This window comes from Dufourea novaeangliae, unplaced genomic scaffold, assembly GCF_001272555.1.
Source record: "Dufourea novaeangliae isolate 0120121106 unplaced genomic scaffold, ASM127255v1 scaffold479, whole genome shotgun sequence".
Classification (NCBI taxonomy): Eukaryota; Metazoa; Arthropoda; class Insecta; order Hymenoptera; family Halictidae; genus Dufourea; species Dufourea novaeangliae.
The window spans coordinates 6,177-78,265 of record NW_015374390.1 but is presented as its reverse complement, the minus strand read 5'-3'; the positions used below and the strand labels follow the sequence as shown (position 1 = coordinate 78,265).

General features: G+C 36.5%; 3 protein-coding genes across 3 annotated transcripts; 2 read left to right on the top strand and 1 right to left on the bottom strand.

The window, feature by feature from the left end:
• Positions 1 to 2,367: 2,367 nt before the first annotated feature.
• LOC107193011 (pyruvate kinase-like) lies at positions 2,368 to 9,567 on the top strand. The gene is made up of 7 exons (XM_015582381.1): positions 2,368 to 2,568; positions 3,143 to 3,320; positions 3,823 to 4,041; positions 4,573 to 4,748; positions 5,592 to 5,822; positions 7,809 to 8,031; positions 9,353 to 9,567. The coding sequence occupies exons 1-7, from the start codon at positions 2,368 to 2,370 to the stop codon at positions 9,565 to 9,567; spliced, it is 1,443 nt and encodes a 480-aa protein (XP_015437867.1).
• Positions 9,568 to 27,844: 18,277 nt separating this feature from the next.
• On the top strand, positions 27,845 to 30,377 carry LOC107193010 (short neuropeptide F-like). The gene is made up of 3 exons (XM_015582380.1): positions 27,845 to 27,932; positions 30,022 to 30,203; positions 30,321 to 30,377. The coding sequence occupies exons 1-3, from the start codon at positions 27,845 to 27,847 to the stop codon at positions 30,375 to 30,377; spliced, it is 327 nt and encodes a 108-aa protein (XP_015437866.1).
• Positions 30,378 to 37,193: 6,816 nt separating this feature from the next.
• Positions 37,194 to 70,358, bottom strand: LOC107193012. The gene is made up of 13 exons (XM_015582382.1): positions 70,284 to 70,358; positions 68,575 to 68,842; positions 64,691 to 64,835; positions 61,980 to 62,179; positions 57,053 to 57,159; positions 53,161 to 53,382; positions 51,416 to 51,619; positions 50,894 to 51,193; positions 49,696 to 49,794; positions 44,021 to 44,403; positions 39,296 to 39,410; positions 38,394 to 38,552; positions 37,194 to 37,391 (listed from the first exon to the last, which is right to left on the bottom strand). The coding sequence occupies exons 1-13, from the start codon at positions 70,356 to 70,358 to the stop codon at positions 37,194 to 37,196; spliced, it is 2,475 nt and encodes an 824-aa protein (XP_015437868.1).
• Positions 70,359 to 72,089: the final 1,731 nt, after the last annotated feature.

Genomic DNA, 72,089 nt, shown 5'->3' with positions numbered 1-72,089 from the left:
CATTCACGACCGTGATTGCGATTTTTTTCTCTTGAGTGAATTTGCTCACTGCGATCGTAAGTCCTTGATCTTTAAACAGAAAAACGTATTCAATATGATTTTATGATGAATTACATTACTATTCGTGTTTGTAAAAATCAGTAGAAAAAACAAGAAATTCTAAAAGAATGAATTGCTAGGTAACATATAGATTATAATTTATAATTATTAATTTATTCATTATTCTTCATTGTTTCTAATTATTCCTTCACTGTACACGATATAACTCGAATTTTTATTTTGATGTCGTTAATATAAAATATACAGATTATGTGTCGCGTGTAAAGAACTGTTAGGTTTCTCCGTCAATCAGAAACGATCACGAGAAATCACGAATCACTGTGAAAAATCACCGTGATTGGGAACGAACGTGATCGAATCACGAGTGATTGACAAGTAGCAGTTCACGCCATCTCTACTCCTCACCCAAGGTGAGGAGTTGACCGATGTTAACTCGTCTCGAATCTACCGCAATCAACTACAGAATCACCAGAGATGAAATGGATGGCTTACCGCTAACAGGTCTTCGTCCCGTTGTCCCGGTAGTGGCTCGCTCTGTCGTTGCACACACACCTGCGATACAAAATTTTCGCTCGTGATAATACAAAGTTGTAAAAGAAGGTTTAAATTTTATAGTTAATGAATTTTCATGTCGAATGTTGCATAAATAAATAATAAAAATCAATTTCTGCAACAGCAGAACTCTTACATAATTAGAAATAGGGACATTGACCTTATGTACTATTTCTCCCATATTTCAACAATTAATAACTAGGAAAACAGAGCCTCGAACGCAATTTTGTCATTTTTAATTTTGATCTTAGTTTTATATCTAGAATCCACTCTGCGAAAGTGTGCCGCACATACTTATTATTTATTAATGAATGTGTATTTATTATAAGTAGAAGAATCGAGTAATAGTCAGACATATTAGTCAGTCGTACTGAAAAGCACACGTGCACGGAGAATTGTCAAATTTCATTTTCTTGAAAACAAAGTTTTGAAAAAAGAAAGGTATGCTTTAATCTTTTCGTTTATTTTTGCGGTAGAAATCACTCTGTCCTCGTTTATACCACAAAATTTGCCGCAACCTACATACAGGGCGTCTGTTTCAATTGGACCCGGTGGAATATCTTGCAAGGAACTGACGGGATAAAAAAAAATGTTCTTACAAAAAGTGTTTGGAATGAAGGGGGATACAATGTGGTGTAAATCATTTGTTGTAGGTAGAGCAGTGGGGGATATTTCAAGGTCAAATTAATTTTCTTAAATGGAACGCTGTATTTTTTTTCATAATATGGTAATGTTTGTCGAAACGAGTTAAAAGAATGTGCTGCACAAGGCAATTGATTGTAGTACGAGATCGTAAATTAGTGAGATGTTAACACATTAAGGACCGCAGAGAAATCTGTAAGACATACGCCTGGGACCGCACGTTTTTGGGCAAACTTGTACATTCTAAAATCAACATAACTTTGTTATTTATGAAGCGATTTTTGTTAAACTTTCAGAAATTTTATAATAGGATGCATTCTAGGTATTATTGAAAAAAAATTATGTTTTTTAATAATGTATCTAAGTAGGTGACATCTAAAGACAGCGTGTAAAAAACACGGGCTATTTCGTGATCCATCCGTAACAGACGGGACGCGCAACACGAGAAAACTCGTGAGCGGTCCTTAATGTGTTAAGTAGTCAAATCAATGTGATTCGCGGATTTGGTGCTATTTTTTAGGACGGTTACGTAATACATATAAGGTTTGGTAACACACGACTTGTGATCACGTTCATCTGACTCCTTCGAATTTCCCAAATTTACGACCTTCTACTACACTTAACGACCTTATATGAAACACCGTTGAACTCGTCTCAACAAACACTATCATATTATGAACAAAAAAAATATGGCTTTCTATTTAAAAAAAACTAATCTTCCCTCAGTGCTTTACCTAGAAAAAAATTATTTACACCACATTATGTCCCCCTTCATACCAAATAATTTTTGTAAAAACATTGTTTCGATACCGTTTGTTGCTTATGAAATATTCCTCCGGGTGCAATTAAAACAAACACCCTGTGAAGTGTCTTGCAACTCAATTATCTTGAAAATGTTAGTTGCGATAGAATTTTATTCTGCACTTATATTTTATTTTTTCACGTCGTATCACCATCTTTTCGCGTGTACTATCACTTATGGGACACTCTTATTATGAAAAATAAGTTTCTATCGTGTAGGTTACTTCTATGTTGTATGACATTGTTGTCTATGTTTTCTTACCGTTCAATGTAGGTGTCACGAATTCTCATCCTGGAGCTATCGTTAATATGATGATGGCGGGCGCAAACATCGTTCGTTTGAACATGTCCCATCAAATGGAGAAATGGCATGCAATCACTGTACAGTCTATCAGAGACGCTGGGAATAGAATGTATGAATTCACGGGTGAGATTTACCCTCTAGGAGTTGCAATGAATCTTCGAGGTCCTGAAATACGAACGGGTATATTCCACGGAGATGAAACAAGCATAGTATGATTTTCAGTTACTATCCCATAAATTTATTTTTATTGCAGTTGCAGAGAACTGAAACGATACAGAGTTAAATTACCATATATTTTGATTGTTCATATTAAAGCGAATCTAGGACACAGATTATTTGAAATAAAAATACATTTTACGACAACACCGCGTAAATTGTTTAGAAACAGGTTTCAGTCTGGTAATTACCTACAATATTTTTTACTTGTAAAATTATCTTAAACGTCAGAACCAGTTAAAGAGTTACGTGAAGATCAATTGATCAGAAGTAGGTACATACTAGTGAATAACAATAAGACAAAAATATTTTGGGTTCGTAAAGAGTTAATAATCCTTTCAAACATATCTATTTTTGAACATAGTTTTGTACTGAAAATAAACAATCAATTAAACAATTACAAAATAGTTTGTAGATCTAACAGGCTAAATAAGGCTGAAAAGAGAAGCATTTAATTTTATGTTCAGTTCGAAACAATAGAATTTTTTTCTTTAAAAAAATAGAACAATGTGACAGATTTTCTTAAGCGTTCTCACTAGAAAATCTTTTAATTATTTGTATTTACAGGGATACGCTGAGTTAAAAGAAGGCCGTACAGTAAAATTGGTAACTAACGATCTTGCGAAACGTGCAGGAAGTGCTTGTTGTTTTTGGGTATCTTACCCTGAACTATCACGAATATGTCGACCCGGTGACAAAATTCTCATCGACAGAGGCGCTGTATTATTACAAGTTTCTTGTGTCTGTTAGTTATTATTTTGATTGAAATTTCCGAAGAATTCTTCCAATAGCTTTCACGCCAATCTGTTGAAAAATGCACGATATCCAAGATAAAAATACTAATGTTGTAAATCTAATTTAATTTTCATTCATACAAATCTCGCTAAATGCTATGAGAAATATCGGCTCTAAGCTTTTTTTCTTAAAGAATGAGTATACCGTTTGCAGAAATGTCTAATATTCTTGGTTAACCCATTTGCATGATACAGGGGAATAAAAAATACGCCCCTATCGCCAAAGTTTTTTATTTAATCTATGTTTAATGTGCACATATATGTATATAAAAAAATCTATAAAACTTAATACAGTACATACATACTTCAATTACTTGAGCGATTTTTACTTAAGTATATACACGGTAAACAGTGGTATGTGTAAATATTCATTTCTTGGAATTTTAACTCAAATAAAATCTAAGAAATCAAAACAGTGGAAACTCATATAAACAAACTTTTCTCTTAATTCAGGTAGTAGATTCATAACCTGCAGAGTTTTAAAAGGAGGTATTGTAAGAGATGAAAAACTTGTGCAATTATTAGATAGTGTCGTTGCATTACCACAACTGTCGAAAAAAGACGAGGAACATATTCAGCTATCTTCATTTTTGGAATGTGACTTCTGTATAGTAAATCACACGCGAAACGAAAAGATGGTGGAAGCAGTAAAAACTGGCTTTAATCAAATGGGTATGCGTACGTCAAGTGTGTCCTTCGCAATAATTAATTTAATTCTTCAGTTGTATTAACTCTGTCCCTTGAATACATAAGGAGTAGTATTATAAAGGCAAAACGATCGAGGCAAACGAAAATAGCGATGAGTAGACTCCAGATGTTATTCATGCAGTTTCTTATTCTCATGGCTTATTTTCCAATAACTATAATATGTATGTTCAATTTGTTTATTCTATCTATGTTTTACCCTTCTATTTTTGGGCGAGTGATACTTATTTTAGTTTTTAGATCGAGTCCTGCAACTTTCAACCATTATTTTTGTCAAAACTAATTTAACATCTGAATAACTTTCCTTGTTAGTAGTGTAGTGCACCGATTTAACATTCGTTACTGTAATGCTCATGTGACTCTACCTTAAATCCTAATCAATATTTCCTAAGGGTATTACACAAAATTTCGTACAGCCATTTTTCAAAGTATTTTAAATTCCAGGTTAAATGTAAATTCAAAGTACATACTTGAAATTTTTCTTAATTATTTGTATAGGTACTACTAGAATCTGTATTATCGCGAAGATTTCCTCGCAACAAGGTTTACACAATTTTCACAAAATTTTGCAAGCAGCGGACGGTATTCTCCTTGACAGAGCCAGTATCGAGATTGATGTAGGACCGGAGAAACTGTTCCTTGTAGAAAAAATACTCACTGCTAACTGTATGAAAGTAAGTACTCGATTATTAAACTCTTATAGGAATCAGGAAAAGGCAGTTATTTATGATAAATGGGACACAGCGTGATTGTAAAATTGACCTGAAATTATGGTACGTTAACGTATGTTTTATGCCTGAAGGGGTGAATACACATAATTATAATTATATTGCGATAAAATGATAGTAACTTCAATATCGTAATATATAATGATATTACAATAACTTAAAAAAAATTATTAAATTCTTAGAGGGAGAGGTTTTTTTTTAAAATTCACAGATAATACATTTTTTTTATTTTCTCGATACAAAAATTATTGTTTACACGTAACCAGATAAAGTATGTTCCGAGTAGCGAAATTTTAGGGGCCGTTTCACCTCTTCAAACTGTTTTTGATACAAAAACAAACAGATACGTTTTTAGTAGTTTTTACTTTTCTACAAATTCATGATAGTTTGAACAAAAAATTATTTTCGCTCGAGGATATTACCATGTGCATTTCAGTTAAAATAAATTCTGTTTCCAACCCGAACTATAATCGATACAGTTTTAGTAGGAACTTTATTAATCGAGATCATAAATACTATTTTGCTGTTTTCAAAGATTGGAATTGCTTAATAATTAACAAATATACAGAAACCTTGGAAAAATTAATAAACGAAAAGAAAATAATATTATGGAAATATGAAAAATGTAGATACTATGTACTTACATATGTATATGTAATTCAGTAGGGAACTAAACATTACGATAACTACTTGCTTTAACACACAAGAATTTTATAAGAAAAATTCTCTAGCAATTTGAAGTATTATTGGTAAATGGAACCATGTGTTTTATGTATTTATGTTATTTAGGTAGGAAAACCTATTATATTTAGTTTCCAAGTGTTGAAGAACAAAGTACCAGAACTTGATGTAAATTTAATTGCGAACGCTGTTCTGAATGGGGTTGATGCTATTTTTCTTAAAACTGGAAGTTTAAATGAAAAGGAGACTACTGAGTTAATAAATAATGTCGACGCTGTATGTAGAGAAGCAGAAAGCGCACGTTGGCAAAAAGAAATTTTTGATGAACTCAGCTACAAGGTATACATACTTATGTACATCTTATTTACTCTTGATACATACTTTTTTAAAGGTTTTTTTTCGCGACGGCTCCTGCAATAGTTCCAATTAGTAAAAAATAATCTGTGTCAATTTGGAGCTCGATAAAAGAAGACAGAATAAAAATTCAATAAACAGACGTATAGATATACATATAAAATTCAATATAGAAAAATATTTTTTTTTCATACAAAAACACCTTTTCGGCCGACTGTTTCCACGGTGGCGTCGATCACGCTCGCTAGGTTTGAACTAAAACACAAAAGAAAAATTTTTCATTTTCTAGATTCTAGAAGGCTGGGGAAGTACGTAGCATTTTTTCGATATCTCAAAAACTTTCTTTTTTACAGACAATTTTGAATAATACATTTAGGCCAAAATCGATTTTTTTATTTCCAATGTACGTCATTTTTACAAAAGTAGACATTTTTTTAAAAATTCGACTCATCGAAACTGGGAAATTTGACGATAGCGTCAGTGCTATGGGTATACGTATCACTTTGAAACTTCACACACAGCATTAAACTTACCTATTTTACGAAATCCTCACGGGCGAAAGTCCGAAAAATTTGCACACAAACACAAGTATTAGATATCTACAGATACGCAGCTATAAAGAGGTCGCACATAAAGATCTTAGAATTAGTAAGGTCACAAATTCCGTGAAAACGCCCGTCGACGTGCTACGCTATCAAACACAATTAAACTAAATTATATGGAAGACGCTGTTAAAATCCGTACAGAAATACGTTCGAAACGGTGTTGTAAAATTTTCAAGGTGACACAGATACTTCTAGCACCGACAGATATCGTTGAATTTCCACAGTTTGAATATAAAGTATGTTTTCTGAACGTCATTCATTTCTTACGGCACTGTAGGCCCTTTTGTTCCCTCTAATTTTCAAACGCTTGTAATTAATAAATAGAGGCTCAACGGCAATTTTGTTACTTTTGATTTTCTTACTTTTTATTTTGGTATATAGAATCACCCCCAAAATACAGGGTATTTCACGTAACTTGACCACCTTAACTATATCGCTTATTTTGTATGATAGAAAAAATATCAGGGGAGAAAAATATTCTGTTCGAAGGCGCCAATACGGTGATGGGCCGAATTTTTTTCTCAAGGTCATTTTTTTCGAGATTTCAAGGTTATCGAATTTTTTTTTAATGGGACTACATATTTTCACTACAATACTCTTATAGCATATAAAAAAACAAATCCAACGAGGTGCAATATGTTGACCTTCACGTGACCTTTAGCGAAAAAATCATGAAATGTTTGTCAGTAAGCTCAGTACGCGTTCGGGGACGGTAAATGAAGGAATTTCAATTTCATTGGAACAGTGTACCGTGTAATTGTCCCTGGTGCCTGTAAACAGACATTCGTATTTTCCTTTCATCGGCAGAAAATATGTGACAAAGGGTTCTACATGAATGTAGATCAATTACTGCAGAGCAACTTAAAAATGTACAGCAAGAATTTATTTACCGCCTCCAAAAATGTATCCAGGTTCATGGTGAACACTTTGAACACCTTCTAAAATAAAGATTTAACTAAAGACTGTTCCAATGAAATTGAAATTCCTTCATTTACCGTCCCCGAATGCGTACTGAGCTTACTGACAAACATTTCATGATTTTTTCGCTAAAGGTCACGTGAAAGTCAACATATTGCACCTCGTTCAATTTCTTTTTTTATATGCTATAAGAGTGTTGTAGTGAAAATATGTAGTCCCATTAAAAAAAAATTCGATGTACTTGAAATCTCGAAAAAAATAACCTTGAGAAAAAAATTCGGCCCATCACCGCATTGGCGCCTTCGAACAGAATATTTTTCTCCCCTGATATTTTTTCTATCATACAAAATAAGCGATATATTTAAGGTGGTCAAGTTACGTGAAATACCCTGTATATGACACCTGTGATCGTACACCCTGTATATTAATACACCTTATACGAACACAGATGCCAATACCTTTGGATCCTAAGCACGCGATTGCTATAGGAGCAATTGAGACGTCCTTAAAATTAAATGCTTCTGCAATTATCATCACAACGACGTCTGGTCAAAGTGCTGCTATATTATCGATGTATCATCCACGGTGCCCGATTTTGGCTGTCACACGTTACGGAGTTGTGGCGAGATGGCTGCAATTATATTATGGGCTTCATCCATTTCACTACAGAAGTAACTACCATTTTCCCTTACTCAAATGAAATTCCTGGTACGTGTACTATCTCTCGTGAGTGTCTATTTAGACACTTGGTAAACTGGTGGTAATAGAACAGAAATGGCTAAATGTAATGAAAAACATGTAAATGAACCATTTGCGGACGATCGACGCATACATGCGTCCAGCGTGAACTATAAATGTATATATGTATGTAAAGAAAGTGTACTTTCGATTAGTCGATTAGTCGAATGCGCGGAGTCTCGCGCGAGTGCGACTGTAGAACAGTGTGTAACTGAAACGGCACACCGGCAAAGATTGAAGCAGAGTAGAATAGTTAGATAGAGTAATTAGTAGCAAGGATAGAAAATAGATAAATTAATTAACTTTAATTGTCGTTTCTTTGGTTTCAGGTGAGCGTGTATATAGTGTATACATATAGTGTATATAGTGTATGTAATAACTAAATGTACGTAAATAAATAATGGAAAAAACTTTGGTTTCAGAGAGACAAATTCTAGTTGATTATAAATTGAATCCCTGAAGTAATTGTCTTATAAAACGACAATTAAAGTTAATTAATTTATCTATTTTCTATCCTTGCTACTAATTACTCTATCTAACTATTCTACTCTGCTTCAATCTTTGCCGGTGTGCCGTTTCAGTTACACACTGTTCTACAGTCGCACTCGCGCGAGACTCCGCGCATTCGACTAATCGACTAATCGAAAGTACACTTTCTTTACATGTACACCCACGAGCAAAGTTCGCTTTCACTAGGGACAAAAGCGGCGTAGAATAAAAGTTTTCCACCATTTCGTAAATTTATCCCAGGAACTGAAATTAATGTTAAACTGAATGCGGTTCTTTCATGTAAGTGTAGTGTAAGTTTCAGTGGCTTCTGTGGTCAAGTGGTGGGGGGCCTTTCCCCTACGCTGCTATTCCCCCAACGGAAGCCGACTTTGCTCGTGGATGTACACCCGCGAGCAAACTCGGCTTCCGCGAAGGGAAAAAATGGCGAAGGGTAAGGGCCTCCCACCATTTGATAAATTTATTTCAACAACTGATATGAATGTTAAATTGAATGTGAATTTGGCATGAATTCCAATAATTTCCGATACCAAGTGGTAGGAGGACTTTTCCCTACGTTACTTTTTCCCCTAGTGGAAGCCGAGTTTGCTCGTGAGGGTACATATACGATATGATATACGATTTACAATACTGTTGGCCACCCTTGTTCTATGATATCCTGCATACTGCCCAAGACGAAATTAACAGTTGAAATTGTAATATTCTCCAGTACAATTTATATTACGTTTTATGCACCTGTAAATACAGATGAGCCGTTACCTGATTGGAGTAAAGACATGGAAGCGCGAATACAAAGTGGCATTGATTCTCTTCGAAGAAAAAAGTACATCAAGGTAGGCGATGCAATCGTTATACTTAGCGAATCGCGACAAGGAACAGGCTTCACGAATTCCATACGTGTAGTTTATGTAACGTCTGAACATACAGAAAACGATCTACCAGATTTTCAGCCCTGCGGGTAACATTATTACATTTGTACACATGAATTTATATACATTACACTTTAAATGAAAGAAAAAAGGTAACATTAAAAAGCGCAATTTGGGTCGAATTCTTTGTTTTATTAAAAATTAATTTTTGGTGTTTCAATATACAGGGTGTGAATAAAAATATGGGTCATTTTCACAGAGTGCGTTTCAGAAACTGCGTTTGCGGTTTCAGTTTTGATTTATTAACAGGTGAAAATACCTGTGAAATATCAGTGAAATACTAAGACGCGTTCTTCAGATATATCACCACAGACGAGATATAAGAATAGACCTAACATCTTATGGGACTTGGTGTCTCACGAAAATCACGCTGGTTCGAGCGCACTTCTCCATAAAAGTTTCCGATTTCAGGAACAACATTCGACCCGTGATAACGCACAGCATACACGCCCCTGTGATTGCATATACATAGCAATACATACATACATTATTGCTTCGGTTTCGCTAGCAAGGAATCTAATACTGATATGGTACGAGGACTTCTGACGCTCCCGAAACATGGGACAGAAACTTACATTGCATGTTAGGTCTATTCTTATATCTCGTCTGTGGTATCACCAGCTCAATCGGTAACTGTCAGTGCCGTAGCGACCTACAGTGAGTTACTTTAATATTCGGACACTTTAAAACTTTCACTTTGTCGCACTGTAACTTTATTCGTGATAAAGATAGAAGTTAGTGACTTGTAAATTATATTATTACAAAGGGTCTAGTTTACAAAAATAACAACATTAAGTATGTAGTTCGTAATACTTATTATATTTTCTGTTTTAAACAAAACAATGTCTAATTTTACGTTACTTTAATATTCGGACACTTCAGAAAATTGATAACACTGTTCAAACGTAAAAATTTTTTAAATTTTCAATAAGCTTTTCTGATGGATCTTTGTGAGCTGAATACGAATCTGCAAACCGTTTCTTTCCAGCACGTCCAGTTTTTGAAAAAAAAACAATTTTTGGAAAAATTGCATATATTCAACTTTGGAGCTGTGCTGTGCTTTGACAGTAATAGCTATTTAGTTTCTGTTGACACGAAATGATTCTCTGGACTCTTTCGAACAAAATGGTATAAATTGTTATTGTATTATAGATATCTAAATATGTTTAAATAATGTTCAAAGTGAGAAGGACACCGAAAACGCACCACTTTTTGTTGATATTTTCCAATCTGTGTATTTCAAAAACTAAAAATCTAGGACAAAATCTAACCATAGCACGGGAAAGAATAGACCTTTCTCCATAAGAAAGTGACAAAGAAACTTACAAAATCTGTTTTGTTTTAAATAGGGAAGCGAAACAGTTCAGCAGAACACGCGGCGGCGACAGTGGTACTTAATGACGGCGGTCGCCTTACCTAGGCGCGAACGGCCACTAAAATTTTTACTTTGTCGCACTGTAACTTACATTATGTCGAGTTGTAAATTATATTATTAAAACGGGTCTAGTTAACAAAAATAACAACATTAATTATATGTACTTTAAATTTATTTTCATCGCTAAAGATAACGTCATGCCACCATGTATCATCTTTTGAAATAAACTGTTTAGTAAAATTTAATCTTTTCTTTCGTAACTATTATGATACTTCATTCGAATGTAAATTATGTTTACAAACATCGTAATCTCTGTATACAGTCTCAAACCAATACAAAATATTAAATAAATTACTGGTTGTGAAAATGATATAAAAAATTATTACTAAGATGATACATGGTGGCATGACGTTATTTTTAGCGATGAAAGTAAATTTAAAGTACATATAATTAATGTTATTATTTTTGTTAACTAGACCCGTTTTAATAATGTAATTTACAACTCGACATAATGTAAGTTACAGTGCGACAAAGTAAAAATTTTAGTGGCCGTGCGCGCCTAGGCAAGGCGACCGCCGTCATTAAGTACTGTAACTGAACTGTTTCGCTTCCCTATTTAAAACAAAACAGATTTTGTAAGTTTCTTTGTCACTTTCTTATGGAGAAAGGTCTATTCTTTCCCGTGCTATGGTTAGATTTTGTCCTAGATTTTTAGTTTTTGAAATACACAGATTGGAAAATATCAATAAAAAGTGGTGCGTTTTCGGTGTCCTTCTCACTTTGAACATTATTTAAACATATTTAGATATCTATAATACAATAACAATTTATACCATTTTGTTCGAAAGAGTCCAGAGAATCATTTCGTGTCAACAGAAACTAAATAGCTATTACTGTCAAAGCACAGCACAGCTCCAAAGTTGAATATATGCAATTTTTCCAAAAATTGTTTTTTTTCCAAAAACTGGACGTGCTGGAAAGAAACGGTTTGCAGATTCGTATTCAGCTCACAAAGATCTATCAGAAAAGCTTATTGAAAATTTAAAAAATTTTTACGTTTGAACAGTGTTATCAATTTTCTGAAGTGTCCGAATATTAAAGTAACGTAAAATTAGACATTGTTTTGTTTAAAACAGAAAATATAATAAGTATTACGAACTACATACTTAATGTTGTTATTTTTGTAAACTAGACCCTTTGTAATAATATAATTTACAAGTCACTAACTTCTATCTTTATCACGAATAAAGTTACAGTGCGACAAAGTGAAAGTTTTAAAGTGTCCGAATATTAAAGTAACTCACTGTATTTAGGAGGAGACACGCTTATCTCGTAATCGAAGTGACGACACACGTCTCGTGGTACATACTGCAATCATTTTTTCTAAAATTTTTGAAGATATACAATACGAATTGTGTACCGTTTTGTTAGATCGCGGTAGGGTTAATCACCTGACTAGGAAAAGTCTCTTTTAAAAGTCAACATAAAAATTACCATTGCTCTATTATTATTTATTACAGTCTTATGAAAATAAAAGCTTTTCATTAAATTATCATTAAATCCCTTGTTATCTAACTTCCAGAATGTAAACATATTTATTGAAAATTTGTGCAGTACCTATGCTAATCTCATGATTCAATCTCGATTCACGGCAATGTTTGTCTTTGATATTCAACATATGTTCCGCATATTTTCTGATCATAACGAGTTATGAATTGTATTTCTTTTTGAAAGATACGCCATCGTTCATTCGTCTTTGGTGTGAATAAAGTGCAGTTGAATAGGACTTTGCTAGCGCATCTGGTTATTGCATTCCGTTTCTATTTATTGCCATGTTACAAGTACATTGTACATATTGTATGTATGTACGTTCTAGATTAATGTTCAAAGGCATGTTTCTGGAAAACGAACTGTGTCAAACGAAATAATTTTATTCTATATTTTCTATTTATTTTTTCACATAAAATCATCCCCTACCTGGCTGTATTACCAGTTACACGACAACTGATTGTATATTTATTTCATTTTGAGACAAGTACTGTTCAAGAGTTCCATTGATGTTTGGTGTTGAAAAATTACAAAAATTTAAAGAGTCGTCATTATATTTCGATCGTTTTACTTCTCATGAACTTCTACGCCTATAGATTAATGGTTAGAGAAAATCAATTCAACAATTTGATACTACCTTCTTTTTTTACAGGGGGGCGGGGGGCCAAGGTATATGCACCAACGCGCACAAGACGCGATGACATATATTAGACATTATAGAAGACCCGATTTATTTATCGCTTGTTACGTATGAAAAATTTTCTATCATACCTCTCGCTCTAATAGTCTGCGCTCGCACCCGGCAAAGGAAAACGTCCTTACGTTTTCGTTATCCCTTGAGTTATCGAGGGAGTAAAATCCGTTTCCACGGCGTGGTAACCAAAAGACTAGGAAGCGTGACGCAACTTCAACCGTCAAAAATGTCCTTATATGGAAATTTCATAGCATCCCCACCAATTTCTAGGCCTATATAAATCCGTTGATTTTAACCCTCGGGGGATCAGAACTCTACCGTCACCTTTAAAGACACGTCGCGTCACGTTCTTGTGAGTTGGTCATTACGTTAGTGAGATCGGGCTAAAGTTCCCTTTCGAATCCAGTGAAACTTGTAGTAAACCAAGAACACTTTATTTGTATTCCGACTAAAATTATTACTTTGGCATTATTCCGTAAAATCCATTCGCAACCCCCGCAACGCCAGTGCGTTAACACCGAGCACCTATTTATTTCGGTAATAGTTATTATTTCATCATTACTTACTAGTACGCGACAACACTACATAACACATTTGTAACCAAAGACTGATTAATTATACTGTTATTTTATAAATCTGTGTAGTTTATTTTGAATCCATAACACGATCCAGAAATCTGTAGTATTATCGATATACTAGTTTCCTCTAGTTTAGACTAATATCAGGTCGACCGTTCCCACACTAATACAACTTCGCCGCTCGAATTGTATTAATTATAAATTCAATGGTTACGGGGAACTAACTATCATTTCCTAACGGCTCCCTGATTTCGCACCAGGTTCGTCCGTGCATTACACTTTTCCAAGAGTATTTCCAACCCAGTGGCTCTCCGATTTCGCATTGGGTTCGTTAACGAATTTCACCTTCCTCGGCTCCCTGATTTCGCATCAGATTCGTCCTCGTTTTTAAACATCCTAGCGGCTCTCTGGCTTCGCGTCAGATTCGTCCGCGCACCTTACTAATAAACTGATACCATATTCCTTGGAAAACCTAAACTCACCGGCCTCTCGCGTTGCTACGGCCCGGGCTCGTAACACACTTTTACCTGTAATCCTAATTGGCCTTCTTCTTCTAGGTAACGGTCGTCTATTGTGACTGGGGTTCAGACGGGAATACGTCTTCTATTAATCCTTTGTAAATCATTTTCGAATTTTAATTTTTTCTTCATCAGAGTATCTATAAAGGTAACAAAAGCGTTCCAATTAGGAATATTCCGAATCATAGTGTGAATGAAGTTTTCCTGATTGAAATTACCCACAATGTTGGTCAAAGTAACCCTTTCATTATTCCATTCAGGGCAGAAAAACAATGTGTGGGCTGCATCATCTACGTCAAGGCAGAAGAAGCAAGTTTCATCCGATTTCTTTCCTATTCTATTTAGATAAACAGCGAAACACCCGTGATTGGTAATTATTTGTGTTATAAAATGGTTTAATACCATTTTTTTTTTGTCCCTAGAAGTCCATTTATTCACATCTTTGATAATTTGATTTGTCCATATTTGTTTCTGTCGATTAATTGTGTATGTTCTCCAATTTTCTAGAGTTTGTAGTTCCATTAATCTTTTTAAAGCCCGTTTCCTAGTTTTAATACCAGAAATAGAGTTGGGGTCCTCTGTGTCAATCGTACCTTTTTCGATTTCTCGCCGCATGTTAAGTCTAAATTTATATAAGGCTTTCAAATATATTTCAATCGGGGCCAATCCTGCTATAAGGCATAAATAGTCCCTAGAGGCTGTCCTATACGCCATAGTGACACGAACAAGTATTTCTTTTTGTGAGCGGATAAATGATCTCCTGTTATTGCCTGTATGGATAGAAGGTTGCTAAAGGGGAGCAGCATAACAAATAATAGATCGCTAAACGTAATAGTAGACTCCTCTCTTGTCGGATTTAACGCCAGCGGTATTGGGAAGGATTCTAGAAAGTAGGCTAACATACTTTCTGGCCTTGTTTACCACTATATTTAAATGCTCATTGTCAGTGAAAGTATGTTTATTATCCCATATAATACCCAAGTATTTAATCGACGGCACTAAGGGATGAAGACAATTGGATATTGGTATTTCCTTGAAATTTTGGAATTTACGACCATTAAGTATGATGACCTTGGTCTTGTCCGTAACCATGGAGAGTTTCTTGTTCTTGGCCCAGGTGCATGCCAACGAATACTCCTGAGAAAGAAGGTGAATAATTCTATCCCATTGATTTACGCGAAAATTGTTTTTCACACGGGCAGCTATACGTAGCGTGCTCCCGTGTTAGTTCTAATCTGAACCTGTATGTGCTTTCCCCTCATGCCAGAACACCTAATGTCGTATATAGAGAAGCGTTGTCTTGAGAAAAAGGTAGAGATAAAAAATTATAAAATAAGAAAAACAAAAAATTGAAGCCAGAACCCACCACTTTTATGTATTTGACTTTGGGTCGCGCTAAGTGTCTGTACACGTATGTTATAATTAGAAAAATAAAGTTACTATGTAGTTTTATAATTTATAATTATCATTTATTTATTCATGATATTATAACCTATCTCCGTGTACGAACTAAAATTTAATTCCCAAACTAAACTGCCCGCGCAAGAACGGGTACGTCAGCTGGTACTATGTATAACGTGAATAATGTAAGTAATGCGAATAAGCAATAATACTATAACAAATAAAACGTTATTCGAATAATCATTTAACACATAGAACTACCAACCAAGTCAAAATGACTTGTCAGGATACTCTTATAACGATGATTAAAATGTTACAACAATACATTCTCTGATATTTTGAAAGTTTTATTACGATTTGAAATTGAAGAAATTAATTAATTTATAAATGTGTAAATTTCTAAAGTTTGTCATGTTTATCGACCTATCGAAATAGAAATGCGTTTATCGTCGGTAGTTCTAGTGTGAAAGACAAATTCATTCGAACAATGCCTAATTCTGATTAGTAATATGTTCGCTATAATTTAATATCCGCATAGAGACATATTCAACTGTTTACTGTACTTACTAGATTCCATATGGTATCTATTCCCTTATCAGTTAACGATTAGGGTGTAACACGTTGCAGTTGCCGCGCATACGGCAAACTTTCTGCAGAATTCGATAAAATACGGGGGTTGCGATTCGTGTTTGCATTGGTTCGACGCACATTTGACGCGTTATCGTAGCACGAAAACATCTTCTCTGTGCTATGACGAATTCAAAAGTTAAATGAGCGTGAGTAAACCCGTTATGGCCAAGTTTTGATCTACTGATGACTGTTCGTTCTTTCCTGCTAAGATTTGAGTATTGTTGATGCAAAAAATTGGTCATGGGCGTTCAGAATATGTGTGTAGTGTTCTTCTAAATTTTAAATGAATGGATATTGTTCTGTCTATTTTTATATGATTGTTTGGAAATTTATTATTTCATATCTTGAAAATTATGTGCGTCTTGGAAAGCAACAGTTCCGTAGGCTTCAATTTATTCACGATGATCGATAAATATCATGTGTTTTTAAGAAACTGGCGATTACGTTGTTAAATATGTAATTTGAGATGGAGTGGTTCGAGCACATTAGTAATTTTATTCATTTTCATTTCACATCCAAGGTGTGCTGTTACTTTACACGACGTCAATTAGTGTGTCTATCAGTGTAGGTAGACATGTTTGTTGAGACATTAGAAGCTAAGATGTTCAAGTGAGCATTAATATTAATGACAGAATGTAATTTTATACGCTCTCGATCTACTTCTATACATATACATATGATGATCAATTATCGATTCCCTTCGTCAGTCATTTGTCTTTCTGATTGAAAAAAATACCTATGACGTCCTTCCCATCGGACAGTTACACGTTGTGTACTTTAGAACCGCAAAAACAATTAACTACCACGAGACTGTCTTCGAGATTAATTTTAATGCAAACTCGATAAAATTCGAGATAATACATTAAACGATCGTAATAATTTTTAATGAGTAAACGCAAGTTATATTCTCACCATTTTCTTAATTTTTTGTATGTAGTAGATCATTTTTACCAAAAATTTATGACACTTGCGCATATTGGTAAACGTTCATACCGAAAGGATAAAAACAATTTTCAAATATGGACACGAACGATGTACTTGCTCTAATATCTTAAGAACTAGATTACAGAAAAAACGTTTAAATATAAATATTCAATACATTAGAATGTGAAATTCATTTAATTAAATAACATTAAAGATTAGAAAATCAAATTGGAATATACCCCTTCTGCCTTTTCTTGATTTATTAGAGAAAATGTGAAGGAAAGAAAAGGGAAAAATAAAATTTACAATAATATAAAAGTTGAATATGAAATATTTGTACGTATAGTCGGACATGTGAGACCAACTTGGCAATTACAAATTACTCGTAAGTTACTTGCTGCGCGAAAAGGTGTTTCAAAAAAAGGATATAGAGAGGGGCATGCACTAGAATAATTATTATTTTTCTATATTGTTTACACGTGAAGTATTGAAGGCCACCTTGATTTTTTTGAACGGAACATCCTATATTTCTTTGCATAAGTTAAGTGAGCATTAAAAAGTGACTATCAAGTATAAAGGCATAGAATAGATCTAAAGTGGGAATTTATTGAGATATTTCCAATGAAAGATTTATTTTAAAAGGTGTTTCATTGAATTTTATTGAACCATCGACGCACATCTCTGCGAAACATACAAAAACACTATTATTAATGCACGTGCAAAAATCTCTGCAAAATCACTAGAGAATGTGCATATGTAATTTGTTAAACTTTAGATGTTTGTATCAGAAGGTACTATAACGGTCAACAGTTCCTTTATGCTACCTTTTATAATATAACCTTCATGGTAAATATGTTAATATACTCACCATTCACCTATTATGCTTTAACATTTACCTATTTACTCAGTTTTTAATGCTCATTTAATTTCTGCAAAGAAATATAGGGTTTAGGGAAAATTCGAACATATGTCCTCCTTGATACATACCATGCAATTTTTGTTCGAAATATTTTTTCGGACAACAAACAGCTTGCGAGTAATTTGAAATCGTCCAGATATACAGATACCAGTAATCTACATATCACATGCCAAAGTAATTCAGTGTAATTGTAAGGGAAGGATACGATCCAAAGAGCGCTTCCTGACCGAGAAAGGCCTCGGACTGTAGGGGTCGATTGGCTTAAATAAGAAAATGTTAGCTATCTCAGTTGCAATCTGTCCAATTTGTTAGAGACGATGTTTCAGATTGACTTCTTTATACCCATTTTAGGTGGAGGAAGTTATTTTTCCGGTAGGGAGCCTGTCGCAATCTTTTAGAAAGAGATACACTGCGTGCGGAAAATCTCGACCGTGTAAACTAATTTTGGGTAGTTCTCGCTTTGTCTTCTGAAGTTTCTCAGGTGTACAGTTTATAAGATGAACGGTATAAAGAGTGTTAGCGTACTTGGTCAACGAATTTGCAACGTTGTGATGAAAATCAAATGTAATGTTTTCTTTACAAGTGTTTCTAATCATTTTTTATAGATCAATATATAGACAAATTTAATTTTAGTAACACAAGCTTCAGTTTAAAAAATATTGGTACTTTTACTGTTAAGGTTAACCCTGTCGATATTGGGCGAAAGGTAAAATACTATCTCGAGAACCACGCTAAAATACTTACTTCAAAATTCTAAAAAAATTAGATATTTTGTAAAAACATCTCTATATATGCATATATAGAGACCAAAAATATTGTATCATAGGAATTTGAAGAAACTTCAAAATTTAATAAAAATAGTTGCCGATGCTTAAAGAAATGCCACGGTAAACGGGAAAAATGCAATGAACTACATAAGACAGCAATTGTATGTGGTTCATGTAACAGTAACAGATATGTATGTATGTAGGAGACAGAGTCAGAAAATTATTATGTATATGTTAGGATTGTTACGATTGTCAAAGTAAAAGTGAGTGAAGTTCCTGAAATCCCGTTTTGAAGTAAGTTCTGTATTCTTAAAAAAATTCCTTATCAAATTTAGTGTTGTTAAAATGAGCCTCGAGTCTTGAGCTTTAACAGCTCGAGTCGCGGTTCAAACCCTAAAGGCTCGAACCCTCAAGGTTCGAAGCTTGAGTCGTGAAAGCTCGAGTCTTTAACGCTCGAGCCTTTAAGCTTGAAGGCTCGAGTCGTATAAATTGTATGTAGTGAAGTAATGTACAGACCTTGAATTTTCGAAGCCTTAAAACTTAACCTAAAAATTTTTAGTTTTTAACTCTGATATTACACGAATCTCAAGCTTTTAAAGATTCAAGGGGGAATAATCCAAAAACGTCCAGAAAAGCGTGGTTTTTATAAATTAGTTCTGCAACACCCAAACCTCATTAAACTATTATTAATAGGGTGATCAAATATATATTTTGGACAATACGTTAAATTTTCTTTTATTACAAAATACCTATGTATACTTGAGCAAGATATACGAGTCATAGGATGTTACGCGTCGAACAAAATAATTTCTCAATTTGTTCACGGTTCATTGATCAAAGTTGGGACATTTTTTTCGTTATTCACGTGATATTCGACTTAATATTCTGGTAGAATATTTTCGAAAAATTATACTTTGAAAGTATATATATAAAAAACTTAATTTTTGCCAATCGTCACTGTGTTATTCCACATTAAGTCTGAAGCTTTAAGGTTCAACCCTCTAGAACCCTTAAGTGTTAAATAATGGAATTTACACTAAATCTATAATATTATACTTTATACAGTTTTTAAAAAATACAGCGATGACTGCAAACACATGAGAGATTGATACCAAGAAAGGGAAATGAAAAATGAAACAAAATAACCATTGAATAGTAGACGAAATGAAACATTGCTAAAAATTTGTCTGTAATGTTCAAAATATTGTATTATCTGATCGACTGGAAACATACTCTTACGCCGTGGGAGTCATAGATGACCGGCAGCAAGATTAATGTACTACGCATGATAAGTTTGCACAATACATACAATCATATTGTGTAATATATTATTATATGATTCTAATGGGCAATCACTCTTTGGCGCTGAAGACAAAACCAGCAGAAACACGCTCAGCAGTGAACGTGTTAAACATAAAAGCCTCGAGCTTCGAGGCTCGAGCCTCGACTACTCAAAGCCTTGAAACTCGAGCCTCGAGCCTCGACGACTCGAGCCTTGGAGCTCGAGCCTTGAGCCTCGAGCTTCATATGATTGTAGCCTTAAAGACTCAGTCTTTAAGGCTAAGCTTTGTAGCTTCAAAGACTCGAGCTTTATACAACACTAATCAAATTGTTTATTTGCAATCGATTTTTTAAAATTTAATATTTTATTTTATACTCTTTATTCCCAAATATGTTCAAATCATAATTTGTTTACCTCATTAATGATTCTGTTAGGTTCGAAATAAAACAAATATCTCTATTTCAAACATGTTGAAACTTTTTACTGTATTGAATTTCAGACGATCAGATACGCTATAAATAGTATAAATATTATTACGCTGAAAATAACACAGTCAGTTTAAGAGTGTTGGCCATTTCTTTGTTGAAAACAAAACACGTACAGTTTTCATTTCTTTCATCGTTTGTTTCTATTTCGTCACGTAGGATTCAACTAGGCGATTTGCGTTCAACTGACTTCTTAAAATCTTACTAATTTATCACTTCCTACTATAGGGAATGATATCATGTGGCAGTTCATTGTATTCGTCTCAACAAACACTATCATAATATGCATAACAAAAATACAGGGTTCCATTTAAAAAAATTAACTTGACTTTGATATCTCCCCCACTACTACACTTATAGAAAAATTATTTATACCACGTAATGTCACCCTTTGTACCAAACAACTTTTGTATGAACATTTTTTTGATAACTTTAATCCTTCGTGAAATATTCCACCGTTTCCAGTTAAACGAAACACCCTGTACATATATACTGATCTGAATAATTATCTATGTAACTGGTGCAAAATAGTTGCGTGCTCACATATTTACTTTTTTCTACGCAGGATCATATATTAAGGATTTTTCAACCAAAATAAATAAAACAATATGTTGTAAAAGTATTTTCTTAGAATTCATGTACAAAAACGTCAATTTGGTTCTACTAACTCTTGGTTACTTCATTACACTCGTATCTACCTTTGTATTATCTGTCCACGCAACGAAATTAAGCGGATACGAACCAGAAGATGAATTTGGCCATCATACTCATCCATCATTCTATAACCCCATACTGCTAAAATTTGTGTTTCACCCTAGAAAAAATAAACAAGATAATAATACACGAGTTCCGAAATGATAAGTATAATAAATATTTTCTATATTTCAGAGTATTGTTACTCAAATTGAGGATAATGTTATGGTTAATGATACTTTACTAAATGTTACAGTTTTATGATTTTTATTTACCAGTTGCTTTTACTAAATCACCCATTTCTAGTTATCTATTAAAAGAGGTGAATTATGTTAGATTTCGCGATCTTATAATATTGTCGTTTAAATAACGTGAATTTGTTATGAGAAATTTGACTATTTACTGTTGTATTAGATTTAATTCTTTGTATCTTATTTAGCAAAGGTCTGATTCCCAACGATGTTTCTTACTCATGATCGTAAAAAATTCGAAAAACCAAATAATACAACGACACTGACTGTCGTGAACAGTGAACATTTATGCGTAGGAACTGTTTCCTTGTTTATGTAAAGCTTATGCTGCTTTGGAAGTATAAGAATTTTTTCTTTCATCGAATACTACGTTGGGGAAGAAAGAATTTCTATCGAAAAAATTGATGATACAAGTACATACATATTTTGTAGAGAGGCGAGCTAATGGATTGGTAAACGCTTAATCGCATTCAGAAACACGTACACACACTTTACGAAAACTCCTTAAAAGGTTGAGTTCAATTGACCACCTCCAGCTCGTTTTAATGCTGAATAACAGACTATTTTTATTTAGAACAATTCCTTTGTTTTAAACGAATAATTTTCGAGACATTACATTTAATTATATTTTTCATTCTTAACTTTGCGAAGCTTTTACATCCTTTCAACAATAAAATTTATATGAAATATTTTTGTAAAAATTGCCAGCAATAATTGACAAAAGTTGTGTAAGAACACCATAGCCATCTGTTTCCGCATTTGACTTGGGCTTTGCAGGCAACGCCAGCTGACAAAATGGTAAAGCAAATTGGCGAATGTCTTATATGACCTATGACAAATTGAGGGAAAAACCAGAACAAGGTATGCCTCAATGCTTATTTATTCCGTTTTTAGTGTTAATTTAATCTCTGCAAAGAAATATAGAATGTTCCATTTAAAAATATAAAAATTATCTTTAAAATTTTATGTTTAAAGAATATAAGAAAATGATAGTTGATTACATTAAGGGATGCGATGAAGGGATTATGTTACGGAGCTTAGCATCTGTTTTGGAAGGAGCATTTTATAACTCAGTGTAGCAATTTGTTTCGTGTGTTTCGGTTCACCGACTTTATAACGTATAAAAACCTTTTGGAAAAGAGTTGTCATCCACGTGACCTTTTATATGTATAAAAGAATTTTTACATTATTTGATGTTTTTACCTCATTTCGTTGTATATTTAATACTCGCTGGTTTTTTTATTACACTTTTTACTTGAAAATGAAACGTTTCTTTCTAGTGTTTTCCCATTGTGAAGGCGTTTAAAGATACCACTGTGATACTACAAGTAAGGAAAGTTTGAATATTATAAGTGTTCAATTGCAAACATTACAATGGATGGCAGTTGTCATCCATGCGACCACTTGGGTAGTGACAATGTACAGTCTATAGTCACTCGGAGTTGGACGTGACCACTCCAGGGTTAACTAATTTTTTGCTGTATACTAAAATTATTGTTTCAATGCTAAAATATTAAAAATATTATTGTCTTGCAAACTGAACATATGGGTCGTAATTTCAACTTTTTTTTTAAATATGCCCGTATTCTATGATTTTTCCTGTTTAACATTCATTTTTGTAATTCTGGACTTTCTAGAATTGTGGTCGCAGCAAGCCGACAAGGTCGTGGCGTCCGACGGTTAAGTAAGCGGCGCGGCGCACAATGGAAAATAAACTGCTCATTTTTGTGTAAAAATCGTAGAACTTTTTGTAGAAGTAAAAGTATTGTAGAATCAGGCAAAAATATAGAAAAAGTATCAGAAAACAAGTTTTGACCTTGAAAATCTATGTCAAGCTTGACATTTTTGAAAAAAATTAAGGTTTCTCCGTTATAATGTTTGGTTGGATTTTTTCCTTGACGTGTTATATACCTACATCATTTCCTATAAAATTTGACACGTTGAATTCTAAATTGACCGCAGAATTTGTTTCTACCGGCATAATTTAAAAAAAATGCGGTTCGAGTGAAAAAATTCGAATTGAGTAGAGTCACGAAATAAAGAAGTTAGAACTGTTAAAACTAATAATAACTGTTAACACTATGTAATAAAACTAAAGAAAAGCAAAGAGCAAAATATTTAAACAATGAAATGAATTTTCGTAAGGGGTAATGAGTCCTTTTTGTCGGGTTTTTCTAGCTCTTAGCTAGCGCGAACAAAAAGCCACGTTTTAATCGGTGCGACACTTTGCAGACGTCCTGTAAAAAATTAAGTAAAAATTCAAACGGGATTCTATTCGTGAGACTTAAAACTAGACAATAAACCTCTAAAAGTTCATAAAGCTACCCCCCCTTTTTTATACAGGGGTGAATTGCCCCCAAAAAAGAGTGATTTTTCGAATTTTTCGGAAAAATACGTATAAAACGATAAAAAATACAAAAAATAAAATATTTTAGAGGTTTATTGTCTAGTTTCAAGTCTTACGAATAGAATCCCATTTGAATTTTTACTTAATTTTTTACAGGACGTCTGCAAAGTGTCGCACCGATTAAAACGTGGCTTTTTGGAAGACGCCCTCTACAGCGGTCGTGCTGAACTAAAAGTGGTAGAAAAAATTTCTTTATGTTCTTAATAATATATATAATAGCGTCCAAAAGGAATTATGTTTCTAAATATAATAGTTTTTTTATAAAGAAATATTAAAAAAGTGTCTTTTTTTTTCAATTTTGAATGAGAAAGTCCCCTTAAATTGATATACAGATAACGGAAGAAGGTAAGTAAGAAACAAGGTGAAAAATTTCATTTGATATCCTGTGAATGTGTGCTTGTTGTTATAACACCATGCTCGGCTGAAAAATCATGATGCAGGATTTCCTAGAGAAAAAAAAAATCACAGCAACCTTGTGCCGGAACACAAGGTATAGGGAAGCAAACGTGAAGGGTGCGAGGGAAGAACGCTTGCGCTCGAGATCGTAAGTGGACGCAAGCTTTCCGGACCGTGTCGTCGATTCGTCGTTCGTCGTCTGTGCCTGCGCCTACACAGCCCACACTACCCCTTCCCGTAAAAACCGCCACATCTCCTGCATCCATATATATATGAAGACAACCCTCGATACTGTCTCTCACTTCGCATCGTTACCGTTGTGTTGCGCGACTCGTTCAATTTTCCAAGATCGTACCCCGTCGAGGAAGCGAAATCGTCGACTCGTTGGAAACACATCGATCCCATTTCTCTTCACAAAGTGAGTCCTTTGATTTCACTGTGCGTATTTTATTATCGAACTTCAATTTATGTTTTCTCTTTTGTTCCGTAAGATATTTATAATATAATTTCATATTTCCTTCATTCTTGTAGGATTGTTACCCTTTTAATTATATATAAAATATTTTCTTTTTTGTGTCTGCATTCTTCTAAAATGAATGCCAGGTTTCTGATTTATACATATAGAATATACATATGCATATCCGTGTTTTGTATGTGTTTCTCGTGTGCTATTGTAATGTTGTAACGCGTTCTCAATTGAGTGAGTTAGTGCAGACACGTGTGTGAAACTGTTTTAACTCATCAGATTAATATAATTAATATAAAAGGATATAAGCTTCTACGAATGATTTAAATAAAATTTTAAATGCAATTTATTTTAATAACTTAAGATAGTGTAAAAATAATGCGTTGCAATGTTTTTAAATGTACACCAGGAGGTTGATTTCGCGGTACAATTAACATATTTTTATGGGAGGACATGTTTTTGAAAATATCGGTTATACAAATTCATCAAATGTACCTACCATTTTGTATCTGGTCTATTATTTTTATTTATATTGATATTAGCTAACATTGCTGATACGTTAGAATTATATCTGTTTTCTCTGATAGCCTGGCGCAAATTGACAGAAGAAAGGAGAATGTAGGAATAATGAATAATGGATAGGACCATTTGCGAATTTATATTCACGTGATGTATTTTAAAAATTCTTTTTTTTGAAAATATCGCCTGGTATAAAAACATTTTTATTCTACTTTGACCCGAATTATATTATCGTTTCATTTTGACACAAAGAATCTTCGGTTAATCAAATCGATATTTCTTGGCTTATTCAGAACAGAAATGAAAGAAGATGTTAATTATCAGCAAACTCTTTGTTTCTTCTGATCTTTAATTTTTCTTTCGAGTTTTTTTTTATTTTTTGCAAATACGTTATTATATAGCTTGCAGCAAATTACATTTCCCATTTGAAGAATATCGAAAAATAATAATTAAAGATTTTACCGCGTCTCAAGAACAATTTATAGAGTGAATATTTTCATTTAATTTCATAATATCACTGAATTTTTGTTTATATTTCACCTATTATTAGTAATAACTGCGAATTCACGTTAACATGAATTTTTGCTGATCTGCTTGTCTTTCGTCGTTTCTTTCTACGTACAAATTCACATCACGAAATTTAATTATGAATTTTGCGAATAAAGTTATATCAAATATAAACGACACAGATATTGAAGTTATGAGAATAATACTGTGTTAGATAGAATCATCTCGTTTTTAAAGCCTTCATTAAAATGGATTGATTTTATTATTCTGCTTCATTTAGATTTCATAAATGTTCGCTTCTCAAGATGAATTACATTTCAATCGATATTTTGTGACAGTGGAATAGTAAACTACCCGATCTATTACTGTGCGAGACAAGGAAGACTCTTTGAATAACGAATTATTGTTCTAATCAAACAATGATCGAGTTTAAATGAAAAGGTTATTTGTGTCACTGTACTCGAACTTATGTTCTGTGGAAGCTGATAGTAATCGAGCGGAGACACAATTGTTAACCCTTACGCAGTTGCGCTAGCAGCGCTTTTGTCCGTTTAAATTGTGTAACGTAATGCATATGTATTATATGTAAGCATAAATAAAAAAAGTTCGATTATAAAATTTTTATTTCAAGGACGGAGTTTCGGATATATGTATATTTTACATTCACTACGTTAGTAATTAATATAGTCATTTATGTTAACATTAATAATAATAAAAAAGCAAATAACATCAATGGATTAAAGAAGAGCTCCGCGGAGAAGCGCGTAGAATCTCGGCTTTGGCGCCGGGGGTTGTGGTTTCAAATCCCGCTTGGGCCCTCATTTTTTCAAACGTTCCTACATATTTTATTCTTTATAATAAATTTTATACATATAGGTAGTTTCGAACTACGCGTGTAACAAAATTTTCGTACTTTCTGTATGATATTTCAAATAAAATTAGTATAATGACAAAATCTAGCAAATACTGATCTTTACTTTTCTAAAATTGTATCTGTGAGGTATGAAATTTTTTACGTAGTCTCTTGTGTTCTTTATGAGAAGCAAAAAATCTTGTTAAACGCTTGCCACTACAAAAGGGTGCAGTGCACCGTGTCATTTAATATCCATCTGACGGAAAATACAAAGTAATTACATAACCACGAGAAATAACATTCGTGTATGAACTCGTTGTTGAATATACGTAATGCAGAATAATTAATACTTATCCTTTGCGCAAATTAGATCTGAATTAATCAAGAAATTAGCATAAGGGGTTGCCGGTAGCTTGAAAAATTACATTACATGTATAGAAATGTTTGTACATACATTATAACTCTTTGCACTCCACTGACTCTACAACGACGACATGTATCGTCGCAATATGCAATTTCTATTTATTCAAATACAACCTAAATTAATGAATTGACTTCAAATTACATTCACTTACAGTTTTTTATTTTTCGCATTTCGAAATTGATATAACCAAAATATCTTACAGTCATTCGTAATAAAAGTTGGGGAGCAAAGTTCTATATCGCACCTCAAGACTGCTTTGTAGGTTTCAGACCTTCTTATAGCTATTTGTTCATAAACAATTATTTGTACAATCGCTAGCATTCAAGTACAGGGTGTACACAAAATTACGTTCATGGCGTCGTCTATTAAAGAAGCTCTTTTAACCCTTTCGGTACGGCAATACTTTTGACGAATGGGTCGCGTGTGCGTTAAAAAAGTGTCGTTATCGGATCAGAAAGTGCATTCGATTTTGAATTACAAACGTTCTTGCTGATCCGGCTGAAATTTCGCGACATTTTTAGACGTCACGGTACACGTAAATTACAGATTTTTATTTCTTTAATATTTATTCGAACTGCAAAATAATCGATTTCCAACGAAGTTTGAGGAGGAAGAAAGTGAAAATGGATTAGGAATATAATATATTATTTTCATTTCAGGACACCCAAATAAGATGTCAAGTAAATTCTATACAAAACCTATTTTGTTTCTTCTTATTGTGGGCTTCGTCTCTGGGGCAGAAAACTATATGGACTATGGAGGTACGTGGACTGAAAATCCGATGTGAAGTGGAAAGGCTGTGACTATAATACGTATATGTATACTTATTAACCAATAGCCACTATGCATTGTTAAACCATGTTTTAAAAATATTTCCTTCCTTCATAGTGTATGTTTGACCTAGCCTATACGAAAGTGAGGTGAATACTAAATGGACAATTTAGGTTTTTGTATGATTAGGACCTCGTATTACAATTATGGAAATTATAAAGGTGCTTCCTTCGGAATTTATATTGACCTTCCATTTATTATACGTGCATCTTCTTACTTTTTTAAGAATAAAAAACAAATTAATCGAAGTATAAAAGAAAATAGTTCTATTTAAAAAGAATGGACGTGATTTGCAAATTCCTTAAACGTCTCCACTTCCGGAGCAGATACATACATGTGCCATGTGATTCATCACACAACACCATTTAAATTTTGCCAATGAAATGGTTTTCCACCTCCTACCGTTTTAAAGATATATCTTGGTCCATTTGCGTGGGACACCCTGTATATACCTACATATACAGGGTATTTTACGTAACTTGACCACCTTAAATGTACCGCTTATTTTGTATGATAGAAAAAATATCAGGGGAGAAAAATATTCTGTTCGAAGGCGCCAATACGGTGATGGGCCGAATTTTTTTCTCAAGGTCATTTTTTTCGAGATTTCAAGGTCATCGAATTTTTTTTTAATGGGACTACATATTTTCACTACAACCTTCACAACAACTTCACTACAACTGTTATACCTTGATATACCATCAACTCCGCGAATTCAACGAGAGTTCGTTTGCCTTAGCTAGATCGACGAACTCTCGGCAAGTTCACGAACTGTTTCCCTCCTCAAAGAATCCGGAGAATTCTTCAAATGGCAACGAATGTGTTAACAAGACATTCGATAAAGGAAGAGATTTTCGTATGTTATCATAGGAAAGATCCGTGAATGAAACTGAAAGAGGGGATGAGAATCGAGGCAACCATCTCACGCAATTCGTCTATAGATACGTTTACAGTAATATGAAATACGGCGTAATTAATTGTAACATATTTACAATTTTCTCTGATACAGTTAACATTATCAATGAAATGTATACAATATGTCCGGTTTAAGTGTACAGACGCTATATTATTTCGCCAGCTACTCAAAATACGAAAAAATGTTTCACATGAAAGTTGTCTGATTTCATGGAGCAAACTTAATAACGTATTTGAATATTTTTAAATTGATATATTAATTTAAATCATAAATTTTAATAACAATGTATATTTTTCAATGGAACTACATATTTTTATTATCGCCATGTTATTAAGCATTTCAAGAGAAATTCAATAACATATTTGGAAGTTCTGTTTGAACAATAATTTCTCGGATAACTGTATGAACATATTATCTCGCGGATCACACGTTATGGGTACAAGATGCCAATCGATCTTGATATTTTCCAGCCCCCCTACCCAAACTGGTAGGTATCAAGTAGGAACTCTCATCGATACTTTACTATAATTAAAGTTTTATATTTCATTATATTTCAGATAGTCGTATATGCTATAAATACATAAAACCTGCAATCTAATGATAACATGTATGGACCCTAGAGCCAGAGTGTATTAAGTCCACTTTTTTAAAGAAATTACGTTTTGTTTCCCATATCAAATTTTTCACTCTTTCTTATGGTAAAAATTATTCCGTTTCAAGTCATTTTGTTTTTAATATAATAATGTAAAAATTATAGTAAGTTCATATTTTGTTCCCAGCCAAACAGTCTAAAGTCCACCACACACGGGACTTGCAATGCAATGTTCATCGCTTCTATATATCGAGACTTGTCTTAAATCCATTCAATAGTACGAAGGTAGCGATTATTTCTCGTTGAAACCTTACCGAACAACTCCAAAGTTACATTTAGATTTCGGCACCTTTGATTTGCTCTCCTTTAAAATTTGAAAAGTGTGACTTAACACACTCTGGCTCTGGGGTCCAGACATAGAGAAGATTGTGGTAACCTTTTAGTAGAACTGAAATTGCGGCATATCTAATAACTGTCAACTGATATTTCTCTGGGCGTTTGTTGTTCCCAGATGAAACACCCGAAAAAACACCAGCGGAAAATATTCACGAGCTCTACAGACTCTTAATGCAGCGCGCTGCACTAGACAATGCTAGATTTGGCGATGTTCCGTTGGAACATTTAATGATCCGTAAGTCTCAACGATCGCCATCCTTGCGACTTCGATTTGGACGTTCGGATTCCCGTCTACCCGTAAGACAAACAAAGTTCACTTCATGCGTTCACATAATATTATAAAATGTTTTATATGTTTATACATATGTACTGGAAAAATAATGTAGTTATATAGTAATAACTTATATGTTTCAGATTGGAGTATTGTCAAGCGCTATGAATAATATTGCATCATCGAGATTCAATGATTGATAAAATGGACACCTTTCTTCTAAATGGATATCGATCTTGTGTCTTCTCTACTATTTTTATCATAGCTACGAAAAGCATGGAACTTTTAATAACTGTATTTGTATTTGTATGGCATTACCACTGTCAAATACTTTAATTTTACTATTTTTCTTAACAACAGATAAACAAACAAACGAATATAAACTAGAAATGCAAATAAAATTCATTCTATTACTATTGATTATTGAAGGTAATTAAAATTCATGACAGTGTAAACGTACAATTTTCAAAATTGAAATAAAATATACCACTGATAAAGTCGAATCGCTATTTATTCGTTTTGTCAATAAGAAACGTTGTTTATCACTGTTAAGTAATCAGTTTATAATATATATGTATCTTTCTTCGTAAACATAATTATTACTTCGATTGTAAAGAATAATTTGTTTCAAGAGAAATATGTAAGGAGTGATGTACAATTAAACGGTAGAGTAGGAGACTGATGGCATTGATGTATTTATTACGTCAAAACATCATAATACATTTGTGTCACCTTAAATCCCAGGTAGCACACGACATCTTCAAGATGTCTGTTTTATAGCTGTTTTAGGTCTGAATGTCCTAGGACCCTAATAAAGATGTTTTAAAGCTGTCTGAAATAGGATATCCTAATGACGTATGAAATTCACGTCCTGGAGACATCTGCAAGATGTACCAGAAAACACGTATTTGCGATGTCTGAAATTCATGTCCTTCAGATGTCCTCAGGACATGTGACAGTACATTGTTGTTTGAATATTTGTCCTAAATAGTCTTTGAATAGAAACGACAAATGTAATTTAGTTGTTTACATTTTTCATTGAAGAATGTGCAACGTGCGTTGCCAAGACGGATGGGAATAGGCAATGCCGACTCAGTCGGTGTGCCAGGGGTCGGTTGCCGAAATGAATGAGTGAGATTTTCAGGCTGGATATCCACCCTTTATTTGGTAAAAATTGGTGCCTCGGGAGGCTATATACAATTGGAAGCGGTACGCGAAATATAATACACGGTGGGACGCGGAATATAATACGCGTAATACAATTATAAACAGAACGCGAAATACAATTATACGAAATGCAACTATCATATAAGCGGAACGCGATATACAGGGTATTTCACGTAACTTGACCACCTTAAATATATCGCTTATTTTGTATGATAGAAAAAATATCAGGGGAGAAAAATATTCTGTTCGAAGACGCCAATACGGTAATGGGCCGAATTGTTTTCTCAAGGTCATTTTTTTTCAAGATTTCAAGGTCATCGAATTTTTCTTTCATGGGACTACATATTTTCACTACAATACTCTTATAGCATATAAAATAACAAATCCAACGAGGTGCAATATGTTGACCTTCACGTGACCTTTAGCGAAAAAATCATGAAATGTTTGTCAGTAAGCTCAGTACGCGTTCGGGGACGGTAAATGAAGGAATTTCAATTTCATTGGAACAGTCTTTAGTTAAATCTTTATTTTAGAAGGTGTTCAAAATGTGCATCATGAATCTGGATACATTTTTGGAGGCGGTAAATAAATTCTTGCTGTACATTTTTAAGTTGCTCTGCAGTAATTGATCTACATTCATGTAGAACCCTTTCTCGCATGTTTTCTGCCGATGAAAGGAGAATACAAATGTCTGTTTACAAGCACCAGGGACAATTACACGGTACACTGTTCCAATAAAATTGAAATTCCTTCATTTATCATCCCCCAACGCCTACTGAGCTTACTGACAAACATTTCATGATTTTTTCACTAAGGGTCACGTGAAGGTCAACATATTGCACCTCGTTGGATTTGTTTTTTTATATGCTATAAGAGTGTTGTAGTGAAAATATGTAGTCCCATTAACAAAAAATTCGATGACCTTGAAATCTCGAAAAAAAAATGACCTTGAGAAAACAATTCGGCCCATCACCGTATTGGCGCCTTCGAACAGAATATTTTTCTCCCCTGATATTTTTTCTATCATACAAAATAAGCGATATATTTAAGGTGGTCAAGTTACGTGAAATACCCTGTATAATACACAGCGGGACGCGGAATATAACACGCGTAATACAAATATAAACTGTTACGCGGAATTTGATTTTCGGGCCCCGGACAACCATGTGGCCGTGGTCCGCCGGGAACAAAGCCCCTCTCTCGGTCACCGCAACTATCCGGCCTCCACAACTATCCGGCCTCCACGAGTTGAACGCCTGGTAGTCCCCGAATGCCGGTATCGGGCAGGGCTTCCGATACCTCCGAAATCTACGCAGGATCGAGACGACGAGAGAGTGGCGGTTGCCGGCTAGCAGGCACAAGGGTCGAGGTTCGCAAGAGGAGACTCTCCTCACGGCAGGAGGCGGTTCGCGAATGACTGAAGATCGTTATGCGTTAAATAAGACGTTTATTACGCCACGGGTCTATCCTAGAGGGTAACGCTAACAATAGATGGCCAACGATAACTAATTCGAATTAATAGTTTTGGTCCGGAAATCCGATACCCGTCGCAATACAAACTATTTAACAAGTGATTCTGTGGCGGCACGTGAACAAACGCGCCGCCTCATAGACGACGTGCCGATCAGCGCGTTGCGACAAGACACACTTCGGCTGCTCGGGCGAAAGTTCTCGGAACGGCGAGGACCGTCGTCTGTATACATTGTCGAATAATCGAGAACGTTCTCGTTCGATGCGTCAGACGACGGCCCTCTTGAAAAGCTGTTGTGGGACACACAAAAAGAGCAGTCAGGCCTCAAGTGTTGCCACGAGCAACAACGTTCCGAGCGATCTTAGACCAAAGCGTAATAAACGATTTACGAACGTATATGTGTGGATTATTTCACCCTAACGCCGAATTTCCCCACAATTCGATTACGGCGCCTCCGCGGGATGTTATAAGCGGTACGCTACTAGTGGAGGAACCCCGAGGAAATTCGCCCGCCCGCTACTCGCGGTCGCGAACTCGCAACTTCTCACAGAAGATGAGAAGTTGACCGGTGTTACTCGACTCTACGTTATCGCAATCAATTACAGGACTGCGATTCTTCAAGTATGTACTTACGTTCCGAAGCCACTCTGATTCTTTAATTGACCTGACGAAAGATTCTCCTTGGTCAACCCTCACCGGTGGAGGAAGAACCCAACCTCCTTTTCTGGTTATTACTGTCGCGGAAAAATTTGGAGAAGGAAAAAACAGTTCTTCGGATTAGCGCGGTGGGCTCCAGTACGTGTATCCCAAATGCGGCAGTTTATGATCATATTGTCCCACGAGTCGACGGCCAACAGACTACAGACGATTGGTTTAGGCCTGGCACAGTGGTGGGGGTAGTAGCCTGCCGCCGGCTAGACGGTTAATGCGAATTACCCTAGAAACTGACGGTTGCTTGACGGCGGCTAGCCTGCCGCCGGCTAAGCGGCTAGTGGGAATTTGCCTTTACTCGTTACAACTTTGGAGCTGTGTTGTGCTTTTACATTAATAGTTATTCAGTTTTTTTTTTACACGAATTAATTCTCTGGACTCTTTTCAACAAAATGATATAAATTGTTATTAGATTATGTCGCCGCCGTGTGTTTTGCTGAACCACTTCGCTACTCTATTGAAAACAAAACAGATTTTGTAACTTTCCTTGACACTTTCCTGAGCAGAAAGGTCTACTCTATCGCGTTCTACGGTTAGATTTTCTCCTAGACCTTCAGTTTTTGAAATAAATTGAAGAATATCAGCAAAAAGTGGTGCATTTTTGGTGTGCTTGTCACTTTGAACATTATTTAAACATATTTAGATGTCTATAATCTAATAACAATTTATATCATTTTGTTGAAAAGAGTCCAGAGAATTAATTTGTGTAATAAATAACTGAATAACTACTATTGTAAAAGCACAACATAGCTCCAAATTTGAAAATTTGCAATTTTTTTCAAATTTGATTTTTTCACAAACTGGACGTGCTGGAAAGAAACGGTTTGCAGATTCGTATTTAACTCATAAGGATCTATCAAAAACGCTTATTGACAATTGCAAAAATTTGTACGTGTTGAACAGTGTAATTTTGAATCGAAATTTAATTGAAATTCTAACAATTATTTATCAATTGATGATTAGTAATTAATGTTTATAATCAACGATTGACGACTTCATTAATTGCTTAAATTAATCGTGATTTTTTATGATTACTTTTTTTAACCATAAGCATTAATCAATCAACGAAATTAAAAATTTCAGTCGATTAGGTCCGAACACTGCTCGAGAAAATCGTATGTCCCAGCCTTTCGAATTCTCAGGATATGTATGTGTGCAGATTGCTTGACGACTCTAGCATAAATCGTCCGACGAAAACGGCAACGTTCGTCGCATCATCCAACGACAATGTCGTACGTCTCTCGTGTGTGGTTTTCAATGCCAAACAATATACCTCTACGTCGTCCGTGACATTCGTCACTCGAAAATCGTTCTCCTGCGGTCCAGTCGACGGCCGGCACGACGTTTCTCGTGTGCGCCTACAATGTAACCCTATGTATTTATACAATTGTCCATCTCGTGTCGTCCGATAAAAACGCTCGCGTGGCCCCGGCGTAACACTTGGCGTTTGGGATCGATGCGTCGTTCCGACGATTGTAACTTTTGTAACATTGTAAGGTAATTGACCCAGTTGTCGATGAAGACCCAGTTCTCGATCATTTTTATAAATGCATAGCATTTTAGGTTCAGAATTATTGTTTACCAGTTTGTGAGCTTTTTTTATAACTCCCTTTTTCTTGGTCGACTATTAGGACAATTACTAATCGACAAGTTCCGACCGTAAATTAGTGATCGACGTCTTATTTACATTCGCGATCACACTATACATACATAGTATCAGAAAAATGCTCGTAATTACATTGGTTTCTCGGTACTATAGTGATTGCAGTACCATATCGGTTTCGATCTAACTTCGCTGACATAATATTGGCTTTAAATAATTGCTTATAAATATCTTGAAAATTGTAATATTACAAAAATTACCGGTAAAAGGTAAATATACCGGTATTTTCGTATTTCGGTTTCTATAAGGGTTACGAAGGTACAACCGAAAAATACCGGTATAATACCGGTATTTTACGTTTCGATAGAAGTCCCTTGTTTTAAGACATCTTCAAGACAACTCGTTTTTTCACAAGACACGCTCATAGGCTCTAGATAGGCTATTCATAGGACATTACCAGACGGTTTCAAGACAACATGAACGTCTGAATACAGACATTTTCAAGGCAGTCACAAGACATATGTGTGCTATCTGGGATACTACGTTCCATATTGGTACTTAAATATTAACCAAAAATTTATCTACAATTCCATAGCCATCTATTTCTACATTTGGCTTGGTTATTCCAGGCAGAGCCTGTTTGACAGAATCGTGAAGCAGATTGCTATTTAGGTTATGTTACAGGATCCGCTGCCAATTTTCCGCTAATCTGCACGCAAATTGTTTATAGCAGATCCTGCATCAAATCTGTAGCCATTCTAGTTACAAAAGCTTATAACAGGCATTGGATAAAATCTGGCTGACCAGGTTCATTGACGACCATGATTGTGATTTTTTTTATCTCGAGTGAACTTACACACTGTGATCGTGATTCATCTTCAAAAGAAACGTATTCAATATAATTTTAAAATGAACCACATTGCTATTTGTATTTTTAAAAATTAGTAGGAAAGACAAGAAATTCTAAAAGAATGGTTTCTTGGGTAACATATAGATTATAATTTTTAATCATTAATTCATTATTTTTCATTGTTTCTCATTATTTCTTCACATTTTGCGTGTGTACCTCGCATTTTTGTTTTGGTGTCGTTAATATAAAATATGCAGGTTATGTGACGCGTGCAAAGAACTATTATTATGTTCTCCAACAATCAGAAACGATCTCGAAAAATCACGGTGACTGGGAATGAACGTGATCGAATCGCTCGTGGTTGACAAGCAGTAGTTCACGCCATCTCTAGTCCTAAGTACCATTTTCAAGCATCAGAGAAAAATCAGGTTTTATAATTTCCTTTGTGCTGTCCTTGTTTTTTGTCATAGGATATTCTAATATAATTAATGGTTGAAATCATCTGTATTTTAATTTTTTTACACAAAATGTGAACAGAATACTCATCCTCGTCATTATTATTGTTAGAAACTGTTAATGATTTCCAAAAAGCAAGGTGGTTTGCTGGCATGATTGACTTCAATTTCATAATTAAATTTTGTTTCAAATGATAACTTAGGACCATTTAGCATATCCCTGTTGGTTAGGATTAGAATACACTAACAGTATTCCCTGCTTGTCGTAAGAGGCGATTAAAAGGGACACACGGGAGACGTCTTTCCACCCCCGCGTAGGGTGGAACGACGTCATTCATACTGGGAGACATATCGGTGACCGGTCACCCTCCCCGAAGTTTTGTTTGCACAATTTCGGGGAGGCTGTTGTGGGTTAGGATGGTGGGTTTGAAAAAAAGAAAAACAAAAGGACCATTTAGCTTAGTAGATGTTACATATAACAATATTAGCTAGTAAAGTTATCTGAAAAGCAGTTAAGTCAAATAAATTAGACTGTGTATACAGCCCTATAAAGTACCAAGGGCATTCTAAGTTTAATTAAAAAGTGGATAAATATGTGGAGCCCGAAATATTTTGAAAAATTTTGTAAAACAATAATTTGTTAGATATGACATTCTAACTAAGGAAGGCAGTATGAACTTTTTCATAAAGAATACTTTAAATTATTACTTCCGTCTACTTAAATTTTATTTCTCCTGAAAAACGTTTACAAAGTTTCAGTTATTTGAAGTGTGTCGTTTTCGTAGAAGAGCAAATCTTCTTAATACAATGCATTGCTTCTCTATCTGCGTGCGTTAATTCGCTAGGATTTTTGAATTCCGGACGCAATAATATTTGGCTTCGAGCACGTTCCATCGTAATGGAAAGAGGTATCGTCAGAGCCTTACTCCAATTTGTCCTTTCGTATTCAGTAAGAAACTATAAAAGAACATAATAATATTGTTTAATTCAAAATAATTACCTCTGTGAATAATTCTGCTTTATTATGCCAGTATCATACTCAATACAACTGCTAGAGCAATTAATTCAAAACTAATGGTTGTGTACCAAAGTAACATTTAAATACACACCATCGTCCAAAAGTATTTGGACAGTTCGTTGAATCCAATTAAGGATATTATTAATTAACACAAACACATATTTCAGTTAACCTCGGAAGCAAAATATCAGGGCATTCTATAAATAACATCGTCTCTAATTTTACATTAACTAAAAACATGCAGTAATTTCTTGACGAAAAAGTTGCAAAATTAAAACTGAAATCAAGAATGATGAAATTCTGTCCGAGGTTTCATGTCGGAGTTAGTAATTGTTGAAAATGTAGGCAAAATATATGTGTAATACGCGTGAATTTAATCATTCTCGATTTCTGTCCTAGTTTGGCATGTAGAATTCACATTGGGAAGGTGTCTCACATTTTTTTGGATATCTGGTAAACATTAGCCTGTGTTACTAAAAATGTGGAGATACAAATGGTTATGCTATAATACTATGATTCCGTAAGAGATTCTGCTTTTGAAAATTTGCTCTGACTTATTTTATATTAGAGTGGAAATAAGTGATTCCTTAGAGAAATCCTTATGAAAAAATAAGTGATAAGTGCGAAATAGAATTTTTGTTCGAGGTTTTCAAGAAAATCGATTTTAAAAATCTGTTGGAAACGCGCGTGTTTAAGTAGGCAAGCATCCATTTCCATTATGTACGACTCCTATTTATTGTAAACACCAATACACATATATGTATATTAAATTAATTTTCAAAATCGATTTTTGTCGAAGACTAACAATAAGCATCGAACCAAGAAGTTTTATTAAGCACTTATGATGTATCTTTTTGTGAGGAATCACTTGCTATCTGACATTTATCACACATACATATAACTTTGTCATCATGTGTCGTAGAACACAATTAAACACTGACCTGATCAAACGTGGTGTCTTCGATGTGAAACATTATGTATGTTAAGGGCTTCACAAGAGGATTTATTTCTGGTATATTCGTTAAACACTTTGGGACGTCATTCTTGCGTAGATTGTTCAATAATAAATCAGATGCACGGATTAAATATTCGTGTGTTACCTGAAATTTCAAAATCAAAGAAAATTAAGAAAAGGACGAATTTCAAATTCTAGTAATCTCCACCATAGTCCTTGATTCCGAACGGGTCGATGAATCCATCGTTTGTTTACAATTCTTTGACGATTTGTTCAAATTATATTAAGATATTGTGGTGGTGCAATAGTAGAACTTTATTCAGTGCTTTACCAATTTTCTGCTCTCGTTAACTTAAAATAAGAAGTCAACTTTTTCTGTATTATTTGACGACCTTTTTTGGCAACCGATCAACGACAGTAAATAAACTGCGCGATGAAATACACTGATACATTCTAAAGGAAAGAATTGTGGGGTTGCAAGAGGCCTACGACTTTGTTATAGCGCTGCGTGGTGACCTCGCACGGCGACGTATCGCCTGTTTCGGTTAGTGACGGTTAGAAGAGAAAGAGGGGGGGGGGGGGGGGGAGAGAGAGAAAAGCGAAATGCGTGAGGCCTGCGTGTCGCGCTGTATGAAACGAAGGCAGTGTTGAATGTGGATCAGAACGGAAAAGAAGTAGGATTGATAGACTTTGTGAACAATAGCGTAGAGTGGTTATATTATATACTTTTGGTCTTGGCCCATTTTATATGCAGTCAAATAGAGTTTATTCTTTTAAGTACACTTTGCTCCTTCTGATTCACGAAGCCTATCTTAAATCCCACAGAATGGATAAATCAGAATGGAAAAAAGTGATCTATTCAATTAAAGCTACGCTTTTTGTTTTTACCTTTAAAGCTTGCCGTCCGGATTCAGTAAACAATAATTCATCGGTGCACATTTCAATAATGGAAGGCATACTTGTTAGTTCTTTAATACCAGGTGTCGTATTCGTCCTTTGAATGCTAAAACATTGATGTCATTTAATTTATGTCAACCCATTCAATCAATTAGTATTAACGAGAAGAAGATCGCAAGTGAAAACTCGCTTTATTATAATTTTAAAACACATCCCCCTCGATGAAGTGTTTAGGTTTCGAAATAACTGAAAGTAAAGGTGAAAATTTTCTGAATTTTCTACGAAGAAAAATTAACAAAAATTATGAACCATAATTCGTGATTATTGAGAAGAAACCGGGTGGCAAGCGTTTGTCCATGGCGGAATACGGCCGCACAGCCGGCCGTACCACCCTTAAAAAGAATATACGAGACAAAACAAGTAGTATAGCTAGGCCGGTTCTGGACCACGGATCGAACGGAAATATCGTTGATAACGGTATTGTACTCGTACATATCGCAGACCTGATCGGCTCCAACGGAAAGTTCTCACGCTATTGTACCCGTACATAAGCCAGACCTGGCCTTAATACAATTTTTGGAATTATTATGCTATCGGACTCGTACCTACAGCAATCCAAACCCGACTCCAACGGAAAGTTGTCACGTTATTGCACTCGTACATAGCCAGACCTGACCTTGATAGAATTTTTGGAATTATTATGCTGTCGCACTCGTACCTATATATGCTTTCGACATCGACGTCCGGCCCAACCAAAATCGAGATTTCCCGCCGTTTTAGGACGCCACGTACTGTTATTTGGCCTACCCTATTGCAGGCATAGTGTCCTGAATGACGTCATTGACGTGATGATACGGGATGTATCTGTTGGGGTTAAAAGAATGTTTAAGTCAACAGTTCGGGTAAGTGTTGAAAGAAACGCGGATGAAGAACAAATATTACTAATTTAGAGAACTTACCCATCACGCCAGGTGAATCCATGAACCTTCCGGGTTGCCCATATACAATTCGTCAACTTGTCAAATTCTAATAAATGCATGGCATATGGGGGCATGAACACCCAATGCCCCATACGATTGTTGTTAACCCCTTCGCACCGGTGAACCAGATATCTCGCCACGTATTTCGTTCATGATATGCTTTGGACGATCTTGTAAAAGCATATCATGAACGAAATCACATGGCCAGATGTCTCATCCACCGGTGCAAAGGGGTTAATCAGTATGGCAACCTCCTTAACGATAAAGCAGTTGTCCACCCAAAAGCCAAGGATATCTATTAATGCAGATTCCATTTTTCAACGATGCTGATGAACACTGACTAAAACGGTAGTACACACTTTAACGTAACTGTTCGGGTGCGTCTCACAAAGTGAGCTGCTGCCTTTAAGTACACGTTGCCCAACCATGGAATTATCTTGAAAGCGCACGGAGTAGCAAAAACATGGTACAGTTTCACAGCATTGAATGCGTGATGATTATATCTATATTCACAATATCACCCGCGTCTCGTATTATCTAACGTTAAGATACAGCATACAGGTCGAAAGTTTTGAGAACTTAATATTGTATATGCTTCGAATTTTGCTCATCGAACGGCGGGAACGGTTGATGACGAATTGTTCCTCCCCCCTCCCCCGCTTGCTTTCTCATGAGATGTAGCATATGCAGCTGTTATCATAGGACGATGTCAGTAATGCGACTATCTTCTTAACAGGACTTTTGCATTCATTCGATATAGATTTTATTGGATACTTGGAGACTTATTAATGTCAAATAAATAATTTGAAAGACTACGATGCATCGTTATGTAGGTATCGTTCTTATCGTCACGAGTCGGAATGCATCGAGTGGTTTGTGAATTCATGGTTGTGAAGGAATTGCATGAGTTGGGCTGTAGGATAAAAACGGTGTTTGAAAAGACCGTTTATGTTCGATGAAATACGCTATGAACTCGATGGGGTTGAAATCGATCGCACTAGAAATCCAGGTTTAACAACTATATCAAACAACTATTTCAGTATGTCGAAGGTCCTGACTGGGACGTAGTGGGGCAGAGTTCACGGACAAGGTAGAATATGGTTGGGTAAAATACCCACGGGAGGCATGGAGAGGATAAGCGCTTGCGCGGTTGTCCCACGATTCTGGCATCACTGTTGATCGCATGTTACAGTATGAACGCGTGTAAAAGGTGCAGTGTGTTGTTGAGCTAAAACTATTATTTTATTGTGTTTATTTAAACAGTATTTAATAGTTTTGTTTTTTTCTTTTTCTTTTAATAAATATTTTTCAGTTTCATAAAATTATTGTCTCGTTTATTATTTCCCCTTCTCACTTCGTTTAATCTTGTACGAAGCGTATTAATAAAAAACTGGTACCTATTGCATTTCTCTCTCATTCTTATCGCCCGACCGGTTGCGGTAACTTGAGATGACTGATCTTTTTCACCATCATTCCTCCTACTACGTCATCACCTTCTCCATTCGTACCGAAATATCCTGCTATCAGCCTGGCACGCGACTGTGGTGCTGTACGAGGAATGGTGGGGGGCTGGGGGGTAAACATATAGCATCTGACGAGCAACGTATACTTTACGAGATACCCTTTCCCATGTCAACGTGGAAAAAGCTGTTACGAACAAAAGCGGACCTTCAACGATTGTTGCTGACCACATCATCGCTAACCGAAATCGTAAAAATCGGTAATACCTTAACGCTACAAGTCAGTATGTTTAACGATATGAAAAACATAAAACTTACTGATTCTGTTACTTCTATATTCATTACCGAAAGGACTATGTACAGAAGATACGATTTCGAGTATTGTATAGACCATATGTACTCATGGTTGTCGGAGAACATTCTTATGATTAAATATAAGTTCGCAAAATTCGATGAAATTGTGACAGAAGCGAGTACGAACGATCATGTAAATGCGATAATAATGTCCGATGAATATTTTGAAAAGAACAGTTTGATCGATTGTGAACTATTGGCTCTGTGTTTAAATACAATCTTGTACAAAGCGTATTAATAAAACAACTGAACAGCATATGTACCTATTGTAGTTTCTTAACAAAACTTATTCTTATCCCCGACCGGCTGCTGTAACTTGAGATATGTTTCGACGTGTCGATGCATGATCTTTCTCACCGCCATTCCTCCTTCTACGTCATTTTCGTCGCTTTATCATCGTTGCTCGGCCGGCCGCTGTAACTTGTGATGATGCGTGTCGGGACACAATCTCCCCATACCAACTACTACGCCGTCGCTTATGAAATTCAATCAACGTTAGGTCAGGCTAATGTACGCGCGCAATAGCGTATTAAAATAATTCATCATTTTATTAAAACTAAATTTCCATTGTGGAATTGGGTTATGTCTGACTTATGTATACTTGCAATAGCGTAATAATTCCGAAATTCATCATTTTATTAAAACTAAATTGCCCTTGCGGAATCCTGTGATAGGTACACTTGCAATAGCGTAATAATTCCGTAAATTCTATCAAGGTCAGGTCTGGCTTATGTACGCGTGCAATAGCGTGAGAACTTTCCATTGAAGCCGGTCAGGTCTGCGATATGCACGAGTACAATACCGTTATCAATGATATTTCCGTTCGATCCGTGGTCCAGAATCGGCATAGCTATACTACCACAACATAATAAAACCAGTGTTCATCAGCATCGTTGAAAAATGGAATCTGCATTAATAGATATCCTTGGCTTTTGGGTGGACAACTGCTTTATCGTTAAGGAGGTTGCCATACTGATTAACCCCTTTGCACCGGTGGACGAGATATCTGGCCATGTGATTTCGTTCATGATATGCTTTTACAAGATCGTCCAAAGCATATCATGAACGAAATACGTGGCGAGATATCTGGTTCACCGGTGCGAAGGGGTTAACAACAATCGTATGGGGCATTGGGTGTTCATGCCCCCATATGCCATGCATTTATTAGAATTTGACAAGTTGACGAATTGTATATGGGCAACCCGGAAGGTTCATGGATTCACCTGGCGTGATGGGTAAGTTCTCTAAATTAGTAATATTTGTTCTTCATCCGCGTTTCTTTCAACACTTACCCGAACTGTTGACTTAAACATTCTTTTAACCCCAACAGATACATCCCGTATCATCACGTCAATGACGTCATTCAGGACACTATGCCTGCAATAGGGTAGGCCAAATAACAGTACGTGGCGTCCTAAAACGGCGGGAAATCTCGATTTTGGTTGGGCCGGACGTCGATGTCGAAAGCATATATAGGTACGAGTGCGACAGCATAATAATTCCAAAAATTCTATCAAGGTCAGGTCTGGCTATGTACGAGTGCAATAACGTGACAACTTTCCGTTGGAGTCGGGTTTGGATTGCTGTAGGTACGAGTCCGATAGCATAATAATTCCAAAAATTGTATTAAGGCCAGGTCTGGCTTATGTACGGGTACAATAGCGTGAGAACTTTCCGTTGGAGCCGATCAGGTCTGCGATATGTACGAGTACAATACCGTTATCAACGATATTTCCGTTCGATCCGTGGTCCAGAATCGGCCTAGCTATACTACCAAAACATAATAAAACCTAAACTAACTACTAATCTAAACCTAAATACTACTAAAACATAATAAACAAGAATAAACCTAACGAAACTACGTACGAGTGTGGCTTATTTTGTGAGTTTACAGAAATATGAAACATTAAGGAGTACCTTACTTTTCATTAACGAGTTGAAAAAAATCGTCAATTTGAGACGTGTGTTTATTGTCCTCGTCAATGCTGCAGATAGCTTCAGCCAAGGTGGTCACAACTGATGATGTATCACTGGATTCGAATAAATTTAATTCCCGATACGTTTCTTTGGGACTTCCACTAAATTTCGTTTCCAGTTTACAGTTGGTAGAAAACTCCAGAAGGGCGGTATAAAGAGATACACAGAGAATATGGAAAAGAACGTTACCACTGATTGGGTGACAATGGGCGGGGACAGTATCGTTTAACGCCAGTGCAGTCTTCAAAATCGCAATTGGTAACGTTACATATAATTCGGTGAAACAGCCGATTACTAGCGACATTGCTTGATAGATGCTAGCTCCTGTCTGAAATTTATAAATATAGTTATTGTAAGATGTACATTTATCAATGCCTTAATTCCTATTATAACGCCTTTATATCATAATTAACACCTTTTCTTCAGTATGCAATTTTTTCTGAGAAATTTTGATTATGTTATAAAATTTTTAATTCAATGGAATACTATTCCCAGCAGAAAGTATTTGACCAACTAAAATATTACTATTAAACTAAAAATCGTTGTTTATATCTACGAAATATAGAATGAGAAAATCAAACAATGACCATAGAAAGTGTACGATTAGTGTTACTACTGTTATTTCTGTTCAGAAAATTAATTTCTTAATACTTTGTCAGTCATTACATGCATTGTCGTAACTAGGTAGAGGCTGGGGGGGGGGCTACCCTGAACCTGATGTGAAATCAAAGAGACCCTAACGATAAAGTCACGTGTGGACAAACCTCATTCGAAATCAGGTAACTGCAGGAAGGTAAAAATTGTGAACGAATCAGATGAGGAGTCACAAGGATGAAATATTCAGCGATTAGCTGAGAAGCTGCGATGAGGATGGAAAATCTGTACGAACGATTCTGTTGCGAAATCAAGGAGCTGTTAGGATGCGAACGAACCTGATGTGAAATCAGGTGGCCGCAGGATAGGTCAAGTTTCGTGGACAAATCAGATGCGAAATTAGAGAGCCACTATGTTGGAAAACTTCCTTATAAAAATGCAGTTCTCACTGTTGAGGCTTTCGGATGTAAGCCGTGTCCTTGTGGAATTGTTTTCCCAACGCTTCGCAAGCATTACAGCTAGCTTCATCAGGGGGTCGAAGACACACTGATACTGGTGTGCGTCTTATGGTGCTCCTCTAATATACTGGAGCTTGGTCATGTTCCGGTTCATTGCTTACCAATCAAAAGAAAATTTTTTCATTGGTCAGCTGAACAATTAAAAAAACTGGGAGAAGAGAGCTCCAGATTGGGTTCAGTTGGTATCCTGTATCCCTGTTGATGTTATTAGGGTGTTTTAGTATTTCCAACGTTTCCTTGTATTTTCTGGGAAAGTATCCTTTGGTCTTTGTTATTACTTTAGATTCGTTGAAAAGTATTTTGTGTCCTGTTGTCTTCTGGTGTTCTGCAACAACTAATTGAACGTAGCCCAATCTGGTGCCTCGCTCGTGTTCCTTGAGTCGTGTGCTCACACTCCTCCCGGTTTCGCCAATGTACACTTTACCGCATAAGCAAGGTATTTTGTAAACCCCCGCCGATGAAAGCTGCGGTTGCGGATCTTTGGGCAAGGCGAGTATCTGTTTGATTTTGGTATGGGTAATAAAAATGGTTGTAATGTTGTGTTTCCTAAGTATTTTGCTTATGCGGTCGGTAGTGCCTTGTATATAGGGCAGGAAGGTGGTGTTCTGTTTGTCGTTATTGTTGGAGGTGGACTATCTATCTTTCAGATGCATGATTCTGTCTATTGTGCGATTTATTTTAGTTCTGGTGAGACCGTTCTGTTGCAAGGTGTTTCTAATATGGTTAAGTTCCTGAGGTAGGTGTTCTTTTTCACTAATGCTGATGGCTCGATGTATTAAGGAACTGATCACTGAATTCCTTTGGGCCGGGTGATGATGAGAAGAGGCGTGTAAGTATCTATTAGTATGAGTGGGCTTTCGATATACTTGATGTCCTAGGGATCCATCCGCTTTCCGTGTTACCAGTACGTCGAGGAAAGGTATAGTGTGTTCTTCGATTTCCGTTTCCATGGTGAATTGTATCTTAAAGTGTAGGGAGGTGATATAGTTGAAGAAGTCATTAAGAGTATTCGTGCCATGACTCCATACTCCGAACGTATCATCTACATATCTAAACCATTGTGATGGTTTTAATGGAGCTTCTATGAGGATTCGTTACTCTACATGTTCCATGTAGATATCAGCTATGATAGGGGAGATGGGTGATCCCATGGCTGTTCATGATACTTGCTCGTAGTAGGTGCCCTAGAAGAGGAAGTAGGTGGAAGTGAGGCAGTGATGGACAAGAGGTATAAGGTTGTCCGGTATTTTGTCCTTGAGGATGTTGATACTGTCGTCGATGGGGGTCGCCGGAGCCGATTAGCGAGACCGGAGAGAAGTCGGACGTGTCGTCCAACCTCTCCGTGCGGTCGTCAGGTTCCGACGTCGCCGGAAGTAACTGGAGGGGCATAGGCGCTAAAAAGCGCTCGAGGGAGGTAGCCTCGGGAGAGACCGCTGGACTATTGTCCAAGTGGATCCTCCTGGGGGCGGCCAACTTCGAGCTGCAAAAGAAGGCGGAAAGGAACCTGGCGGATCCGGTGGTAGATGCGCCGCCAGTCTCCAAGACCTGTAAGCCTTTCCCCAAGGCCAAGGAGGTGGCCGCCAAACTACGGGACGCTCCCGCAGCCGACATCGCAGAACTCATCGAGTCGAAATTGGTGGTGGTGGAGAAAATTGCCCAAACAAGCAATAATTTCAAAGGGACAAGTGTACGAATGCTGAGGGAAGCTTCGGCCGCGACGGCCGAACAGGCTGTTAGGGCGGGGAAGACATATTTCATAAAGAAAATGCACACACGTATAGATTAGTGGGCACGATCTACTCTAAATCGTCTGTAACTATTTGTAAATTCATTACTTCGCTAAACAGAATAGACTAAAGTACTAGCGTTGGATTCATTTATGGCCCATCGCGTATCCCAGGGGAAGTGATTGTGCGAACGCGGTCAAGTCTCTTCTTGAGACCGGCTAGCAAGGCCTCCCCATGTACATATGCCGGAGCATCGGTGTGTGCAGCTTCCTCCTTATCCTATGGTACAGGGGGTGGTAACCTGATAATGGGTAAACAGGGGGGGGGGGCTCCTGAATTATTCGGGACATAGGCAGGTTCGATAGGAGGTTGAAATAGGCGACTTAGCTCTCTCCTGCAATGGCGTTACGACGAAGACTTCCCCGTGTACAGACTCGGTCTGTGGGTGAAGCAAAGAATCAGCTGGTACTCACTTCTGGAGACGAAGGATCGGTTGCCCCAACGTCAAACTCCATACATTTAGCTGAAACAGAAAACAGAGATTAGGTAGGGATGGGACGATCCTAATGACTCACCACCTCTGGACGAGTACTACCGTACCTACATATGACCCGGGCCTAGAAAAGTTGGATCGCTAGGAAAACCAGGGTAAACGATTCCCCGGGTAACGTCGACCGTAGTCCCACGGGCTTTGAGAAAGCAAAGACGCAAAGAGACAAGCCTTGGGGGAGGTACCGAAATCTGCTCTCCCGGGTGACTCTGTGCAACTAATCCTCCACTAATCACTAGTATTACCGGTAAGGGCTGTGAAGATAGATGTGAGGTATTTTGCCAGGTTGTAAGTAGGAGATCCGATGGTGCTGACTATGGGTCATACTGGAATATCCGGTTTGTGTATTTTGGGGAGTCAGCACAATCTAAGTGCCTTTCGTTCTTTGGGCAGCATTGTCTTCTGTATGTGGTCGGGTAGTTTGGCCTGTTTGGATATTGTTCTGTATGTGTCGTCGTTGAGTAAATTTTGTGCCTTACTTATATATTCGTCCTTGCTGATCACTACTATCGTGTTGCCCTTGTCTACAGGTAAAATTAGGATGTCTTTATGTTGTTTTATTTCCAACAGTGCAATCCTTTCAGCTTTGGTTAAGCTGGAGTTGGGAGTCTTTGCCGATTTTAAGGCGTTGGTGGTGAGCCTTCTGACTTCGTTAACCATTTCTGGCGGTAAGTTGTACATGGCATTTTCAACCTGGCTGATGATTTTTTCTGTTGGAATAGTTCTGGGTGCAATGGCAAAGTTATGTCCTTTGGATAGGACAGTGTATCAGAGGATAAGGGAAGGTTAGTGTGGTTTTTAACAGTGTCCTTCAGTGGTTCGACTTTAGTTTTAGGCTTCAACAGTTTGTTGAACTTCTCTTCTTGTTTTTGAGTGCGGATGGTGTGTACTCTAAAGGCCTGCTCATAACTGAGTCGATCTACTTTGTTCCACAGTTCTGGATTAATATGGTTGCTTGACTCAAGGGATAGGTATATGAGCTTGTTGGATATGCGGGAGATTACCTTCTTGATGCAGCCAATTCTTTCTCGCAGTAAGGCAAAGCATGTACGTTCTAAGGTGCGTCTGGATTTGGTTGTGGTGATGTTGTGTTTGATTTCGAGGAAACGGGTCACGATGCTCTGGTCACGGCACCGCTTCAAAAATATCAAGGTACAAGGATGTTGTTGGATAATTTTTCAGAATTTGGTCAGCTGAAGAATTAAAAAATTGTCTTTTGATTGGTAAGCCATGAACTGGAACTGGACCAAGCTCCAGTATATTAGAGGAGCCCCACAAGGCACACATCAGTATCAGTGTGCCTTCGACCTCCTGATGAAGCTAGCTGCAATGCTTGCGAAACGTCGGGAAAACAATTCCACGAGGACACGGCTTACACCCGAAAGCCTCAACAGTGAGAACTGTATGAAGCCGGGCCGTGAAAGCCTCAAATCTCACTTAGAAAAATGGAACGTACGGACGAACCGGATGCGAAACAAGAGAACTGCAGGAAATGTTGGTTAAGCCTCGTAACTCGCTAAATAAAATTAAATACAACTCGAGCGGTAAAGGTGTTTCGTGTGGGAACGGTCAACTACGACTATAGCAAATACCAAACCAATGGATTTCAAGGATCAAATTACTCGAGTTTATTAAGTGTAAGATTGTCGCGGTAAATGATTTAGTGTAAAATTACTAATTTGATGCTCGGTGTTAAGGCACTGGTAATGTAGGGACCAAGAGGGATTTAAATTATTGAGGGGCTCAATGGAAAAGGGGCACATACCACATATATGTCGATTTTTAGTTCTTTTGCACCATCAACAAGTTCCAGAACCAAAGCTACATGCTTGGAACCGTGTCTTTTTTAAATGAAAGATCTAAGAATGAAGAAGAAATGATGGACTTTGTGGAAGAGTTAGATAAGGAGTTCAAAATTAGTACAGAACCAACCTTGAGGTCTTTTCTCTTTCTTAAATAACAAATAATTTTTGTTATGATTTAGTTCGGAGGAAAGTAATTCGTTATTTATGAATAACATCGGTTTATATGCAACATTTATTCGAATTATTAAACTTCCAGAGGATCAGTGTGTTGTTGAAAAAAATTGACCACAGGTCAGGGCATACATGTCCCGCCAGTTCCATTTTCGTTGCGTTCACAGTAAGTTATATAAACTGATAAAAACTACTATACTAGGTAGTAGCATTACAACAAACAGAAATAATAATAAATATACATTCATAACTTACCCTTACGGCTTCCAACAGGATTTCAATAATTGGCGGCATCATGTCCTTTAACGGTTTCAGAATTGCATGCAGCCATGGCGGCCTACACTGATTCCAGACCTACATAAGCGGGAAATATCAAAATTCTTATTGAAGTTACATTCTTTCAAGTTTCACCTATAGTCCAGTCAAATTAGACTTCAAAACCCTCATTTTAAAAAATAACTTTAAATAGCTATGTTTTTACATGAAAATGTTCGGAAAGTCATTAGAAATGAAATGTATACGTTTAAGATTCAAGAAAAGTTGGGGAACGGTGTTAAAAGAATTTGAAAATATTTGAGAAACATGTTTTTCGCTTGCAGAATGACATGTAAAGATTTTAGAGAAAAAGAGGTCAAATAGTAAATTTAGGTATTAGAAATACCTACAAAGTAAGATATAGTACGTTAAAATCGGTCCACGCGTTAAATTGCAGAAGAATTAAAACTGCCGAAATAGGCTGTTTTTTCAGTTGTTTAATACTCCAAAGGATTTGACCATACAGGTTTGAAATTTTAAGAGAATGTGGTCCTCGGATATGGAATTTGTTTCGTTCATTCAGTATTGTTCGAGATTAGGCTCGAACAAGAAATTCGAAGGAGCGCCTTCTTGGTTTATAACGAACAATTAACAGTTTATTGTGACAAAACTGTACATAAATAAATAAATATAACAAAACGATCACGAGTAGATAAACTATACTGAAGAAGGACAACCACGCCCGTTGCTTCCACGTGTCGCTGAATTAACGGTTTTCGCTCGTTCTTCGCGTTTGAAAGTAATATGATAAAAGTGTGCAATGAAAAGAGGTTCTGAGAATACAGGATATAACAGGAGTATTAAACAATTGAAAAAACAACATATTTCGACAGTTTTAATTCTTTTGCAACTTAACGTGTGGACCGATTTTAACGTACTTAAACTCACTTTGTAGGTATTTCTATACCTAAATTTTCTATTTGACCTCTTTTTCTCTGAAATCATTACATTTTCTTCTGTAAGCAAAATACATGTTTCTCGAATCTTTTCGAATTCTTTTAACAATGTTCCCCAACTTTTCATGAGTCTCAAACGTATATATTTCATTTCTAATGAATTTCCGAACATTTTCATGTAAGAACATAGCTCTTTAAAGTTATTTTTTGAAAGAAGTCTAATTCCACTGGTCTACTAGTACCTGTTGGCGATCCAGGTAATTCGACCATTCGTGGTTTTGCCTTAATCCAGACACAATAAGATGATCAGGTTCTTGTGCTATACAGGTCAGAATGTGCATTAGGCTGTACTGGCTCAACGCCGATGTTAGTTTCATGTAATGATTGCATGCCATGCTATTACACAAAAAACCACTGCAATTTATTCCGTCTACGCCCAACTTTAAATTTTCATAATTGTCTTCAGATGTGAAATTACCACAGTCGTGAATTAAAGTGTTCAATAATATTTTGGCTACTGCATAATCGTTCATAATGAGCACCTATAAAGATTATAATTCAAATATTTTATTTTTATAAATACATTGTGGCATTTTTTCAAAAACTACTAGTGCAACTTTGGCAAATTTCAAGTTTCAATGCCTGTTTTGTTGAATATTTACTAATGTCTTCCTCATATATGTGATTTGGTTTTCCACATCCAATGTTACGAGTACTATTATACTTACGATCAGATTAAGTTCAATACTTCGGCTGATTTTTACCTTCACTAATTGGGGCCAATTCGGTTGCGGTTGATGTGTAAGTACATTTAATTCTAGAATTACAGCTCGGTCTTCAGGTAAGTTTACAATATAAACGTCAGAGTCGACCGAACCTGATAAGTTCGGCGCACATATCAACAACCACGGAGCAGGTCCACGACGTGGTTGCAAAATTGTTAAATTATCGAGTCCCGTACGAAAAATCTACAGACAAAACAACTGAAGATACAGGGTGTCCCAAAAAGATGGGACAATTTGGAACATGCATGTTCCTCATGCAAGTACAATTTGAAGACTCTTTTACCGTTTTGTAATCGGAAGCTCCATCTCCGAGATATTAACAGTTAAACATACTCCAGTCGAGCGGTGAACCACACGTACGCGCAGGCACAGCCAAGAAGCAGAGGCCAGTGACGTGGTCGTGCGCTTCTTGACTGCTGCGCGTTGACTGTACGTGTGGCCCACCGCTCAGCCGCTTAGAGTTCGTTTAACTGCTAATATCACAGAAAGAGAGCTTTGGATTACAAAAAAGTAAATGATTTTTCGATTTGTATTTGCATGAGGAGTATGTACATTCTGTGTAAAAAGTACCCGGAATTTATCATTTGAAAGATGTTCGTAAAAGATATCGCCACAAATTTTTTTCTGTAAGTTGGTAGCACTGTACCGAGTACCACGTGGAAATTTGAGCGCGATCTGTCACTCAGTGTGTTGACTGCAGCTGTTTTTGTTAACCAAACTTTTGAGTGTTCTGCGATTTTTACAATGGACAATTTAGTTGAACAAAGAGTTTGCCTTAAATTTTGTCTTTCAAACGAAATTTCGTGTGCCGAATCACTGAAAATGTTGCAGAAGACCTACAGTGAATCGTGCATGTGAAAAACACATGCATATGAATGGTATAAAACATTCAAAGAGGGCCGAGAAGTGGTAGTTGATTTGCCTCGTTCTGGTCGACCTGCGACGTGTACGAACGACGAAAACATCGACAAAATCAAGAAGCTGGTGCTCGAAAATCGTCGTATGAGTCTTAGAGAGTTGGCTGAAGAGGTCAACATATCTTTTAAGTCCGTTCATAACATTATGACTGATATTTTGGGCATGAAACGGGTCGCCGCACGACTGGTACCGAAAGAGCTCAATTTTCTCCAAAAACAGCATCGTTGTGCAAGAGTTTTTGGCTAAAAACTCAACGAATGTTATCGACCAAGCACCGTATTCGCCTGATATGGCACCGTGTGACTTTTTCCTGTTTCCGAAGCTAAAATTACCACTTCGAGGAAGGCGTTTTGAGTCAATTGAGGCCATAAAAGAAAATTCGCTGAAGGAGCTGAAGGTCATACCTCAATCAGCCTGCGAACAATGTATGAAGGATTGGGTCAAGCGCTGGCATAGTTGTATTGCACTCGATGGGGCCTACTTTGAAGGCGACAAAATAAATTTTAATGAATAAATCAATTTTTTGTATTTTATTTAATAATTCCGGGTACTTCTTACACAGAATGTATGTTGCGGATTTTCCCATTTTTTTGGAGCACCCAGTCTCTGTTATATTTAAACATATAATACGTATTCAGCAACACCTAAACCCACTTTCTCCAAAGAGTGCAGTAAAATTGTACATGCTGCTATTACGTTTCAATTATCCTCAAACAAGTATATGACATTTTATTAAACAAGGATAGAGTATGAATTTTCCGTACCATGAAGCGTTACAAATTGTTAATCATGTATTATTTCCGTACCTGGTATAATTCTTGAACCGGTGTGCCTCTTAATAACAAGCAAATCAGCAACTCGTTGCACTTGGCGTGAATGTCCCTAATGGCGATTGGCAGTTTACTTAAGTTTGTTCCAATCATCTCGTTAACATTCACACAAGCGCCCAAAGCAAGGTAGCCCGTACAACAGAGAACATTAAAGGCATCTGTCCAAAACTGTTCTGATCGTGCTAAACTCGGTCGAACCTAATAATCGTATGCTTATCAATGTTGACATTTATATTATACTTTCTAATATACAAAACGTGCACGATCTACGTAACGTTCTATAATATAAAATTATAAACATTGTAGAGTCGGGGGTGTTTTGTATTCTTCTAAACTATAGTTTTTTTATTATTACAAATTAATGAGAAATATACTTGATACTGACTGCCATCTAATATTAGAATCTTTACAATGTTAATCGTTATAATTAAACATAAAAATAAGCTGTTGTGAAAATCTATATTATAAAAAGCATAAAGAAAAGTCTGTATCAACAAACACTTATATAAAACAGGTGCAGCAAAAATAAATAATAGTTTGATTACCATAAACAGTGTTTATTGTAATTTTACATTGCAAAAATGTTAATGGTTATTTGGTTAATGTACTTTTAAAATAATTTGATTTTCAGTAATTATAAATGTAGAATTTGATTGAATTGTGATGTTTAGTGAGTTCGTCTATTTTGTTATCAGTAGATAGACTACGGATGTTTATGCATTTATGACAGAAACAAGGGTAAAAAATGTAATGAAATTAAATTTTTTATAAATACTAACCAAATTTCTTTACACAACTTTGGTTGAATATGTTGAGATTCGTAATTTCTCTATAAGCGGAAGTATGTGGCGCTGTGTGTAATGTGCGTGGAGTGCGTGCTGAGTGTCGACTGTTGGTCGGCAGCACTGATGCCAGAATCGTGGGATTTCCACGGGAGCATTTACCCTCTCCATGCCTCCCGTGGGTATTTTACCCAAGCATATTCTACCTAGTGATGGGATTTGGAACGCTTCGAATCGCTTCGAATCTGTACACGGACGAAAACTTCGAATCGCTTCGAATCTGATTCGAAGCTACAAAAGTCTTGAAAGTCTTGAACGGATTCAAAGTTCCGAGGCGATTCAAAGTCTCGAGCGGCCTCGAAGTCTTGACCAGATTCGAAGTCTTGAGCGGAGAGATCGACTGACTCTCGTCTCGCGGTTGTCTTCTCACCAACCGTCCGTGCCTCTTATCTTCTAACCTAAACATTAGGGCATTCGCCCTCTCACACGCATTCTTACATCCTGCAGTCTTTCCAAGACTGTTCAAGACTCGAATCCGCTCAAGACTTCGAATCCGTTCAAGACTTCGAATCCATTCAAGACTTCGAGTCTGGTCAAGACTTCGAATCTGGTCAAGACTTCGAAGCCGCTCGAGAGTTCGAATCGCCTCGGAACTTCGAATCCGTTCAAGACTTTCAAGACTTTTGTAGCTTCGAATCAGATTCGAAGCGATTCGAATTTGTCGCTCGAATTCAAGACAGTTTCGAATCGATTCGAAGCGTTCCAAATCCCATCACTAATTCTACCCTGTCCGTGAACTCTGCCCCACTACATCCCAGTCGGCGACTCCCCAACACAAGCATTTTTTACATCTGTCCGTGTGCGCTCTGTTTCGGGTGTTCTCGGCAAAAGTTCTACTTCACACGTTTACGACGTGACGGTCGAGTGGCCCAAGCCAGGTCAAAAATCCCAAATCCCAAGTAACCTAAAGTTTACGCCCTAAACGCCGAGAGCTGCATGATTTCTCTCACGTGCTCATGATGAACACTCCGTCCGAAACTCCGTTCGAATCCCGATACGACGGTTTTACTTTTTATTTTTAATTATTGTATAATTTCATTTTATAATATGTCAATAAAATAAAAACTTCGAAGATATTGATTTAAGAAGCATTTTAAAAAATGGGAGATGTATTTATTCCTGTTTAATATTTAAATTTTATATTACGCAAATACATATTCTCTTATACATATATACACAAATTATTCTTACAATTAGATGTTACCTTTATTCTAACCATTGCAGTACATACATATGAAAACATTGGAAGAAAAATCCATTACATTAATATGTTACGTACAGTAAAACGAAAGCTTGGAAGATATTAATTTGAGAAGCATTTTCAAAATTAGATTTTTTTGTTAAGCTGGTCCACGCATATGCATTTTTTTTAGATTTGATGTCGGTGAGCATGGATAATATGCATGGAAATACAACACATCGTCTTTTCTTTTTGTCCTCTAAATAATGTCACAAGTTGTTCATGTTCCGTCTTCAATATGGACTTTCTTTATTCACGGTATATTAATTTCTTTGGGCGGCTAAAATGCTTCTTTCAAAATCTGGGAAATTCCTATCAACCCCTCTTGAAATAATCGGACAATAATGTATTCGGCACGCGTATAATTGGTAAGAATTCAATACCGTTCCACTTTCCGGTAATAAAGACATTTCAATCACGATTTTCGTCCACGAAAATCTTACCTAGTGGCTCCCTGTGATGAAATAGGCACAGGTTCGTCCACATAACAAACTCTTAAAAACTAAACACGCCATTTCCTCGGCTTTCGAAGCCGCTTAGCCCTGGCTCGTAACAAGGAAAATATATGTAGCGCGAGAAAAACTGCTCGAAAATTATTTTTGTACATATTTTAGAATAAAAATATTTTAAACTATGTTTAAAGTGCTTTTAAATAAATACTGGTCATTGTCATTTAGCCGGAAATTAAAAAATATATAATTAATGTAATAAAAAAAAGAAAGTTAAACCAGGCGGGGCTTCAACCGGTGGTCGAGTTTGCATTGGCTTCGCAGTCGGGCACTTAGCTGCTGCTCCATCGGTGATTCTAGATATGTGATTAAATGTTTTGACATATAAGGAACATAGTATAGTGTCTGGCAGTGTGTTAATTTAATTTTTTTAGTATATATATATTATTTTGCTGAATGTAAAAACACGTGAAATCAAACAGTATACTTCTTTAATAGAAGAAATACAAAAATTCAAAGTATAAGTTACTTTTTCACGGAAAAAATTGATGTTGGATTTTTTTAACTACAGCGCACCCTATCAAAAAATCACAAAAAAATTAAGGATACTACTTATGATAATATGTTGCTACTGTGAAAGGATAAATATGGTGCCGTTCAAGCTTTAATAAGAAAAAAATATTTTTCATCATTTATGATTTTTCATAACTAGGATACTCAACTAAAAAATCGCAAAAAAATCTCCAACACACGCCCCGTTAAATACTATCTATCAGGTTTTTTTACAGAATTTTTGCGCGTCACTAAAGAGGAGAAACCGATAATCCGACTTTTCCCTATTACTACCCTCCTGATCAAGATGGAGGGGTGAAACTTGGCACAAACTGTTTCTTCTTGACAAGCTATCGAAAGGTATATTACAAGCCAAAATCGGTCTAAAGGCACTTTTGACCCCCTTATCCTGCAATACCCTTTAACAAAGGAAAACAAAAATTATTTATGACACAACGTAATATGATTGTTACTATTGTTTCCATGGGAATAATGTGTTTGTGTACAAGTACTTATACATATACAGCATGCTATGTCCAATAACAAAAAGATGGATATGATTTTAGTGGCTGGTACGCATTTAACAATTCCACTCTAAAACGCATTTTAGTTCATCATTAAATATATTTACAAATTGACCGAACATAAGTAAAATGAGTAGTGTCTCTCCTCAAGATCTTTCAAATAAAAGTTTAATCGAATCGAGACTACGCGTAACAAATATTAAAAATCAGTAGTGTGCATACATTAATCGTAAATTAGTAAAAATTTAGTAATAGACTTACATAAATAAATCTCGTCACAATGATGGATAATGATTCATTCAATATTCCAGAAAAGATGCGTTGCGCCATTTTTGGCGAAACAGTGTCCCATAAATCTGTTCTTGTTCCTGAAAGTGGTGAATATAATGCTAATAGAATTTATATTTAAGTTATGTTAAGTAGTGCAGTGAGATCTAAAATTTATAAGGCTCATTTGATGTGTTAACATAGAATGATTTCAATGATTTTTGAATATGTTGTCGGGGGCATGATTCTGAACATATAATCGGCGAATGGTCCAAGTTTCTGAGATACTCCAAAAACATTGTCGGTACCACGTTCCTATTTGGGGTGCGTGGTGAACACTCGGTGGTGTATGGTTGTTGCCTTGCGAGCGCACGAGTTTAGAGGGTCACAGCCGCGGTGGCCCCTCGTGGTGCTCGCAGGGCGACGGAACTGGGAGGTGACATTGGGGATGTCACTCCTGTTGCGGCCAGTCCAAAAAAGGAGACAGTGTCGGGAGGTAAACTCTCGACGCTGTAGGTAGGAGGTGGTGGCATACAGCCGTCCCAGGGGGCGGGGCGAAGCACTAGAAGAGCCCTCCCTCAAAGGCTAGAGGGAGAGCAAGGGCGGGGCTGGTCGCGGTGAGTGTCGAACGATCCCGCGGCTAGCCCTCACACCTGAGAGGGTCACCGGGAGGTTTTTCAGCGGGTGAAACCCCGCATTGGCAGTCTCCGCCCCCAACGGACACTACATTTTTTGAAGGTTTTTCCCAGATAGATATAAAAAACAAAACAAATGGGTGGTGTTTGGTGGGATGTTAAGCACAGTCCGAGACCGGGCATGGTCCGTTCAGGCGTTGTCAAAAACCAAGCCTTAGCCACCAGCCAGTTTCAGACGTTGGCCAGGGCCGTTATCAGGGTAGCCAAAAGCAGGATTACCAGGGAATTCCTTTACGGCAGAAATACCTAATGTTGTTTATAATAAATATAATTATATTTACGAATTACAATAATTTTATTTAAGGCTCCGTATAGATGGTTAAAATAAAGCCGATTTTTGGATATTTTTTTCAAAGAACTTATTTAGTTTAATTTGTTGTAGCTTTTAGATAGACTTAATAAATAGTTTCAAAAGTAAACAAATGTTATCCATAATAAAAAATAATCAGTATATATCGATCCATGGAAGTAGTTCTCAGGGACCACGGTGTCAGAGGTATAAATCGGCGTGCAGCCTACCGTCCAATGTATTCACCTAAAATAAAAGAACACACAAATTTTGTTTTTTTAAATAAGATTACTCTATGGATGAACCTATTAGAATAATGATAAGTGCTTGATTAAAGAAATGACAGGACTTAAAACTCAAAGACAGCGATTTTTAGAAAAAAATTTCGTGTTCGCTGTGCAATAAATATTGTATAATTTAACAATATCGTTAACTTATAGGTTCATTTAGAAGGGAATGTAATTTTCTATATCTATGCACTGGGATAAGTCGTTGGTAAAATATTTTTTGAGTTATACTGCACGCCAAATTGGAAAAAGTGGTTTTGAGAAAAATGCGTTTAAAGTTTCAGGTAATAAAATGTATACGTTTTTCATACTTACAGCTATTTCGCGCTAATCTGCGATTCCAGGTCCATACAGCAAACCTTCTGCTTCTTCAACTGCTGTTGTTTCTTGCTGCTGGAACTTCTTTGCGATCAGAACGATCTTCTTTACTATTATTGAGGCTGCAGCGCTCTTGGCGATTTACCCGTGTCGCGTTGTACGCATTAGCAAAAGATTTACATTCGTGTCCAAGTTTTATTTCCAATATGTTCAACATTTTTACAATGGCGAAATATCCTTCATTGAAAACACTAGCAGCTATAAAAGCGACAATTTCAATGATATTAATTCCAGAGTTTAGGTGTTTCGGTTGCCAAACGCCAAACGTTAGAATTAAAACTTTCATTGGCATTTTGCATATGCCCGCCGACACATCTTTCCAGAAGATCTTTCTTCGATAGATCTTGGTATATGGGTAATAAATGATTTTGTACGTCAGAATGAAGTAAAAGCGCGTGCTCGAAACTTCTCAACGACAATGTCCTCACTATTCGCAGCACTAAGTTTTCTTACTGAAAACTTTCGGAGCACCTTCTTTTTCGACGAACCTTCTTTTACGCGGCCTAGACTGACGATACTTATCGTCTTTACTTCCTTTTGGATACATTTCAATAATTTTTCACTTCTGCACGGACCGAAATTCGGAACACAACTGACTCCAAAAAACAAAATCTATACCTGCGTTTTCACCTAAGGGCACTGATTCATTCTACCTCGACTGTAGTCGTACTTACACGAAGGTACACGAAATACAAGACCGACTAAACATCTGCTCGAAATAAGTCTGCGTTCTGAGATCTATTGTGTGCAACGAGCGAAGCGGAGGGACCGACCGGAGCAGGTCCGCGCGGTCCGACAGACCTACTCGACGCGCTGTTGTATGCTCAACGAAAACTCCGGTTATGATTCGAATTTCAATCTGTTACTGAAAGAACATATTCTCCAGATGCATTATAATCGATTTATGCACAAAAAAAGTCGATTTTTCAACCTGTTATACGAAGTTCCCCCCATAATAGACCTAGAGAGTAGTCATAATGATGGCAGTAACACGTTACAGGTAATCTGCGGGTGGTCGCCCTGCAGAAGACAAGAGACAGTTTTATAATGTCCAGACTCGCACACCCTCGGCATCGTGGCTAAATGGCCCCGAGTGGTGTATGAGAAAAAAATACAGATGTTACTCTAAGAACATACGAAAAGAAACGCGACCTCCAAGACACTTTCCCATGCAGTTTTTGCTTCCCAAAAAGTATTGACCATGAAAGAGTGGGGATCGACCTATTACGCCACATCGATCCTAACGAGGGAGGATCAGTTCAACAATATCAGTTGTCCTTTCCGAACGGTGTCCTTTGCATTCTACGAGGAAATAGAGTTCATGTTCGGAAAACTAAGTTTTAGTTTATTTAGCGATTACGTAGTGATTATTTAGTAGTGTCGCGTACGTCGTCGTTATAAATAGTGCAAATTAATTATTGTAGGTTTTATTAATTGTACCGTGTTAAACTTCGTTTAAATAGTTGTTATAAATTAATTAGAGTAGGTTAAAAATTAGTGTGAAATAGTTACAAATTATTTATTTTGAGTGTTAGTTTTGTGTAACATATACATTCTGTGTAAGAAGTACCCGGAATTATTAAATAAAATACAAAACATTGATTTATTCATTAAAATTTATTTTGTCGCCTTCAAAGTAGGCCCCATCGAGTGCAATACAACAGTGCAATATGCCAGCGCTTGACCCAATCCTTCATACATTGTTCGTAGGCTGATTGAGGTATGGCCTTCAGCTCCTTCAGCGAATTTTCTTTTATGGCCTCAATTGACTCAAAAAGGCCTTCCTCGATGTGGTAATTTTAGCTTCGGAAACAGAAAAAAGTCACACGGTGCCATATCAGGCAAGTACGGTGCTTGGTCGATAACATTCGTTGAGTTTTTAGCCAAAAACTCTTGCACAACGATGCTGTTTTTGGAGAAAATTGAGCTCTTTCGGTACCAGTCGTGCGGCGACCCGTTTCATGCCCAAAATATCAGTCATAATGTTATGAACGGACTTAAAAGATATGTTGACCTCTTCAGCCAACTGTCTAAGACTCATACGATGATTTTCGAGCACCAGCTTCTTGATTTTGTCGATGTTTTCGTCGTTCGTACACGTCGCAGGTCGACCAGAACGAGGCAAATCAACTACCACTTCTCGGCCCTCTTTGAATGTTTTATACCATTCATATGCCTGTGTTTTTGACATGCACGATTCACCGTAGGTCTTCTGCAGCATTTTCAGTGATTCGGCACACGAAATTTCGTTTGAAAGACAAAATTTAAGGCAAACTCTTTGTTCAACTAAATTGTCCATTGTAAAAATCGCAGAACACTCAAAAGTTTGGGTAACAAAAACAGCTGCTGTCAACACACTGAGTGACAGATCGCGCTAAAATTCCCACGTGGTACTTGGTACAGTGCTACCAACTTACAGAAAAAAATTTGTGGCGATATCTTTTACGAACATCTTTCAAATGATAAATTCCGTGTACTTTTTACACAGAATGTAGAGTGTTAGTTTTGTGTAACGTATAAAGTGTTAAACCCAACCGAGGAATCTCGCTTAATCGCGCAGTGTGTGAACATTTTTCGCGGTCGGGAGAATCACGCAGAGTGTGTGTGGACATTTTTCGCGGACGGGACAATCGCTCAGTGTATGTGGACACTTTTCGCAGACTTCTGTGATGTACGTGCATGTGCGGAATTAATTTCATGGATACTCATGGACAGGACAATTGTTATACGTGACAACTAGAGGGTCATTAACCCTCTCTACCCGATAATATTCGTAAGAAGATATTTACATTTGTTGCTAATTTTATCGAGTAATCAGAGTTAATGCGATACAGGTGGATTCGACTCAAATACCACGGGCACAAGTTATCGACATTTTCTACGGGCTAAGTAGACAGCTGTTCTACCGACTTTTCCTGCATGTCGTTGAGTCTTTACAGTGACTGTACGCCTCTTACGAGCCGTGATCCGCTGACACTCCATGCGCGCGGATTGCCATCATTTGGGTCAATTTTGAAAAGCTTATAACTAACAAACGAAGCATTTGTCGCAATTTCGTTATTCTTGATTTTCGTCTTATTTTGCCTCAAAGAATCACCCCTTACATTTTTTCCCACTAGTTGTCGAACACCCTGTATGTAAGAAAAAAGTTGTCCTCAACAAACATTTACATACATGCCTCCAACAAACTATTCAAAAATCATTGAAAGCATTTTATATTGGTATATCAAATACTTGCCAAAATTTTAACTAGTTTAAGTATTTTACATTACCTTGCATGTACAGCCACCACATTTGTATCACAAAGGAGCAACGCTCACGTTCAAAGAATGGCTTTGTATCATGCCAGTTCAGAGAATCAGCTTCGTTGAGTACATATAATGATATTAAGCGACAGTGTAAATCTAATAATCTCTCTGCTACAGCCTCAGCCATTTCATGATAAGATTTGTATGATTTGTTCACCATTTCGCTATTAATAATTAGAAAATATATACATTAATGCAGTGTATTACCAATAATATTTTTAAACATTATGAGAATACAGCCATGAAATTTAAAAATAATACCGTGCAATTCTAGCAAACGCCCCAGAGTTTATAAATCATATATTCAAACAATTTATTTTTAAAGAAATCACAAATACTAACGATGGTCTAAGAGAATTCGACATTCATACATGAATTCTATTTTATTCAGTTGTTCGGAAAGTTTGTAGAAAATACAATAAATACATCATTTGCTTCAATATGGTTTCGTAATCTGTCACGTGATTTTGTGATCCCTTCTACGAATAATTTTTTCTTATTCATGGAAACAAATTCTTGCAAGCAGTGTATACAGACTTCCAGTACTACACTTTAAAGGAATCATTGTTAGGGGACTACTTTTAAGGGAATCGCCCACTTGATTAGTTTAGATATAACCCTTAATAATGATATCAATAGTGTTTAAAATTCGACTAACAATAAGTCGTTCGCGCACCGTCGCGCGACCGAAGTTTCCCGAGTTTTTACGACGTCTCGCGAGATTCCGCCACGCTCCTCGTTCCGAAAAATATCACGCGGTTGCGAAACCAATACTGGCACGCACCTGTATCGCGCGATAACTCACTGCCAATCACCGAATTGTGCAAAAAAGGACAGTCGGTGCTCGACTATTGTCCTACGCCGAGAGCCCGCAGAATAGGAATAATACCGGTACTCTTCTCACGCGACAATTTGCACGTGCCTCACGTCGTTGTCGTACAATTTCATTGTTGCAAACAGCCAATATCTCTTAAAGCACGCGCATCGCGTCAGAGTCCACGACTCTTTACTTTGTATAGTCTAAGAAATGTTCTAAGTGTTCGGTCAGTTCTCGTAATTTCTCGTGTGTTTTATTGGACTTGAGCAAGAATCCTCTTTCAACCTCTACGATCAACGCTGAGCGATCCCAGGAATTTAATATATTTTTTCAATCTCTACCTAAATGACAATAAACAGTATTTATTTAAGAATATTTCACTTTAAAACATACACAAAAGCCTCATAAATCTCATCTTCATGACATCCCTAACAATATGCACAGAAATTTCCTTTCGATTTGACTTAAATTGCTTATGTCTTTTCAATATATTATCTATTCTAAATAGACCCACGTGATGTGAAACTTCGAAAAAATAATAGTCCACCAAAAGGAAGAATTCCTTTTTCTGCACTCACAATAATTATTAAAGATAAAAGATTTTGGAACCACTCAAAACACCTTTATGATTTCAGTAATTATAAAAGACGTACTTTGAAATCCGACATTTCACCGTGTTTGGATGTTCTAAGTATTGTCAATGTGGGGAAATATGGCGTTCGGGTGAAATAATCCACACATATATGTTCGTAAATGTTTCTTACGCGTGTCTATGCTCGCTCGGAACGTTACCGACTGCGGTTGTTGCTCGTGCAACGCATGAGATCTGAAGAGAATCTCCTACATTTATTCCTAACATTTATAAGAAAGTACACTGAAAGGAGTAAAAGTTTAAATTTTTATTCATGGGTGATTTATTCCGTGTGTTACATTATAACCCGAGGGCCCGATGGTCGGTTGCCGGCGGCCAGATAACATCTCTACGCGCCGAGGCTACGAGCTTCGAGCTTCGAGTGCCAGTGTGCCAGAGCCTCGGGTCTCCCCTGAGAACATAAATCTGTCAGTTGGGCTCGCTCTAGTAGCTCGAACAAGCTCGAACATCGAGGCTCGGTTACCCATCACTACTCGAGGCATAAATGGTCATAATGTAGGCGGATCAAAAATACAGCGTTTCGTCTCGGGAATCGTCTACCAAGGACTCGTCAATGGGGCTGACGGTAGACGACCCCTACCCCAGACGCCTGGGTTGCTCCTCGGACCCAAAGGCTGTAATTATCGCTTGCGAGAAAACTCGCCACCTAGCGGTCGTTACCAAAAACCCAAGCGCCTTGGAGAAACGTCTCCACAGACCGCCTTGTCCTATCAAATCTCCTACAATAAAGCAATTAAAGAAAGCCCGAGTTTCGCCGTTTGGAAATTAATGAAAAAGTCACGTAGCAAATCCTACCCTCGGTCTAAACAGCTGTTAGAAAACCCAATGTAGGTAAAGTGACCATAACGGTATTTCTAAAAATTGTATACGCGACGCGACAAGTATTTTTACATTAAGGATTTACCTAAACGACAGATTCTCTTGCTATATGGGAGTTACCGTTCTCATTAAAGAGTGTGATTAAAAAAAGACGTTTTTTATTGTTTTGAATGTTCTTTGGAATGCTTATAATGCCATATTGATACTAAACACATAAAAAAAAGAAAAATTCATTTATCCAGGCCCTCGGGTCGGAAAAACGATTACGATCCGTCCCGAATGTGTTAAATAAGTCGTAAAATTTGTTTCTATATTACCTAATATTCGCCCAGTAGTTATGATAATTAATACCTAGGATTAAAGATTAGTGATGTATCATACAAGTACCTTGTTAGAGCAGAAATTGTGTTTTTAGTTTGTTGATTATAACACCATAAGCAGTTTCGTACTAATGCTGCTGCTCCCAAAGTGGCCGTTAATACTGTTAAATCTGCATGATCCAATGATTCTTGAATGAGCAAATGTAAATGTTCTGAAATTATTTATAAATCAATACAATATTCTTATATGATACTACTAGAAAATATGTACCATTACGTACGTTTCAATTGATTACACTCGACGCCAAATAAGACCATAACTGCGAAATTACGAATTTCGTACTTGTTTGCATACTTACCTCTCGGGTGCCTTAGCTATCAATGTCTTAAACAACTGAGCATCTACTATGCCTCGTGTAGCATCATACAGTGTGGGACAAAATGATAGCACATATAAAGCAATGCCTTGTATTTTACAATAAACACATATTAACTTGCCTCTTATTCACCTTATATATTGTATGTGTTCGAGATTAAGATTCGAGAAAGAATGCGAAGGAGCGCCTTTTTGGATTTTGTAACAAACAATTAGCGGTTTACTGTCACAAACTGTACACAAATAAATAAATACAATAAAACGATAACGAGTAGACACAATAATTCAGAGCACCGAAAACAGTAGATACAATTATTATATCCGGAGTGCCGGTAATATAACTGTGTTATGTAGGGAGCACCCTTAGCTAATTCGCACGTTTCTAGAACAAAGTATCGTCACGGATAAGCCAACACTAGACATCGAAGCACCGAAACACAGTAATAGATATGATTATGAGGACCGGAGCGCCGGCAATAAAAGTATTATAAGCAGGAAGCACTCTTTCTCTGACTCGCACATTTCGTGGGTAATTAACACTAGGTTTACGGGACGCGTCATTTTGACGCATTTCGAATGCTTTCTAACCTCGAAATTCTCTATGTGGTATACCTATCTCTATAGCTATGCATTAATTTCAGAGATCATAAATTGTGTATTATATAAAATAAGTTGTTTTTTAAAGAAAATCTGCGGGTTCGTTGATGCGTGCCGTGGAGATACCTACACGATAAGAGCCCGTAAACCTAGTGTTAAACAGTTAATAGCATAAAAACTGTGCTAGCGGTCACGTAGGCACCACTCACAGCAACGGTCATTTTAGAGAGAGGGAGAGAGCGCACTGCCAGACAAAGACCTGGCAGTGGCTAGAGAAGGACGACGTTATAATTATACGAGGCGACTTACAGGTGTCGGCACTATGATTACCCGCGACGTAACTGCTCGTCTCCGGCGACGATTACCGAACTCGACACGACAATTGTCGAACTTCGCGGCGAGGCGCGCGCTACGAGCTCGCCGCGACGACGCTGGCTTCTAGGCGTGCATGACGTCATGCCGCAGTCCAGCCAATCCTGAACAGTATGTATCTGTAAGATTACGTGTACCAATAATTGTTTTTGTAGAATAGCAGTGAAATGTTTTCTAGAAGAAAACGTAAACACAAGGTACTACGACCTGGACAAAATAATAGCACAGTTGTAATATTTTCGGTCTCCAGTCGTAGTTGAGCCGCAGATTGGCACAAACAAGCACAGATTTAGTGTTTCGGTATTGTTCAGTACTCGAATAAATAAAAAATTGAAACAATGGATCGTGGAAAGTGCTTAAACCAGAGTGAAATAGACCGTATTTTATAACTAAAACGAGAAAAATATTCAATTGCAAAAATTGCCAAATTAGTGAACAGAAGTCGTAAGGTAGTCCCTAATTTATTAAAAAATCCCACTCAGTATGGGAAAAAGAAGAGTAGAGGACGACCGCGTATCATCACAAATCGTAAAACACGGGCCATTTTACGGATTGCTTCGAATTTCAAAGGCACAGCTAGGCAAATTGCTGCAGAAGCAGTTGTTAAAACTAATCTTAAAAATGTTAGACGTATTCTACAACAAAGTAAAAGTATCAAGAGGCGGAAATTGAAACGACGACCACCCTTAATGGACAAACATAAAGAGTATCGTTTGCAATTTGCTCGTGAACATATTCAGTGGAAGAAAAAGTGGAGAAATATTATCTTTTCGGACGAAAAGAAGTCTAACTTAGATGGGCCCGATGGTTGGAACTATTACTTTCACGACTTAAGAAAAGAACAATTGTTTTTAACCCGTGGCCAAATGGGAGGAAGTGTTATGGTGTGGGCGGCTATTGGATATTGTGGAAACACGGATATAAATTTTATCAACTGCCGTATGAACAGCAAAAAATACATTTCATTTATTGATGATCAATTAAAGAAATATGCCACGCGTATTGCAGGCGAGAATTATACCTTCCAACAGGATAATGCTGCAATTCATACGGCGAAAAAGGTCAAAGAATATTTTTCAGGTCAAAATGTATCTGTTCTTGATTGGCCAACAAACTCACCTGACCTGAACATAATTAAAAATGTTTGGGCAGAACTTTCAAAAAGGGTATATACAGGAGGAAGACAGTTTCAGACTGTTAACGATTTAAAATGTTGCATTTTGAAAAAGTGGAATACAATGCCACGAAAACTCATTAAAAAATTCTATATAAATCTCTTCCAAAGAGAATGACAGATATAATTCAAAACAAAGGTGGATTGACAAAATATTAAAAGCAATGTATCTTTCCTTTTTAATGTACTTGTTATAATAATTACAAGATGTGCTATTTTTTTGTTTTACTTATTTTGTTTCGTTTTTAATAGTACACACAATATACAGGGTGTCACAAAAATATTGTCCAAACCGAAAATGGGGCACTCGGGGAGTGAATTGGAACAACTTTTTCTTTAGCAACAATGTAATCTGAGGCTTCGTTCCGAGATATTAACGAAAAACTCTGACCAATCAAAGCGCGAGTTTGCCAGCCGAGTTCCCGCGCTAGCAGTGGCTACGCGCTGCACTTGTACTACGAAGCTCCGAACAAGTAGGTCAGCATGCATCGCAGGAAACTGCGTATAATAGCAAATAAAAAAGACGTAAGAAATAAAATCATACTTTTTATCATCTGTCGTTTGTTATTTAAAGAGACTAATGAATGAAGCATAAATGTAGGCAAATTATGTGTAACGTAAAAAGACGAGTGCACAGTTAATTTTTTAAACAAAACGGAAACTAATAATTACTTGAAGATAGAGGGTCAGAAATTTGTAAATTCCTTTTTCAATAGGTTTTCAATAGGTTACTGCTACGTTAATATGAACCGCATTACCCTACCGATAGACTTATTTTACGGAAAAGAGTTTAACGAATACGGTTTCTATACGCAGTTTCCTGCGATGCATGGTGATCTACTTGTTCGGAGCTTCGTTGTACAAGCGCTGCGCGTAGCCACTTTTTCGTTAATATCTCGGTAACGAAGCCTCAGATTACACTGTTGCTAAGGAAAAAGTTGTTCCAATTCACCCCCCGAGTGCCCTATTTCCGGGTCGAACAACATTTTTGTAACACCCTGTATATGTAATACATAATTTTGTTTAAAAAAAAGTAGTAAACATTATTACAAGCTTAATAAGCAATTGATTGTATTGTAAATAGTTAGTTACTTTTCAATTAAAATATAAAACTAAACGATAATACGACGTAAGATATCATTTTGTCCCACACTGTACATACATCAAATGACTCTGAAGTAAAAATGTGCCAATTTAGAAGTATTCATGTCTCGTGAAATACTTTATTATGTTACCCGGTATATGACAAATTCTATCGCCCACGTTACAGACAGCACCCTAGGGGTGGGGTGAGGTGGGGAGGATCAGGATTCGAGAAATCTCTCCTGCTCATTCGAGATGCGTATACCAGTTATGGTCTTATTTGGTGTCAACTAGTATTCCATATGAAATTTATATAGCTGAAACATACTTTGAAAACGGATGGTCATACCTAATAATTGCTCAGCAGTATCAACTACTGTTAACATGAATTCGGATGGTTGTATTTGTTTAATAACTCTATCCTCATTTCCTACGCTTCCGGCAGTTTCACATTCATCAGAAGTAGCAAATCCAGAGTGGCGTTTGAAAGCAGCTTGGAAGTCTAATTCCCACCATGTGACAATTTTGATAGCGGCGAATGAAGCGTGTCTTGGAAAATCAAGCTTCCCTCCGCATATACGTGTACACAATGGCTCCTTTAACACTGTCTGCATTTCCTGTAGCACCCCAGCACATTAGCAAATATTTTATCAGAATACCCTGTTAACGCTATAGGTTAATTTGGTAAATTGAAATTAACGATATGTACAAAAAATATTATTCAATACGTTGGTTCGTTACGCTCTATCAAAAGACTCCTTTCAGTATATTAGTTGAGTTTTTACGCTATGTAATTAAGCAATTATAAGTGTTATGTCTGTTACGGGCGAGGTCCACAAGGTGTACAGAGTCTGCATTGCCCGGGCTATGTAAGCATTGAACATCGCTAGTAGGCAAAGTCTAAAGCAAAGGTTAATAAACGACCATGACTCGGTTTATAACGAACAAAGTTAACATTGCCCATCACTGGGTTGACAGAGCCAGCAACTATTATTTCTTTGCACACTTTGCCCGGTTTGAAGTGGGTGTTGTTGACAGTAATAAATCTACGTGGGAAGAACCATAGTACAGTACACTCATTGTGAGTGGCGCATCCGTTTAAAGACTGCTTTGCAATGAGCGGTTCGCTCCTTTTTCCATCCCTGCAGACGGGAGATCTCTACGACCCACGTGATCCAAATAATACTTTAACAAAACATTGGACGACAGAACTTGGCAGTGGATGATAACAAGTTTCGTAATTAGAGCGACCATCTGATGCACTATATTTTCTAATGAACGTTACGATTATAAATGTGTTTACGCGTTATCTTTGTACACATGTTCTAAATCTTCAGTAAAAAATATTCGTATTGTAATTTAACTATCTATAAACGAACTGATTTAAAATAGCGAAGGTTTTCATGAAATTTAATACAATGGGTTCCGCTTAATTGGGACCGCCGGTTATTTGGGACAAATACTGAAGAACGGAAACAAACACTATTGTTTCTACTTCGCTTATACGGGACATACCGCCACTTTATTGGGACAGTTAACGCTCGTACAGTTTACGGTTGGAGATACAGTAAAGCTTATTCTGTAGTAGTGATATTGATTATAAGTATAGATACGGCTCGAACGTAGGAAGGGTCAGCGTAAATGAAGTAAAAAGAAGTCTAAAATTCTGAATCATATTAAAGTGGGATCAAGTTGACATGCTCGAGCCATGGCACAATGACACGGGTGATACTGGAAACGCGGCACGACGTCCCCCCATCACAGCTCTATCGATAGATTTTTGTTTATAACTTGTATAACTTTTTTTGTTATACTTTGTATTTAACAGCAAATATTTCATACATTTTTCAATAAATCGTTTTTGTTTCACAATAAATAGTGTTCAGATTTCATCTGTTCAAATTCGCTTTATTGGGACAAAGTAGTCTGGTTCCAATGTGTCCCAATTAACCGGTATCCACTGTAATTAAACATTTCATTGTGTAGTAAAGCATTGTTCGAAACAAAGAACACTCATTTATACAGCTACAATAATTATTAAATTACCAGTGACATTACCTGATAATATTGCATGTCACGCTGCAACAAAATTCTGACACGATCTACTAAGTTACCATCTTCCATAATCTCCATTTTTGCTATCTGTTTAATACAAACAATATAACTTAGGCAGTGTAAAGTAAAAGAGTTCTTTAATACTATAGTTTAAAGAATACTGGTTAACAATGATCAACTATTATAATATTTATTCATTTATTTACACAACAAAGTATTCTATAAATGATATTATAATATAAAAACGTTTATACTAAATTTGCTTCTCTTGGACATGGAGCACTTACAAATAGAATTAATTACATGTGTCAATGTCACATTTTACAATGTTTATAGGTAGTCAAAAAAAGTAAATATGAACCATGTATCAGAGGTTGTAAGCAAAGCAACATAATTCAATAAATTTTAGTTTTTGCCTGAATTATAGTCTACATATATGAAATATAGTAAAATAACATTTAAAATTCAAGACATCGCATAACGGGCAGGGTACATTTTAGCGAAAATCTTAATGAAACAAGTGCTTCTGATTCTCGTAAAATAAGGTAACTCTATACTTCTTGTATCCAGTAATCGTAAAGCACAACAAAATTTATTTATTTACATATAAAATATTCTCATCCAAAATTATTTCTTGCTGACCAAATACTGAGAAGTTGTTAGGTTTTAAAAACTGTGAAAATCATTATGATTATTAATAGTATTACTATTCTATCTGACTTACTATTACACAAATATAAAGAACCGGCGCTAGTCTCAGTTTACCTGGATGGGACAACTCTAGATTTTCAAAACTATACTGTAGATTGCTTCATAAATTATAACGTACTAAAATTAACAGGGGTATAATATTTTCTCGAGGTACTCGTGCAGTATTTATTTTGTTTATAAACATAAAGAATGTAAAGAAATAGAATCATTCTGTTTATATTTTCATGTTAATAACACTGTTCAAGAAATTTTAACTTTCTTCCTACCTCATAACCGTTAATAGACGTTTCTGATAGATCTTTATGAACTAAATACAATTCTGCAACCAGTTTTTTTCCAGCACGTCTAGTTTTCAAAACCATAAAATTTGTTTACATTGCATATGTATAACTTTAGAGATGTGTTGTTCTTTTACAGTAAAAGTTATTCAGTTATTTTTGACACGGAATAATTCTCTGGACTCTCCGGAACAAAGTAATGTAAATTGTCATTATCTTATATAGGGTGTCTCAAAAATGTCTCTCTTCCGGGAAATGAAGGGTTGCTGGGATGATTTGAAACCATTTTTTCGTTAGCGAAAATGTTACCTGCGGCTTTGTTAACGGGATATTAACGAAAAACCCCGACTAATCAAAGCGTGAGTTTGCCAGTTGAGTTCCCGCACTAGCGGTAGCTACGCGCTACGCTTCTACAGTAGACATTCGTTTATTGCCGACCCTATTATTGCAGCATGGGAACGCCCTTCGCTCACACGTATTTCTCACATACATGCGCGCACCCCACTCTATCGTCCAACACGCCCAGGACGGAATACATACGGTGTCGTGTTTCACTCGTATATTTCATTACAGAAAGCGAAGTGTATATAATATTGTTTTAATAAAATTGTACCGAGTAAGTCGTTAGTACGGACACGAGATAGCTTCACGTGCCTCGCGGTTCTCGCTGATACGATTGTGTCTCGCGGTCTACGAGTACCGCGACACGAGACACAATCGAGGCAGAACTCGACCCCCTGCGGACCAGCGAACACCGACCAGGATCGAGCTCTCTGCCGTTTTTGATCTCCACGCCTTCAAGGTGCTCGTGAGGTCGGGC

Bases quoted from the DNA above. Each gene is read 5' to 3' on its own strand.
- LOC107193010 (XM_015582380.1), top strand. From the start codon at position 27,845: ATGTCAAGTAAATTCTATACAAAACCTATTTTGTTTCTTCTTATTGTG. The intron at 27,933-30,021 runs GTACGTGGACTG...TGTTGTTCCCAG, and splicing joins AAACTATATGGACTATGGAG to ATGAAACACCCGAAAAAACA. The intron at 30,204-30,320 runs GTAAGACAAACA...TATATGTTTCAG, and splicing joins GTTCGGATTCCCGTCTACCC to ATTGGAGTATTGTCAAGCGC.
- LOC107193012 (XM_015582382.1), bottom strand. From the start codon at position 70,358: ATGGAGATTATGGAAGATGGTAACTTAGTAGATCGTGTCAGAATTTTG. The intron at 64,836-68,574 runs GTATGACCATCC...AAATAATTTCAG, and splicing joins TACTGCTGAGCAATTATTAG to AACATTTACATTTGCTCATT. The intron at 37,392-38,393 runs GTCAGTGTTTAA...GTTCTTTTATAG, and splicing joins AAGACACCACGTTTGATCAG to TTTCTTACTGAATACGAAAG.
- LOC107193011 (XM_015582381.1), top strand. From the start codon at position 2,368: ATGATGGCGGGCGCAAACATCGTTCGTTTGAACATGTCCCATCAAATG. The intron at 4,042-4,572 runs GTATGCGTACGT...TTATTTGTATAG, and splicing joins AACTGGCTTTAATCAAATGG to GTACTACTAGAATCTGTATT. The intron at 4,749-5,591 runs GTAAGTACTCGA...TATGTTATTTAG, and splicing joins TCACTGCTAACTGTATGAAA to GTAGGAAAACCTATTATATT.